At 40.7% G+C, this 64,636-nt stretch overlaps 1 protein-coding gene and 1 pseudogene across 1 annotated transcript; both read left to right on the top strand.

Moving 5' to 3' along the window:
* The first annotated feature begins 5,269 nt into the window (after positions 1-5,269).
* On the top strand, positions 5,270-52,609 carry LOC133440679 (zinc finger protein 420-like; annotated as a pseudogene).
* A 9,122-nt stretch (positions 52,610-61,731) lies between these two features.
* LOC133440374 (zinc finger protein ZFP2-like) lies at positions 61,732-62,608 on the top strand. The gene has a single exon (XM_061717620.1). It carries the CDS (start codon positions 61,777-61,779, stop codon positions 62,458-62,460), a length of 684 nt encoding a protein of 227 aa, XP_061573604.1. The 5' UTR covers positions 61,732-61,776; the 3' UTR covers positions 62,461-62,608.
* Positions 62,609-64,636: the final 2,028 nt, after the last annotated feature.

Genomic DNA, 64,636 nt, shown 5'->3' with positions numbered 1-64,636 from the left:
TGCAGTGTGGTGCAGCAACAAGAGGAAAGTTGTCAGTCACGCAGATTATTGGTACAGCATGATCAGTACAACCAGCATTTAGCTCAGAAAGCAATGTAGGAGCTCTCCAAGGTTCTGATGGAGCTCTCCAGGGTTCTGATGGAGCTCTCCAGGGTTCTGATGGAGCTCTCCAGGGTTCTGATGGAGCTCTCCATGGGTCTGAAGGATCTCCAGGGTTCTGATGGAGCTCTCCAGGGTTCTGATGGAGCTCTCCAGGGTTCTGATGGAGCTCTCCATGGGTCTGAAGGATCTCCAGGGTTCTGATGGAGCTCTCCAGGGTTCTGATGGAGCTCTCCATGGTTCTGATGGAGCTCTCCAGGGTTCTGATGGAGCTCTCCAGGGTTCTGATGGAGCTCTCCAGGGTTCTGATGGAGCTATCCAGGGTTCTGATGGAGCTATCCAGGGTTCTGATGGAGCTCTCCAGGGTTCTGATGGAGCTCTCCAGGGTTCTGATGGAGCTCTCCATGGTTCTGATGGAACTCTCCAGGGTTCTGACAGTCTCATGAAGGGGGTGGGAGACATTGTCCATGATGGAGGACAGCTTAGCCACCATCCTCCTCTCCCCCACCACCTCCACCGGGTCCAGACTGCAGCCCAGGACAGAGCCGGCTTTCCTCACCACCTTGTCCAGTCTCTTCCTCTCTGCTGCAGCGATGCTGCTGCTCCAGCAGACACACCATAAAAGATGGCCAACGCCCCCACAGAGTCATAGAAGGTTCTCAGGAGGCCGTCCCTCACTCAAGGACCTCAGTCTGCGCAGCAGGTGGAGTCGGCTTTGGCCCTTCTTGTAGAGAGCCTGAATGTTAACAGGTCGTTTAGTAAGGATAAAAGTGTCTGCTAAATGACAGAAGTAGTAGTAAACCAGTGATGAAAAAAATGTTGTATGCATTTTGTTCTAATTATTTTCGTTGGTAAATTAAATCCTTACTGTAACTGCGAGAAGGAACTATCCGAAGAACCGTGAGTTCTACCGGAACTCCAGATTGTAACACCCGGTGGAAGGTCGGAGGTTTTGAGTGAACGGAACACGTGAGCAGTGATTCCCATCCTGCTAAAGCCATCCTGGAGGACTGTTGGGAACATAATAAATCAAATATTATGAGCAGAGGTGTCAAGTAACAAAGTACAAATACTTCGTTACCTTACTTAAGTAGAAATTTTGGTCATCTATACTTCACTGGAGTAATTATTTTTCAGAGGACTTTTTACTTTTACTCCTTACATCTTCACGCAATTATCTGTACTTTTTACTCCTTACATTTTAAAAACAGCCTCGTTACTCTATTTCATTTCGGCCTTTAATAAAAACTATCCAGTTAAATTGCTCCATCCGGATAGAGTGAATTTGGTTGTGGTTGTTTCAGATGTTCTTGTCCAGTTTTGTTCTTACATCCGTTCCCTCAGATTCCTGCAACTAAACTTGGATGTACATTCCAATAAAGGTTAGGATAAATGATAACATGCCTCTGAAGTTTGACTTTTTGCATCATTACAATACTTATAGGCAACTAGTCATCATATCTGCTGCTCTCTGAAACACATGTTAATGCTCAATAGTACACATATATGGTTCTTTAATATATTTGCATTATACTAAGATGCTTCATTTTCAATGGCTTTTGTCCTTAATGGCTTTTTTCCCACATACATTACTTTTACTTTTATACTTTAAGTAGTTTTGAAACCGGCACTTTTATACTTTTTAAACTCTAGTATCTATACTTCTACCTGAGTAATGAATGTGAATACTTTTGACACCTCTGATTATGAGTTGTGGGTGGGTAGGAAACATAAAAGCAGTACAAGCAGGTTTAGGTCATAAACACTTCAGTCCGACAGTCCCATATTCATGTACTCCTCCCTGGGTATTCATAGAACCGTCAGTAAACTTTGACATACAGCAACAATTGAAGAAAAGGAACAGGCAGATTTCCGAGGGAAGGGTAGCTGAAAGTTATCTGGAACAACACTTTTCAGACTAAATATTAATTTTCACTAATGGGTCAAAGGACCCTGATACTGGAAGAACAGGAGCTGCAGTTTTCATTCCACACTACAAAACACATATCAAGAAAAGAACCACAGACCATTTATCAGTATATACAGTTGAACTTGCAGCTATCATTTTAGGCTTGGAATGGATAGAAGAAAACAACCATAACAATACAGCAAGCATCAGACAGTTGGGCAGCTCTTACAAGTATTAAAACCATGAAGTCATGTAGGCAAGATCTCATATATAAAATACATAATCTACTTCACAGAATGCACAAGAGGGGATGACAGTTTGCTTCATTTGGGTTCGTGCCCATGTAGGGATAGAAGGGAATGAAGGAGTGGATATTCTGGCCAAACAAATACTCAAATCACACACTGTAGATACAGAAATTCCATTATGTAGGGCAGAGGGTAAATCAATAATCAAGAAACATGTGGGGAAAGTGTGGCAAGAATACTGGGACATCCAAGACACGGGAAGAAACCTTTACAATATACAGAAAACAGTTGGGTTGGGAAGAAGGAGGGGCAGGAACCGGAGGGAAGAGGCAATCATTACACGACTCAGGATAGGGCACACAGGACTGAACAACACACTGCACAAAATAGGAAAACACCCTGATGGCAGATGTGACCAATGTGGGCAGGCTGAATGTGTTCAGCATGTGTTGTTGGATTGTGGAGGATATGAGGTGGAAAGAAGGACATTAGCAGCAGCAGCAGAGGAAGCCAGGATGGCTTTAAATGTGGGGAACTTGCTAGGAGCAGAGTCAGGAGTTATGCTCAAGCATTTGATGATATCTGAAAGATACAGGGCTACTGGAGAGGATTTGATTTCCTTATTTAGTTTTTGTTTTATTTCATTTATTTATTTTATTTGTATTTTTCTTTTCTTATTTATTTTTTATTATTTTGTCTGCTAGTCTAGTGTTCCACACTCCAGTCCAGTAGGTGGCGGTAATGCAGCTTCAAGTTGGTTTGTCAACCGCCAATAAACACCATTGAAGAAGAAGAAGAAGAAGTAGAAGAAGAAGAAGAAGAAGAAGAAGAAGACGGTTCTGTTGTTTCCTTTCTTTTTCCTCTTCAACAATGTCTAAGGTGAATCATCTGAGAGAGTTTATCGGTCAGCGACTAACAGCAGCTGCTGTAGAAATATTGTCAGTGTTTGAAAAAAGCATCTTGGAGTATGAAGAAGAGCTCGACCGTCAGCGCAGACTGTTGGACCTCGCCTGGAAACCTGAAATCAGACTCCACAGAGTCGGTACGTAACCCTGGAAAGTTGAATGAATGAACACATGAGTATGACTCCTACAAGATCCCTTTGTTTCCAGTTAAAAGCCGTGGTGATGAAGCAAACCAACTAAATGGGAAACTCCCCAGCTCAAGCAGCTGCTGATGTGGGATTCGGAAACATCCCGAACTAACTTGTTGTTCTGTTTACTTGGTGCTGCCTTTCATGCTCCATTCAGACTCTGGACCAGACTCATATTTCACACTTTATGAATGAATGAATGGATTAATTTTTATTTGGAACATGTATATAAAAAATAAACTAACATCTTCATATTCACATATGTTGGAAAAAAGGAGTAGGAAGAAGTCTACACTTTTTCCTAGTTCCTACCCCTTTATAACTCTATGAATTTACATTATTGCTATTATTCTATCTACACAATATCCATATAAATATAGTCCATAAAAATACTATGTAAAACATGCCTATTACGATAAAATCTGTTGTCAAATATCTTGGCATTTCCATCTCTGAAGATTCAGCAGAACGTGAAAATAAAAATGTGTGGAGGGTAATTAATGAATTCCAAACCAAACTTAACTCCTGGTTATTAAGAGACATCAGTTTATTAGGTTGTATCTTCTTAACCAAAATGGAAAGTCTCTCCAGATGTATTTATCCAGCAAACTCGTTGTCTATTCCCAATAACGTAATCCATCCATCCATCCATCGTCCGCCGCTTTATCCGTTCCCGGGTCGCGGGAGCAGCAGCCTCAGCAGGGATGCCCAGACTTCCCTCACCCCAGACACTTCCTCCAGCTCCTCCGGGGGGAGTCCGAGGCGTTCCCAGGCCAGCCGAGAGACATAGTCTCTCCAGCGTGTCCTGGGTCTTCCCCGGGGTCTCCTCCCGGTGGGACATGCCTGGAACACCTCCCTAGGGAGGCGTCCGGGAGGATCTGGTACATATGCCCAAGCCACCTCAGCTGACTCCTCTCAATGTGGAGGAGTAGCGGCTCGACTCCGAGCTCCTCCCGGGTGACCGAACTCCTCACCCTATCTCTAAGGGAGCGTCCAGCCACCCTGCAGAGGAAACTCATCTCGGCCGCTTGTATCCGCGATCTTGTCCTTTCGGTCACTACCCAAAGTTCATGACCATAGGTGAGGGTAGGGGCGTAGATTGACCGGTAAACGAGAGCTTCGCCTTTCGACTCAGTAATAATAATAATAATAATAACGTAATCAAAAAGATTAATCAGGTTAACTTTGATTATACATGGAGAAAGAAAATTAATTGCATTAGGAAAACTGAACTGACCAAAGAATTCAAAGATGGAGGCCTGCAAGCTATAGATTTAGATTTTATTGAAGCTGATGTTGAGATCCGTGTTGAAGCTGCAGATCTGCAGGTTGGAGAGCAGGAAGAAGAGGGAGGATCATCGGGATCAGATTCCAGGAAGAGGACAGACTTTGGATTTAACCCTTTTATATCAGACATCTGTTTAGAAGTAAATGTATTTTTACCTCAACTCATATTTAGTCAGAAATAATCATGAAAAATGTAATTAAGTTCTAGTTTTAGATGGATTAATCATTTTATGGTTTATAATTCTGGAATATTACACTCTCCATATGTAGAAAGAGCAGCAGTGCCCCCTGGTGGTGAGTTATAAAAGCTCAACATAAACCCAAGAGTGAACAATCTATCTTAATGATAATAAAAACACAAATAAAAAAAGACTTTAGTGAATCAACAAGAGGAAAGTTGTCAGTGAGACAGATTATTGGTACAGCGTGATCAGTACAACCAGCATTTAGCTCAGAAAACAATGTTGAAAGAGAAATGTCATCAAATGAAGTTGAAAAGTGGAGACACAAAATGTGATTAGTAAAAGTCATAAATGACTGTTTTGAGTGCAGAATAATATATAAATGTAAATATACATATAATTTAAATGGGGGCGGAACCATTGTTGGACGGGTGTGTTTCCGCTACGACTCCTGAGGGGGACGGACCTCAGACCGAGCTGCTCCTGCTGACCGTTCCATTCTGCTTCCCAGGTTGGTTTTTGTGATTAAAAACGAACCAAAACTGTTCTTTGTTAGTTGAGAATAAATTCGTGATAGTTTTGACCGGCGGATGTTGCAGTTGAAAGACGTCGCCGGGTCTAAAACTGACGGTTAATGGAGAGAAAAGCCGTCGTTTCCTCCATGGTCCAGATCTGGGAGTCGGAGTTTCTCCATGTGATCGATGAAAGAGAGTTAGGCCCAATCCCAATTCAACTTCACTCGCACTTCTTTTCTTCCCTAAGCCCTAAAAAAGAAGGGGGAGATTTTAGGGCACTTGAGATCTAGGGCACTTGGCCCAGGTGCCTGTCCCAATTCTCCTACTCCCCCTCGTTTTCATCCCTAGCCTGATCAGGAAGCCCAGAGCTAAAAGCTGTTTTAACTTCAGCTGTGTAATGTTTAGTCTTATAAAATGACTTGACAGGACGACCAGGTTTTCGTGCCACAGCTAGAACTTTTCTTAGCATCCGAACCTCATACAATAACTCTAACCGGAGGTCTTGTTCCGCCCCCCATCCGGTTACCTTTCAGAATAAAGTTACAGTAACAACACAATATATTACATCCCCCTTCTCAAGATTTTTTTTTTTCTTTTCTCTTTTACTGTTTTTCTTTACTAAACTATAAAGACCGTATAGAACATAAAATCAGACACATTTTTATAAATGAATAACTTATCACTGAAATAAATATGCCTCTTCAAGAAAATAAAGCCAGTCCACAGGAATAAACAACAAAACAAAATCTTACCCCTGGTGAGCTCTAAGGCATAATAAACATTAAATCAGTCATACACTTAAAGTGTCCATTTCCACATTTTCATTCCCTGAATCTCAGTGGAGTCTTGACCACGCTGCCTGATCTGGTCCGGTAAGGATGTGTGAGTGTAGATGAGCTGCAAGCGTCCTCTCTCTGAGTTGGTTCTGAAGCCTGAGCGTGTGAACTGACCCTGTCAGCCAGCAGAGTGTTGTCACAGTCCATATCATCAGTCACATTACTCTCAGCAGCAGGTGGAAACACTGTCTCAGCCGTCTGTCTGAGATGTTTTCTGTTACGCCTGAAGCTTCTGCCTTCGGGCGTGCGCACCACATATGAACGTGGCTGATCATACTCTTTCAGAACCACTGCTGGCTTCCATTTGTCCTCAGCCTGCATCCTTACATTTTTCTCCAGTGTGCAGCTCAGGCAGCCTTTTAGCATGACAATCAAAGTATCTCTTTTGGTTCGCTTGCCTGTCTTTCAGCCCTTTGTGCACACTGAACGCCCTGTCAGGAGTGAGAAGAGAGGTGGAGGCTGGCAGTCTTGTCTTTAACCGACGCCCCATCAACATCTGGGCAGGAGACTGTCCCACGCTCTCCAGCGGCGTATTTCTGTATTCCAGAAGTGCTATGTATGGGTCACCAGCATCCTTCTGAGACTTTTTGAGCAGTCTTTTAACTGTTTGCACTGCTCTTTCTGCCTGACCAATGGATTGTGCATGACCAGGGCTCGATGTAAAATGACTGAACTCCCATCTTTCTGCAAAGCTCCTGAATTCCTCGCTTGCATATTGAGGTCCATTGTCAGAGATAACAATGTCAGGGATCCCATGTCTAGAGAAAATAGACTTCATGGCAGTTATTACACCCTTACTGGTCGTGTTGCTCAGCCTCACAATCTCAGGGTACTTGGAGAAGTAGTCCACACATAGAAGAAACTCTGAACCATTACTGTGGAACAGATCAGTGCCGACCTTCTCCCAAGGTCGAGTTGGTAAGGGATGTGAGATCAAAGGCTCTTTTTGATTACTGTTCATATTTTCATTGCATACATCACACTGCGCTACCACCTGTTCAATTTGTGTGGACATACCTGGCCAATATAGGACATCTCTGGCCCTTTCTTTGCATTTGACCACACCCAAATGTGACTCATGTATCTTGTCCAGCATCTGTGGTCTCAGCTGCAGTGGTACGATGAGCTTTTCTGCCTTGAAAAGCAGTCCAGAGGAAAAACTGATCTCCTCTCTGAAAGTCCAAAATGATTGTATGCTGCCTGGCACAGCAGACTTATCTCTTGGCCATCCCTTCATAATCATGCTTTTCAGCTCCTGCAGAACTGGATCCTGTGATGTTGCATTTCTGAACAGTTTGAGTTTCTCGTCTGAAATAGGCAACTGTGGTGTAATCCAGTTTACCTGCAGTTCTTCTTCCAGGAGATCCTCTTTGTGTTCATGAAGGTAAGCACGGCTCAATGCGTCTGCTATGTGAAGCTCTTTTCCTGGTTTGTAAGTGACCGACACATTGTACTTCTGAAGACGCAGCAGCATTCTTTGCAGCCTCATGGGAGCCTGATGCAGCGACTTCTTGAAGATGCTTTCTAATGGTTTGTGATCACTTTCAACCTGTATTTCTCTGCCATATACATACTGGTGGAATTTTTCACATCCATATACAATGGCTAACAGCTCCTTTTCTATCTGTGCATACCTTTTTTGACAGTCTGTGAGTGCTCTTGATCCGTATGCCACAGGTCGTTCATCTTGCAGTATCACAGCTCAGATGCCCTCCGAGCTGGCATCCACAGACAGCGTCACTGCTTTGTTTACATCATAATATTTCAGGGTGGGAGCTTCTGTGATCAGCTTTTTTAACAGATCAAAGCTTTGCTGCTGTGACTCCTCCCAGTGCCATTCTGTTTCTCCCTGCAGCAGTCTCCGTATTGGTGCAGAGATCTCGGACAGATTTGGAATGAATTTGGACAGATATTGTACCATTCCCATAAAGCGCATTAAAGCTTGTTTGTGTTCTGGTGGAGGCATTTGCATAATTGCACGAATCTTCTCCTCATCAGGCCGTAGTCCATCTGCACTGAGTGTATGTCCCATGTATTTCACCTCTGTCATTCTGAACTTACACTTGCCTTTGTTGAATCTCAGTCCGTTTTCATCTGCCCTCTGCAGTACACTCAGCAGCCTCTTGTCATGTTGCTCAATGGAGTCACCCCTAACCAGCAAATCATCAATAATGTTGACTACACCGTCCAACCCCTCGACCATCTGGGCCACAGCTCTCTGGAACACCTCGCTGGCTGATGAGATGCCAAAGGGAAGGCGCTTAAACCGGTACCGACCAATCGGTGTGTTGAAAGTACACAGTTTGGAGCTCTCTTCATCCAGCTTTATTTGATAAAACCCTCGGTTTGCATCCAGCACAGAGAAATATTTTGCACTAGGCATGCGTGATACCACTTCCTCCACAGTGAGAAGTGGATAATGCTCTCTTCTTATTGCCGTGTTAAGATCTTTAGGATCCATACAAATCCTGATCTTTTGTGGAGTGACAACCGTCACCATGCTGTTCACCCACTGAGTTGGCTCAGACTGCTTCGTGATGACATCTGATTGCTCCATTTTGTGAAGCTGCTCAATCACTCTGTCCCTCAGAGCAACTGGGATCCTCCTAGGTGCATGTATCACAGGTTTTATATCCGGGTCTAGCTTTATGGTGTGTTCACCTGGCAGACATCCCAGGGCTGTACAGTGCGACAGTTTTCATCGCATTTGCGAATAAAAATCATCCGGTGCGAAGAGAAATATGTATCCACTCGCATTTGTGCGAGTGAGTTGCGCTGGGGTGATGTTAAAAAAAGTTTGAAAATCAATATGAATGTCTCTTGACCTACATCAGCCTTTCTCAACCGGGGTATCGTCAAAAAAATTACCTATTCTGACATTTCATATATAAATACCATATTTTCGCGACCATACGGCCGGGGCGCCGTGTGGAAAGGCTATTAATAATATTAATACATCCATGATCCGACCGCGCGTGGCGACTGCGCCTCGACAAGCGGACCAAAATCTTACTCTGCTCAGAAGAAAGTAGTACCTTTTGCGGTCCCGATCACGGGACTCTAGCGGGGTTTTGACCTCTGAACTTTTAAGTCTGGTGTAGAGTTAAGCCTTACCTTATTAAATTAAACCTTTTTCGGGTCGTGAGTAGGATAAACAGAGGACAACTTCTGCTGAGTTTGAGAGTACTTTACTGTCCGCTCAACAGCGTAGGATTTTGTAACATCAACACAGCAGATGGGCTGTATCACTCCGCCCAATCTAAAACATATTAACAACTACAGATAAACTGACTAGTGTCATTATAGTCCCTGATTTACAGCAGAATATAAAGAATATATTTATAAAATAATGAACCCTGAATTACCAAAATAACCTTAACAAAAATAAATCTCCTCTTACACTTATAAGGTGAGCATAAATCAATCTTTTTTTATGATGTAAAATTGTATGTATTTATTTACTTTTATTTATTTATTTAATTTTAGTTGTTAAATTTCTGGAAAATAAAAAAGTCAAATCATACATGAGAGAAACTATTCAGTTTGTGGCAAAATATTTTTACTTGTATGAAACTGAAGATGCATAATGCAAACCTGACATTTACTTTTAGTTCAGTTTGTGGAAAATGGTTGGCCTGGCTTTCTCTTTAAAACTTAAACAGTTATAAAGCATTACAAACTGGAACAATAGGGCAAACACACAGCATTGTTTTGTATTTTGTGTCTTTCAAATAAAAGACCATTTTTTCTAGTCATATGTTCCTCATTCAAAGTTGTTAAAAAAATACTGCTATAATATCGTATCGTTATTGTGACCTCAGTATCGTATATCGTACCGTGAGATTAGTGTATCGTTACACCCCTACTAACTGTCCACCCGGGTGTGCTAGTAAATTTTAATTTGTGCTACTAAAATTTTTAACTTGCTAGCACCAGTGCTACCATTCAAAAAAGTAAGCGTACAGCCCTGCATCCAAGTCCTGTGAAGAGATGCTCATAGTCTTTCAGTATGTCATCTGTTTTCTCCATGCTGTAAAGTCTTTTCACCATTTTTAATTTTGTACTTGTCTCTCTTCCAAGTATCGCTGGAGCATCTTTCTCTATTATTTCAAAGTCAATCTGGTGTTTTTGACCCTTGTACTTGCAGGTGAGTGATGCTCTGCCCAGTGGCTTCATTTTGTGACCTGAGTATGCCACCAACCTGCATTGAGATGCACGAAGCTTATTGTCATTTTTTATAGCCTGCAATGTATTATCTGAAATAACATTACAGTCAGCTCCAGTGTCAATCCGAAATGTTACTCTCTTTTCATTTATTATCAGTTCTTCAGTCCATCTGTCATTTTCACTCTGTGCTTCATCAACAGCTCCAATATCTTTTATTCCAATAGTCCCAATGAACATGTCTTCATCATTGTCAGCACTCTCCCGACTGCATTCAACTGCATGCATCTTGTGTGACTTTTTCTGGCTGCCTGCACGACACATCTTTGCAAAATGATTTTTCTTTTCACATTTATTGCATGTTTGTCCATATGCTGGGCATTTTCGTAGCTCATGTTTATAGCCACATCTGTCACAGTTGATTTTTCTTTCTCTGGTGTTCATGGGGCTTTCTTTCATGTTGCCATATTTTCTGTTTACTCTCATTGTGCTTATTTTTTGCACATCAACTTCTTCATGCAACACTTTCATTTGGGTGGACGTCAGTTCACTGGCACGGCACACATCGAGGGCTTTAATGAGCGTGAGATCTGCTTCTCTGAGCAATCTCGCTCTTACTTGATCATCACGTATTCCACAGACAATCCTGTCACGTATTAGTGAGTCACACAGGTATCCAAACTCACAGTCTTTCGCTTTATTCTTTAAGTCCGTGACGTAGGTGTCTATTGTCTCTGATGGGCCTTGGACACGAGTGAAAAACATGTGCCTTATATATGGCAGGTTTTTCCTGGGCTCGCAGTAGTCTCGGAACTTCTGCTTCAATTCAGCTATTTTGTCCTCCTCCTCATCGTCGAAGACAAATGTGTTACTCACTTTAATGGCTTCTTCCCCCGCAACATGCAGGAAAGTTGCGCATTGCACTTCTTCTGACTTTTCTGTTACACCGCTCGCAACTGCAAAAAGCTCGTAGCGCTGCAGCCACGTCCTCCAATTCTCCGCGAGATTCCCCTGTAGGCTCAAGCCCGGCGGTGGTTTGAAGTGTGCCATTGTCTCTCTTTCCAGGTATTTACTCTGACACCATGTAATGTTTAGTCTTATAAAATGACTTGACAGGACGACCAGGTTTTCGTGCCACAGCTAGAACTTTTCTTAGCATCCGAACCTCATACAATAACTCTAACCGGAGGTCTTGTTCCGCCCCCCATCCGGTTACCTTTCAGAATAAAGTTACAGTAACAACACAATATATTACAAGCTGTAGCGCTGTTAACATGGCACTTTATTAGGTTTTAATATTTTTTCAGGCATAAAGGTAACCTTAAGATCCGCAACCTGGGCTCAGTTTATCCAAATAACACCTGTTAAGAAATTTGCTGAAATTAATGCTCGGTTATGTGGGTTTTGCTCATATCGTGCATATGTGTAAATAGTTTTGTATTTGTGTGGTTTTACCGACTTGGAAATACTTTTGAATTGTCTAATAAAACTTGTTACACAACAGTTTTCTCTTCTGGGGTTTCTCAAAGTAAGGTAATGTCTCAAATTATAAACTGTACAACGAGATCAATAGTAAAATAAGGATAGTGAGAGAATCTGCAGTAAAAAAGGCTTTATTTTCTATATTCAAATACAATTTTTAAAAAGAAAAAAGTAAACATTGCACGCAAAACAAAGAAAGGTGCTGTTCCATATAAAAAAATTTGCACAGAAATATTTACAAAAAAAAAAGTTTGCAGTGTATGTGCTGCTACTGCTGATGAGGTGTCTGGTCCACCATTTTCTCTAAAAGGTTCAGGAACCTGTCCATGTGTTCTTCATTTTTTTGACATCTTCTGTCTTCTTTGGCGGCCTCAGCTTGAAGGAAGTCCTGCATGGAGAGTTTCTTTTTTTGGGGGGGATCGGGGGGAAAGTGGACCTGATGCCTGAAGCTTCCAGCTTCCTCTTCCAGCTGGTGAGGCAGAGCTTGAGGCCGATGTGCTGGCGTCTTCCAAAGTGTTCTGAGATAAAAAAAAGATGGATACACATGTTGATTACACACATGACTGGACTATCATACACACCCACAACATCATACCAGGTTCATTATCACTGTATAAATAAAAATTACCTCTGTGCTTTCCTCTGAATTTGTCAGAGAGGACACCGGTGAGGATGGAGGGTCGATTATGTTCTGAAAAGAAAATAACAGTTAGATCTTCAGGTACTGTAGTGTCGTATCACTCACAATCAGGAGGGAACCACCGGTCGTAGCACAAGCTAGCTATAGGAAGAAGGACTGGGGAATAAGATTGTGCTTTTTTACTGCTAAACTTACCATGAGTATTTGCGTGGGATCTTCATAAGAGGCCAACAAACATGGAGGCTGGATTGAAGGTCTGGACCCCAAAACCTCATGCATATCTTCATAGAAAGGCCATGAGGCTGCTGTGGCCTCCCCACTGTCTGTCTCGGAGCCCACACACACACGCACGCACGCACACACGCACGCACGCACAAGATTATTAATAAATACTTTACATGGATTTTTTTTTGTTAAGCATCATCTCTTCAGCAGATAATATTACCTACCATAGCCATTGCTTACCTTATATTTTTTTTTAAGATTTTCCCATTTTTTGCCAATTTGTGCTGTGGTCACCTTTCCCTCCAGTTCCAGCTCTTTGATGAGTTTCCTGTAACAGAAAACAGTGATGAATAGTAGTTATACCATGGTTAAGGACCCCATCACAGATATTCTGCAAGCAGATAGCTAGATCACTCACTCCCACAGCGGTTTAGCAGCATATTTCTTCTTTGTAAAATTCTCCTCGTTGGTAGTCCTAAAGCTAAAGGTGTCGGACCTGATCCGGAGTCCCTGGAATGAAATGTGATTACTGCAATGCACAAACGTCCTCGAAAAGAAAACAAACAAACAAACAAAAAAAGTTTGAACTATGATAACAGGCAGCAAGCAACGTTATTAATTCGTAACCCCCCCCCCCAAATAACGTTGCTGCGTTATAGTAATGTGAAATATCCAACAAATTTGTAGAAAATATGAGAGTTTAACGAGTAGTTAACAGGACACGGCAATGTTATCTACCCGACTCATGAACAGCCACGTATTGCATTATCTTACGTTAACTACGTTCTAACATTGACCAACAAGGAATTTGACTCCGGTAATTTCACTCTTTGGTATATTAAAAATAAACAATAAACAATGTGGTATTTCTATGTACTGTTCAAACTGTTAAAACATACAAAAGCACTGTGATTTTTTTAATTCCATGGGACATTATATACTTACATTTGTGGGTTCAATATCCTCCTGCTCTTTGCGGGTCGCCATTTGACTCAAAAAAAATGAAAAAATGCTTGCTTGCTCAAAATCGAGACGAGTCTGCAAAGCATGTTTTCCTCGGTCGGCGAGCTTTAAATAGACGCAGCCTACGGCGTAGTTTACGTAACCTACGGCGTCGCTTACGTAACATACGGTGTCGCTTACGTAGGTTACGTAACCATATTCCGGCGCGATCTTAGCGAACAACGGACAAAAAAGGGATTATGTACATTCACTGAGTGAATATTATGAAAGTAAAATATTGGTTTGCGCCGAGAAATGTAATCAAAATGCATTTTTATGCAGAAACTAACTCAAAATATTGATTTTATTCCCAAAAAAATAAGAAATGTCCTCCATGTTTTTTTTTTGGATTCAGTCCGCAAATGACGACGAAAAGCATTCTGGGAAATCTTCATACCCCCTCGCTCGCCAAGTCAGCATCTGAAATCCCTCGATTTGAAGGGGCTATTCTCAGCCCCTAGCCCTCGTTATGCCCCCTCCCCCTAGGTGAAAAGAGGAATTGGGACGACACTACCTTCACGGGAACGCGCAAAAGTTAGGGTTAGTGAAGAAAAGGAGGGCGAGGGGGAGTATTGGGACGCACCCTTAGTCTGGAGCCTGTGCAAGACATTTTTGACAGACCTTCTAAAGCTGTATTTCCACACTTATTTTTATCCTATTGTAAGGGCCTGATTAAGTAATGGTTAATAATTTAGTTAAAACAGTTAAAAATGGGTAATGATAATTTCATTATAATTCATAAGGTTTAAATTAGACTAAAATTAATAATTTCGCAATGTGTAGATACATGATAAAGTCTTTTCTATGTTTTGTATTCTAGGTTGTGATGTCACTTTAATTTTGTGACTGTGGTTTCATGTAAGGAGAAGTTTAGTTTCACTTTCAGTTTGAGTCAAAAAATGCTGGAAGCAACACAGTCTTTTGACCGTGCTTTGGACTTGTAAATTACCTTAATCTTTTCAAGTAAACATTTTAAAAGCCAAGGAAAGTTGTCATGTCTCATCGCTCGCGTCCAAAATAGTGTTTTGTGGACTGACTCAAAAGGTGGTCCAAATTAGAGTGAACAGAGTGCCACTACACCTGTCACTTAATGGAAATGAAGAAATGAACACAGGCAGACCACGTGTTAATTTTGAACACGTCTGCTCTTGTTCTCTATCTTAGATGGACACGGAGAATCAGTTCTGCAGTCCAACTGAAATGGAGACAGTTGTCAACAGTGAGAGGGTAAGTTGAATGTAATGTAGACATTTGATGGACATTTGTTTTTTTAATACTTTTAAGATAAATACATATGATTCTGAAATGTCTTGCTGCTCAAACTGTCTGGTAACAATAAATGTTACAATAAAAACATTCCAACAGTGTCAGAAACATAGCCTGGTGTGTGCAACTGTCTCCCCCTTGGACAAGTGTCTCCAGTGTGTGGGACCTGTGTCCTCCCTCAAGTGGCTTGGCTATAAATGCAGAGGTGAGATATTAAATGAATTAGCACTGTCTGGTGAAAGGTAGTAGGTGTATGTGCTGTGTTCTGTGGTACGATTAACCCCTCTATTAACACCTATGGAAAATGATCCTGGTACAGCATAGGCTACTGTACCTACTATTGTTTTCAGTTTAACTATGGTGTCATTATGAAATTGAAGACAGCTACCTTACTTTATTATAGTGAGATTGATTGCAGTGTGTGTCATATATGTCATCTAATTCAGATTACATAAAGATGTTTCATTTTGCCTTATTGGCACTGACCAGTTCTGCGAGGGTCATACTGTAGGTTTTCCTCAATCCACCTTGTTCTCCACTTGGATGTGCGAACATTTACATCAATAAGTGTCAGTGAGTCGGTGAAGTGCTCAGACTCAGTCTTTCACTTTGTTTTTTAAATCAGTCACATATGCATCAAAAGTCTCTGATATTCCTTGCACTTCAATACAGCACATTTTTCCTTTGGCTCACAATGTTCACTGAATCAGACTTTTCGTCGATTCCGCTGGCGACAAGAAACCGTTCAAATCTCTGGATCCAGACTCTCCAATATTCTGCTAGATTTCCTACAGTCACAGTGCCACCTAAGGGTCACACAGAGTAATGCACTTGTCTTCAAATATACTACATAGATGAAGGGGAAGACCGAAGGTTCAGGACAAAGTTTAAACCTCACAAATACAACCAAACAATCAACACTGGGAAGCACTTTTGACTTGTTAAAATCCTATCTTTTTGTCCCTTTTTTTTAATTCCAGAACTCCCACAAGAAAATGTTTGTAAGGTGGAGGAGGACGGGGTTTTCAGTGACCAGCACCTGGATAACCTGGAGAGGAGCTGCAGCCCGGACCAGGAGGAACCAGGGCATCCACAGACTACAGAACTGGAGGAAGACTCCAGCGGTCAGGAGATGAAGCACGAGGACGTAGAGGTGGATGTCTCATTGGTCAATGTCGCTGATGTGAAAGTTGAAAATGGTGAACCAGGACCAAACTGTGGCCAGCTGCTGTTGAACACTTCTCCTGAAGCTCAAAGCAAAGATGAAGAAGGGACTGAAAGTTTACGCTCAGACTCCAGTAAAACTGCAGATCCGGAGCCAATGAGACGACACGGTGACCACGAAGATGCTGCTGTCCCGTCAGACAGCAGCTGTAAATCAAAGCTGACCAGGACCTACACGGGGAAGAAGGCGTTTTCTTCCAGCACTTGCAGGAAAGAGTTCAGTAAAAGAAGTATTTCAATGGATCACATGAAGATCCACACTGACAAAATGCCGTACCTGTGCAACACCTGCGGCAAAACCTTTACTAAATCATCAAATCTTAAACGCCACATAACCACGCACACGGGCGAGAAGCCCTATATCTGCAAAACATGTGGAAAAAGTTACACACAACGTTCCCAACTGGTGGTTCACTCGAGGATCCACACCGGTGAAAGGCCGTTCGTGTGCAACACCTGCGGAAAAACCTTTACTGATTCATCAGCTCTTAAACGCCACATATACACGCACACGGTCGAGAAGCAATATTTGTGCAAGACGTGCGACAAAGGTTTTAGCTGCAGAATTGATTTGCTGAGACACATGACAAATCACCCGGAGTAGAAGTCTGGTGACTCGTGACAAATGAAGCTCATGTTGTCGTCCTCCGGGGGCAGCTGTCCACTCCTGTCTGACCCACAGAAGAAGAACCCGCAGAAGTCCAACCACCACCTCCTGTGGCTGATGAGCCTAATCCCCTCCCCACAAGGGTTGCAGGTTCAACACAGATTTATGCTTCTCCGTCAACTTGACGCAGAGGGAACGATGAGGTTGTGTTGCAATGAGGTTTTTTTTTTAAGTTCTCCATTGAGTTTGTTTGAATCCCTGTTCCTTCTTAAAATCGTATTATTTGTTGCTGTTGGTAACTTGTCGTCTCCACGGTGCAAATAAAGAGCTGTTAGTATTTGCTGAAGTTTCTTTAAACGTGACAGTTTATTTCGTTCATCTACAATGCCTCTCTCACACGTCCTTTTTCCCGTCTGTTTCCTCTTCACTCACATTCTCTTTGTAAAGTTAATCTGCAGCTCCATGTTGTTAAACTCTCTCCATCTACTCCGTTCAGAGGTTATATATTGTGATGTTATACATAGTTCGGTGAAAACTGTAAAAGGCTTTATACATTTTAAAATCTGAGCTGCGCGTACATCAGATTATCGTGATAATTCATGGGACAAACTAAGTCAAAACAATGTTATTCAAATGAGCCATGCTGTGTTATTGTAACTATAAGTTACGACATATTTGTGTACGTTTTTCATATTATTTAAATAATATGAAATTAACAATATTATTTAATCACATGTATAAAATCAAGTTGTACTAGATTTACAACTCGTCTGACTCATTATTTATTCTAAAGCTGATGTTGAGATCCGTGTTGAAGCTGCAGATCTGCAGGTTGGAGAGCAGGAAGAAGAGGGAGGATCATCGGGATCAGATTCCAGGAAGAGGACAGACTTTGGATTTAACCCTTTTATATCAGACATCCGTTTAGGAGTAAATGTCTTTTTACCTCAACTCATATTTAGTCAGAAATAATCATTTGGAGGAGCTGTCCGGTTCTGAAACCAAATCAATCGATGCCAGGCAAATCGATCACCGATCACTATCAGCCCATTTTCACACAGCACTGCTACCTAACGCACTAATTCCCTGCTGCCTGTGCGTTATAATGAAAAATTAAGATGATTAATATAATTCAATGACCCTTTTTCATGATGAAAACAAGACTGCAACTAAATAAGAAGTAGTCTTGGTAAGAGAATAATGAGGAAATATATGTTTTTTATTAAATGTGAAAGATGGACGAAAGGAGAAATTAACTTAACGATCATTCAGCATATAGGACCACATTGTATCCTCCTGATTAGTAAAACAGAATCCTTCACCTCAAAAAAATATTCTGAAGTTTATTTAGCTGCTTGACCGTTTTCACTATTGCATTTATCAACGTTGTATTTGCGGATGTTTGGAGACACAGCGGGTGTGGAGACCAGTGGGACTAACGTTATTTAGTAACGGGTTACAGTAACGCCGTTAGTTTTGCGGTAACTAATACTCTTAACGCATTACTTTTTAAATTCAGTCACGCAATTACCGTTACCAAACGGTGCGTTACTCCGTTATTTCTGGCTACAGTGAAGCTTTTTTTCCCCACACGTGGAGACCTGAGGAAACGTAGTGTGTGTGCTTTCAAAAACATGAGCGGTCAAGAGCCAAAAGAAGGCGAGTTTCGCAACGTGGAATTACAGCAATCCCTGTTTTTTCGCAGGGGTTATGTTCCAAAAAGAACCTGTGATAAGTTAAATTCTTTTTACAATTATAGAGGGCTTCAAATTGCAGAGATCAGCCCCGCCTCGCACGTATTCCACTGCTCTTCTGATGCCGCTGCATCCTGACTCTGTAGCGTCTTTTTATCCTAAACCCCGCGGTGCAGGTGGGTTTTTTCAAGAGAAGAAAATAGTTATGGGTCGTTGTCTTCGCTCTTTTTTCTTCTGGGCAAAAAGATTCTTATAAACCGACATGCTACCATTGGTTATTATATTTGAGGACTGTAATGAGCGATTCATCAAAGGCTCCTGTTCTTCAGCTGCTGCTGAAGCTCATTGGCCGTTTCTCAGCTTGTTGCTAAGCAACCAACGTTATTGACACAGGAAGTGAAGAAGCGGGGAGACTGTTTAGAATGCAGAACACGATGCACAATGCAAATCCATACAGTACCTGCTGAAATGAAGGCTAGAGGGGCATTAATGGGAGCATTTAAAATAATGTTTTTATTTAAAGTAACTAAAAAGTTACTTTTCATAGTAACGCATTACTTTTTGGTCTAAGTAGCTGAGTTACTGAGTTACTTTTTAATAAAGTAACTAGTAACGGTAACTAGTTACTATTTTTCAGTAACTAGCACAACACTGGTGGAGACACGCAGCGCTGCTCCTCAATGCACTAACTCCCTGTCATCACATATAGGTGCTCGGGCTCGGGCACGGCGCAGGAGGATCGGTGCAGAGTCGGCGGCAGAACAGATCTAATTGGGGGGCACATAATAACCAGCGGGGGGGGCACAAACTGCCGTTCAAGAACGCAATATGATGTAAATGCTTAATGAGTTTGCCATCAACGATCACAGCAAACCAGTTTCAATTACACAACATACTGCAAAATCTCTTTTTAATACACACACACACAAGTGTATTGTGCACCCAAACTGCAAAAAAAACAAAAAACAACGACGTACAGCCCACGTCTCTCCCTTCCTCGCCCTCTCCATCTCTCTCTCATACAACGCATACACATAAAAATGTGAACGGTGAATCTCCAAATTTAATTTGACGAAATTAGACAGACCCAAACATTCCACATTTGCGTAATAATAAACGCCAAGGCTGGCGCCATGAAGTCAATTAAATGCATGTCTCACCTTTAGAAGAGTTGCACATCTTAATTTTCCTATTGCACCATAGATCACACTTTGGGAAGCCTTCTTTATATTTTAGCGTTATTTCCGCGTAGATAAGAGTGAGTTTGATGCTCCTTAAAGGGATTGTGACATGAAAAACAAATTTTTCTTGATTTTTTGTGTTTTGTTGGGTGTCCTGACATCAATTACACCCAAAAAACAACAAACTTTTAACATTCAGTGTATTGTGTGCTTTCTGGGATTTTCCGCATAACTATGCAAAAACGGCTCATCTGGTTTGGTGGCAGAACGTGACGTAAAGGGCCGCTAAATCACCGCCCCCTCCACCCAGCTCCCTGCCTCATCTCCTCTCCAGCGCACCATAAAGGCTGATTTATGGTTCCACCGGCACAGAGCCTACGGCGTAGGGTTACGCGGCGACGCGCAACGTACACTGAACCCTACGGCGTAGGCTCTGCGTCGATTTAACGCGGAACCATAAATCAGGCTTAACACGGAGCTGTTTAGACTAGAGCCTCTTTTCTTCTCATCACCGGGAGGAAAACTGCTAAGAAGACCCACGGCCACTGACTGGACTTAAGATAAGGGGAACCTGCTGCTTGCATGCCTTTATTTTTATGATTGTTTGCGGTGGACTGTCTGCTTCGCCCTGCTGCTTTTCCGTGCATGCTTTGCCTGTCGCTCCGGCTTAACTCTCCGACGCCGCTGTTAGAAGTCCGTGACCGACAGAAGTCCGTGGGACCACGGACTTCATACCCGGGCTGTAGTCGCCCTGTCTGGGCTGTGTGTGTGGGTGTTTGTGGTTCGGTGTGCGTGCGTGTGTGTGGAGACGGCAGAAGCGTGTAGCAGGAGGAGGAGGAGGAGGTTGGGAGGAGGAGCGGCGCAATGATTGACAGGAAAGGGAGAAAAGGAAGCGTTTTTCACGGCGCAAAAAAACACTGTAATAAAAAGCCAGGAATGGAGTACTAGAGTACATTTTTTCTTGTTACACCCTTTTAGACACATTTGAGGGATGTTGGCCAAGACTTTTAATAGTGTAAAAAGCATTTTAAAAATGATGTCACAATACCTTTAACAAGTTTGGTCCGCGGATCAACATCAACCCAGCTCCCCCAACCCCTTGCTCCCGGTGGCTGATTTATGGTTCCGCGTCACACCAACGCAGAACCGACGGCGTTGGGTACGCGGCGACGCACACCGCACCGCGACCCTACGCTGTCGATTTAACGCGGAACCATAATTCAGGCGAAGCTGCAGTCTGTCTGCGCTGATCACTGACACAGCGGGTCGGAGCGGATTTGGTCATGATGTTTAACCTGTGTTTTGTGATTAATAAGCACGGGTTTTAATTAAATGTAATTTACGAAGGATGATTTCACGTTCAATAAGATAAGTAATCAATAAAATACAAAGTTTGGCACAAAGGCTTGGCCTGCTTGTGGGCGAGTGGAGGGGGGCACAATAACTCATTTGGGGGGGCATGGCCCGCGGATGACCCCCCCATGACGCCGACCCTGGATCGGTGTCACGGCTACCTGGACAGCCTGATGCGACAGCACGTCCAGGGACTGAAGTGCTGACGCACGAATGCGTTCATAAAAACAGTTCTGCTTCGCGCGGTTGATTTGCAGCGAGAACATGCTGTATAGCAGCCAAATTATCAAATAAATGATATTCATGATGATCATTTTATTTGTGCGTAATGCATAAAGCATATACAGGAACACACTTGTTATTCCTTATTTTTCTTTTTTTTCCCTTTGCTGTCACCAATGAATGCTAAACAATATAAATCTAAAGTATGAAATAGATCAAAATTTGTGCGGGGTGCATTGTTTTAATATCTCATTGCTTGGTGTGATATTGATTTGCCTGACGTGGCTGGATCTGTGAGTCTTTGTTCACTAAGATGGTTGTAAAGACTGGGTCAGCAGCATCTTTCATTTCCTTCTTAATGAAAGAGATTCTTAAGCTAAGAGCAACTCTGGGAAACGCGATTTTCTTTCACAGGCTCCTTAAGAAGGTTTGAAAGAAGTCTTTCGCTGTTAAGAACTACTTAACTGATCTGGGAAACCGGGCCAAAAAGGTTATTGATGGATTGTTAACTGACATACAGCTGTAATCAGTCGCTCAGAACTGGGACATTTACAAAAACAAATGAAAACTGCAAAAGTCATCCCACTGTACAGAACTGGAGACAGACACCAATTCACTAATTACAGGCCTGATTCTTTACTCCCAACATTTTCTAAGATCTTAGAAAAAGTATTTATTTACAGGTTGGACAAATTAATGCCAATCAAAAGGCCACGCCCCTAATTACGCATTAAACTTCTTGCTTTATATAATTCCAACCTGCCACAATACGAGGAAAAAGAGGCTTCAAACCCCTGCAGAAAACCTGTGGGTGATTCATGCATGAATGAACCGTCATTCTGAGTTTGGGGGTTAGTTTGGGATCTTTATTCCCTCTAGTGGTTAAATGTTGGAAACTGCAGCTTTAAATGTGTCTTGTATATCTATATATTTCACACCAAAATCAGTTTGATAGTTTGATCAGTTTGATATTTAAATGTTTTAATGTCTCAAAGACTTACCATGTGTATTATTTTGAAGCCCATTGCAATAAAAGTTTCTTAACAACATAAATGTTTTATGACAAATAATAAAGAACACATGGATTAAAAAATATTTGTATTTTATATTTTGATATTAACAATCAGGAGCTTATCATATAAATTGCGTCAGCTCTCATTGTGTAGGAAAAAATAAAACTCTTTCTAAACCTTCTTGCTTGTGTTGTTTTCTCAGATGTAAATCACTTTGGATAAAAGCGTCTGCTAAATGACAGAAGTCGTAGTAAACCAGTGATGAAAAGAATGTTGTATGCATTTTGTTCTAATTACTTTAGTTGGTAAATGAAATACTTACTGTAACTGCGAGAATGAACTATGTCATTTGTTCAGACTCCACTGCAGCCCTTCAGAGTTTGACTTCAAAGAAAACAATAAGAGAAGATCTAGTATTGGAAATATTAATGATATTGTGGAGGTTATGCAGAACTGGAATTACTGTGCAGTTTTGTTGGGTTCCTGCCCACATGGGTGTTGATCGCAATGAGAAAGCAGACAATATTGCTAAAAGAGCATTGAAATTGAGTAGTGAGGTAATTATGGAAATTCCTTTTGGTAAAGGTGAAGCAAAATCATGAATTAGAAAGGCAGTGAGGGATTCATGGCAGAAGGTGTGGGACAACGGTGTAAAAGGGAGACATTTTTATAACATACAGAAGTCAATTAACGTGAAGGTTTTCAAAGGAAAGTGTAGGAGAGAGGAAGTCATCATTTCTAGATTAAGATTAGGTCATACTAGTTTAAAATCAACTCTGTATTTAATGTCAAAGTCCGTGTCTGATAAATGTGATGAGTGTGATGTCACAGAGAATGTAGAGCATGTGATTCTTAAATGTGGCAAGTATGAGGTAGAAAGGAACGCTTTAAGAGACAGGATGTACGAGCTGGGACGGGAATGGAGTTTAGTAGGTTATTAGGGAGGAGTGAGGTGATGAGGGATTGTTATAAGGAAATCCTTGTCTTTCTTAAAGATGCAGGGATAGATAATAAGATTTAAATGTGGTTATCTTATTTTATTTAGGTATTTCCTTTTTTCCCCCTTTAAGTTAGACTGTAACCTGGTGTAATAATGATCCTGATGTTACACACTCCGGTGCAGCAGGTGGCGGTAGAACCTAATAACGTTGGTTGTGATCCGCCATTAAACCTAGAGAAGAAGAAGGAGAGGACGGTTCTGTTGTTTCCTTTCTTTTTCCTCTTCAACAATGTCTAAGGTGAATCATCTGAGAGAGTTTATCGGGTCAATATAAAAGAATGCAAGCAGTGGTGAGAAAGACTATTAAAGAGGCTAAAAGGAAGTACTGGAGAACATTTTGTGATTCAATAGGGAGAACCACACCAATTAGCCAAGTTTGGGGAATGATTAAGAAAATGGGGGGAGTAAGACGTGAATGGGGGTACCCAGTTTTGGAAAGTGGTGGGGTCCTGGCTATTGAAGATCAAGAAAAAGCAGATATGTTAGGAAAGGCTTTGGTTGAGGTACATAGCTCTGGAAATATGTCTGAAGAGGGGAGAAAAGGAAGACAGGAAACAAGTGAAAGAAATAAAGAGTTGCTGGAAAGAGAGGAAGAGAAGGATGATGTAATTAACACCCCCTTTACATTAGAAGAAATGAAAAGGGCGTTAGGTAAAGCAGGACTAACGGCTCCGGGAAAAGATCAGATATGCTATATCATGTTGAGACATCTGTCTGATAATTCATTAGAGGTCATATTACACTTTTACAACAAAATTTGGCAGGAAGGGAAATTACCACAAAGTTGGAAACATGCAGTCATAGTACCAATCAGGAAACCAGGAAAAGATCCTACTAATCCAAGCAACTATAGACCAATCGCATTGACGTCTCATATGTGTAAAGTCATGGAGCGTATGATCACTGAAAGGCTAACATATTATTTGGAAATAAGAAATCTTAGATCACAACATCAAAGTGGGTTTAGAAAAGGAAGGGGAACAATGGATCCAATACTATGTCTAGAAACAGAGGTGAGGAAGGCACAAGTCAATAAGGAGGTGGTGGTAGCAGTATTTTTTGATGTAGAAAAAGCATATGATTTATTGTGGAAAGAAGGTTTATTGATTAAAATGAAAAGTTTAGGTATAACAGGTAAAATGTTCAGATGGGTGAAGGAATTTTTGTATGAACGTTCTATAGAGGTGAGGGTGGGGAAAACATTTTCAGCAAGGTATGGTGTGGATAACGGAACACCGCAAGGAAGCATAATAAGTCCCTTGTTATTTTCAATAATGATTGATGATGTATATGAAGATATTGGACAAACTATAGGGAAATCTCTGTTTGCTGATGATGGCGCAATATGGAATACAGGAAGAAATGTGAAATATGTAGTCAAACAGTTACAGGAAACAATTAAAAGAGTGGAGCAGTGGTCATTGAAATGGGGATTTAAATTTTCTGTAGAGAAAACAAACACCCTTTTCTTTACAAGGAAGAAAATTGGATCAGAAGTCAAACTATATCTGTATGGCAAGGAGCTGAAAAGGGTGGAATCATTCAAATTACTGGGAATATGGTTTGATTCAAGGCTCACCTGGAAAGTACATATTGATAAAATTGGTGACAAATGTAAAAAGGTTATAAATGTCATGAGGTGTTTAATGGGTACAGAGTGGGGAGCTGACAGGTCTTCTTTGAAAGCTATATATACAGGTTTAATAAGATCAGTACTGGACTATGGGTGTGTTGCATATGGGTCGGCATGTAAATCTTTGTTGGGGAGGTTGGACAGGATTCAGGCTCAAGCACTGAGGGTATGTTGTGGGGCTTTCAAAACTACATCTGTACCTGCATTGCAGGTGGAAATGGGGGAGATGCCACTGGAATTTAGAAGACAGCAACTCATGATGACATACTGGGCAAATTTGCAAGGTCACAATAATCATCCGACAATAAGTACAACTGAGCCATGCTGGGAACACGGGAAAAAGCAAATGAAGAGCTTTGGATGGGTGGTTGAGAGGAGAGCAAGGGAGATGGGAATACTGGAGTTGAGTTTTTCGCCAACTGTTGTGTTGCCGGCTGTTCCACCTTGGCTACTGCCACAGGCAGAGGTAGATCTGAGCCTCCTGGACTGGGAAAAAGAACAAGAGAGAAATAGTAACAGTGTAAATTCATACATTAGAAGGAATTACTATGGTCATTTACATATATACACAGATGGTTCAAAAGATCCAGAGACAGGCAGAACAGCAGCAGCAGTAGTCATCCCTGAAGTGAACATCGTATGCAGGAAGAGACTATCGGATGAATTATCAGTGTTTACAAGCGAAATGATGGCTATAATAATTGCATTGCAGTGGGTAGAGGACAGCAGGCCAGAAAGAGTGGTTATACTATCAGATTCAGCAGCAGCATTAAAGAGCTTATTGTATTGCAACACCACATGCAGAGAAGACCTATTATTTGAAATAATGATGCAATTATTTAGATTTAAGCATATGCAATTGTCCGTCATTTTTGTGTGGGTTCCTGCACACATCGGGATTGAAGGGAATGAGAGGGCAGATGGAGCAGCCAAAGGGGCTTTGAGGAGTGAACATCAACTCCATGTGAACATCAGCAAATCAGAAGTCAAAGGGGTGATAAAGAGACAAATCAGGAAAAAGTGGCAAAATGAGTGGAACAAAGAAAGTAAAGGGCGGTATCTTTTTAAGAATAAACCATTAGTTGGGAATGCAGGATCAGGCGGGCGGAACAGGACCGAGGAAAGAGTCATGACAAGATTAAGGAATGGGCATACTGGGCTGAATAGATCTCTATTTTTAATTAAAAAACATAATACAGGAAAGTGTGAACATTGTGGAGAGGAGGAAACAGTGGACCATGTTCTATTAGACTGCAACAAATATATAACAGAAAGAGATGTGTTAAAGCAGGAAATAAGAAAGCTAGGGGAAGTCAATATCATAAATATATTACGGAAATCTTCAGGTGATGAGTGCTGGAAAAAGCTAATACATTTTTTAAAATCAACTAGATTAATGAATAGGATATAAGGCCAGGTTATTTGATTTAAGTGAATTTGGTTGTTTTGTTTTGTTTGTTTGTTTTGTTTGTTTTGATTTATTTATTTATTTATTTATTTATTTATTTATTTATTTATTATTTTGTTTTGTTTGTAGTGTTTGACATACATTCATTTTTAGAGATCGGTTAGATACCTAGTCCATATTCCAGATCAGTGGGTGGCGGTAATGCACCCGAAAGCTGTTTGCCAACCGCCAATAAAACCAAGAGAAGAAGAAGAAAGAAGAAGAGTTTATCGGTCAGCGACTAACAGCAGCTGCTGTAGAAATATTGTCAGTGTTTGAAAAAAGCATCTTGGAGTATGAAGAAGAGCTCGACCGTCAGCGCAGACTGTTGGACCTCGCCTGGAAACCTGAAATCAGACTCCACAGAGTCGGTACGTAACCCTGGAAAGTTGAATGAATGAACACATGAGTATGACTCCTACAAGATCCCTTTGTTTCCAGTTAAAAGCCGTGGTGATGAAGCAAACCAACTAAATGGGAAACTCCCCAGCTCAAGCAGCTGCTGATGTGGGATTCGGAAACATCCCGAACTAACTTGTTGTTCTGTTTACTTGGTGCTGCCTTTCATGCTCCATTCACACTCTGGACCAGACTGATATTTCACACTTTATCAATGAATGAATGAATGAATGAATTTTTATTTCGAACATAATAAACATTAACATCTTCATATTCACATATGTTGGAAAAAAGGAGTAGGAAGAAGTCTACACTTTTTCCTAGTTCCTACCCCTTTATAACTCTATGAATTTACATTATTGCTATTATTATATCTATACAATATCCATATAAATATAGTCTATATAAATACTATGTAAAACAAGCCTATTACCACATAATTATCCATGTAAGTATATAGCTAAAAATTAATATTACATGAATATTATATCAATATATAGAAAATACAAATATTTTATAAATCTATATAAATATACACTATATAACTACATAAATATCCCTATAAATATATATATGCTACATACCTAATAAATATATAACATATATTACATAATTATAATTATCCCTCTCAACATATAATATATACTACATAAATATCCACATAAATATCTAAACATATCTTAAGCAAGTATAATTTACCATTTTTTTCTCTATTTTATTTGTTTCTCACACTCGTTACCCCATTTCCTCTTCCATGCTAATGTTAAGTGTTTTATTTTTTTAAATTATTGTTTTATAGATATTTCTCTCATTTCACTTCACCAACTTAGACTATTTTGTGCAGATCCATCACATACAATTCAGATTCAAAAAATATTTCAATTACAGGTTAAAATGTAACAAAATAGATAAAAAGCCAAGGGGGGTGAATACTTTTGCAACCCCCTGTACCTGTTTGTTAATAATTGTTTGTATCTCTTTTTAAACAGATTTATGTTAGTACTTTTTCATTTCCAGCTCCAAACTGTTCCACAGAGTCTCCACAGTTCCATATGCACATGCTGCACATTGTTGTTCCTACTTTATGTTTTCTAAAATTAGATGGTAGTAGATTATTAGAAGATTAGTAGAGGGTTTTCTATGTGTAAATTTACATTTGTGAATGTGAAATTTTGCCAACAGTATGACGAGGTTAATAATGAATGTTTCATTGGGTTTTGCTTTAATCCTGTCAAAGTCATAGAGTCCAAACAGCACATCCCTCCAAAACAACTTAAATTCTTCTTCAATATTGTTAACAATAAAATTACATATATCAATCCAGAGGTTTTGGACAATGGGGCAGAGCCAAAATAAATGAGTAATTGTTTCAATATTTACAGAACAGAAAGCACATTTCACATCAATGTCTATTTTAAACCTTTTAACAATATGATCATTAGAAGGATAAAATCTATGAATTATTTTAAACAATATTTCTCTAACTTTGTTGGTCAACAGGTATCGGTTGGGTAAGAGCCAGACCTTTTTCCAGCCAATATGATTCATGTACCTATTCCAGTGTGAGACCACATAAGGAACTGTGGTGACATCCTGTCTAAACAAGAATCTAATCAACTTATTGTTCTTACCATGGTTACAGGACAAACAGATTTTGCCAATTGGAGTTTCAGTCAATGATAACAGGGATAATTGTTGGGTTTCCACTCTTGGTTGAGATCTAAAAAACATGCAAACACCAGAAGTGATTGCTCCAAATACTTTTGCAAAGTCGCCAGGTGACACAGGAATATTGTATTCTGCTAGAAACTCATTATAGGAGTAGAGAAGACCGTCCCTGTTAAACAACTGAGCTACACATACAATGTTGTTATTAAACCAGTACTCAATAAATAGAGATTTATGTTTAAACAATATGTCTTTGTTGTTCCATATGAGGTATTTGTGGGGTGAAAAGTTGTGTTTGAAAATAAGAGACCATGACAGGAAGGCCTGACGGTGAAAGGGAGACATTTTTATCGGGATTTTCTCAATATTGTAGTTACAGGTAAAGAAAAAGTTTAATCCACCCAGTTTTGACAGAATATGGAAAGATAGACATTCCAGATAGAGTTAGGATTTTTGAAGAATTGTTTCAACCAATTGTATCTTAAATGTGTTATTTAGGGTGCAGAAATTTAGAAAATGAAGTCCACAATTTTCATAGTCATTCATTAGAACAGATCTTTTTCAGATGATGAGTTCTATTTTTCCACAAGAAGTTGAGAAGCAGCCTGTCATTCTGAGTAATACGTTTGTTGTCCATGAACAGAGACAGAGATGCATATGTTAAGCGTGATATTCCTTCCGCCTTGGTGGGTAGAACTTTACCTCTAAGAGAGAGATCCCGTAATAGCCACTTGTTTAGCTTTTTTTTAGTTCTTTGGATAATAGGATTGAAATTCAGTGAAGTGATTTTTTTGTTGGTCCTTAGTTATTGTAATACCCAAGTTAAGAACTTCATTTTTGACTGGGATACTACAAATTGATGTTTTTTCAGAATCCTTAATGGATATAATTTCGCATTTATTAAGATTCAGATTTAGGCCAGAGGCCTTGGAAAACTCATTTATGGTGTTTATTGCAATAGAAACTTGATTTTCATCCCTGAGAAAGAGTGTGGCGTCATCTGCTAGTAGATCAGACTTGTTCCCGGGGCATGTTGGACTCCGGCAGGGCTGCCCTTTGTCACCGGTCCTGTTCATCATTTTTATGGACAGGATTTCTAGGCGCAGCCAGGGGCCGGAGGGGATCCGGTTTGGGAACCTCAGGATTTCATCTCTGCTTTTTGCGGATGATGTTGTCCTGTTGGCTTCATCAGACCGGGATCTTGAGCATGTGCTGGGGCCGTTTGAGGCCGAGTGCGACACGGCAGGGATGGGAATCAGCACCTCCAAAACCGAGGCCATGGTTCTCCACCGGGAGAGGGTGACATGCCTTCTCCGGGTGGGTGGAGAAGTCCTGCCTTAGGTGGAGGAGTTCAAGTATCTCGGGGTCTTGTTCCCGAGTGAGGGAACGATGGAGCGGGAGATTGACAGACGGATCGGTGCAGCGTCCGCAGTTATGCGGTCGATGTACCGGACCGTCGTGGTGAAGAGGCAGCTGAGTCGAAAGGCGAAGCTCTCGATTTACCGGTCAATCTACGCACCTACTAGGGTTGCACATCTCTCTGTGATAAACGATTCGATATGAATCTAGATACACAGGTTACGATCAGATTCAAAAACGATATCCTTTTATTACAGACCGATTCGATTTGATTCGATTCGATTCCGAACGATTCGATTCAACGGTTAATATTCAAGTCCAAAAATCCCCAAGCATTGTGGCTTTTGGCACTGGCAAAAAAAAACAGAACAACAAAATCACATGTTAATGTATTTATTTTTTAACAAAATGGAACAAAAAGAGGTATCACAGTCTCAGAATAGTAACAAAGTGCAATATTTCAGCCTGAGCTTAGTTTTGAACACTAGTATGGGCTCAAATTAAAGCCATAAATATTTTGTATCTGTAATAAACTTTTTACTTGTAGAAATATTTTGTGTGTGTGCAAAAAATATTTGTACTTGCAATATTTGTACTTGTAGAAATATTTTGTGCGTGTGCAAAAAATATATTTGTACTTAAAAAATAGTTTTGCACAATTTCTTGCACATGCACAAAATATTTCTACAAGTACAAATATGTTTTTGCAAGTACAAATATTTTTTGCACACACACAAAATATTTCTACAAGTACAAAGTTAATTTACAGATACAAAATATTTATGGCTTTAATTTGAGCCCATACACTAGAGGTAGGTAACAAAGGTGCAATGTTTCAAAGTAAACAAGTTACACAACTAACATCTCAAAATGTGGCAACAATACACAGTGCTTTGTGTTAAAGATAAAATAAAATAAATAGCCACATGTAAAATAAATCAAACTACTGTGTGTGAGGAACAGTTTCCCACGTCAAAAAGCCGTAGTTCACTTACACTATGCATTTTCATCATCACTGTCCTGTATTTTTTTGGAGGGCAGATTTTTTTTAAGGAAAATCAACTGATCCACATGCTCATGTTTGAGCAGACTACGTTTTGCAGAAACAATGTCTCCCGCAATATTTCAGCCTGAGCTTAGTTTTGAACACTAGTATGGGCTCAAATTAAAGCCATAAATATTTTGTATCTGTAATAAACTTTGTACTTGTAGAAATATTTTGTGTGTGTGCAAAAAATATTTGTACTTGCAATATTTGTACTTGTAGAAATATTTTGTGCATGTGCAAAAAATATATTTGTACTTAAAAAATAGTTTTGCACAATTTCTTGCACATGCACAAAATATTTCTACAAGTACAAATATTTTTTTGCAAGTACAAATATTTTTTGCACACACACAAAATATTTCTACTAGTACAAAGTTAATTTACAGATACAAAATATTTATGGCTTTAATTTGAGCCCATACACTAGAGGTAGGTAACAAAGGTGCAATGTTTCAAAGTAAACAAGTTACACAACTAACATCTCAAAATGTGGCAACAATACACAGTGCTTTGTGTTAAAGATAAAATAAAATAAATAGCCACATGTAAAATAAATCAAACTACTGTGTGTGAGGAACAGTTTCCCACGTCAAAAAGCCGTAGTTCACTTACACTATGCATTTTCATCATCACTGTCCTGTATTTTTTTGGAGGGCAGATTTTTTTTAAGGAAAATCAACTGATCCACATGCTCATGTTTGAGCAGACTACGTTTTGCAGAAACAATGTCTCCCGCAGTACTGAACACACGTTCAGATGCCACACTGGTGGCCGGGATGCAGAGGTACCTTTTAGCGAGAGATGACAGCAGTGGCAAGTCCTGCTGCTCTTTCCACCACTGTAGTGGGTTTTTTTGCAGGGGCAACGGATCACGCTCTCTGTACCTCTTGACTTCTTCACTGGCCTTGTCTCTTACAGATGTAGCTGCCATCCTCACTTCGAAGTCTTTTCCCAACAGCTGGTCCAATACTGACATCTTTTTCTTTTTCACAGGAGGGTCATTATCTGAAATAGAAAACAATTACCATACATTACAGGCTTTGTTTGCCATGCCTCACTGGTATTTTTTTTGTACCTGACCTTATCATTTCATCTATCATCACCTGATGTTCAGAATTAATTATAGTTTTGTGCACATATGTAAAAGTTGTATTATCATCATCATTATTAAACTCTTTTTCTTGACATGTCGATTCTCTCATTATATTGAATGTGTTGCTGTATGCTAATATTTTAATAATATAGCTGCAGAATGAGTTTAACTCTTTCTTGATTACAAGATATAAATACACAAACCATCAGGATCTTCTTGGTTCTGGGGTGGTGCATCAATGCTGATGTCCAGATCTCCGACGGCAGATTCAGTCTGACATGGATTTTTCTGCAGTGGGCCCCTCTGGACTGGATCCCCTGTTGCCTAGAAATAAAATGAAGACAAACACAGAACAAACATACAGTAACAGCAGTCAGAATAAATCTAATGACAGTAGACTTGAGAATGCATTGTAATATGTATTTTGTGTTGAGTAAATTATGTTGTGTTGGGGGATTTACCTTGTTGTGCAGAGATGTAGCTTCTGCTGTTATGATTGTGAACGTCCGCTCAGCATCATGGTCCGTCAGGAAGGGCAGAGATTTGAACCGGGGGTCCAGAGCTGCTGCAATGTAGAAGAGATCATCCTGGCCAGTGTAGCGTTTCTCCAAGTCATTTCTGAATGCTTGTTTCATGTCTTTGATCACCACTGAGTCTTCATCTGATGCTTCAAAGTTCTTTTTGAGCTTTGATCTGACAGGGGAAATCATTGAGAGAGTGGGCCGCTTGTCTTCACACATGCTGGTGGTCACAAGTTTGACCGGTGCCATCAGCTTGACAATATCTTCGATGTTGCAAAAGTCTTTGTCCTTAAGAGTGTTAATCTCTTCTCCTCTTCTGAGATCCCTGGACATAAGTGCAGCGGAAATGGCAGGCTGTTGTTCCAGGGCACGTTCCAGCATACTCTGGGTACTGTTCCACCGGGTGGACACGTCTTGGATGAGTTTGTGGATGGGCAAGGCCAGTTGTTTCTGTTTGTCTTGTAGAATTTCTGCTGCCCTGACACTGCGGTGAAAAAAGCCAACCACTCTCCTTACCCTCCCCAGCAAAGTTGCTACTTTGTCCACTTTGAAGGCTTTCTGTGTGGCCAGATTTATTGTGTGTGCAAAGCACATGAGGTGAGGTTTCATCTCTGCTTCCACGCCAGCTAAGATCATGTTTGTGGCATTGTCAGTTACTAGAGCCGGCTCTTTATCGAGTATTTTCCAGTCAGCACATGCCTGCTTCAGCAGAGCACCCACATTCTTCCCCGTGTGGGATCCTTTAAATGCCCTGGTCTATAACACATGAACATTTAACTTCCATTCGGGAGCGATGTGGTGGGCTGTGATGGTCACGTAAGATTCTGTCGCACATGACGTCCAAGCGTCCGTTGTTATAGCCACTCGTTCGGCATTTGCGAGTTCATTTTCTACTTGGCTCTTAACTTGGGCATACAACGCTGGCATGCACGTGTTGGTCATGTGATTTCGGGACGGTATCTTATACCTGGGCTCTAATGTATGGATCAAATCCTGGAATCCTTCCCACTCAACTATGTTGTAAGGACATAATCCCTTGGCAATAAAACGCGTTATTGATGCCGTGATTTCCTGAGCACGTGTTGAATTGTGACCAAGTTGCCCGAATAAGTTAGCAATGGTGTTCCTTGACTGTATGCTACTGCTTGCTGCACACGTCTGCTGCTCGTTGGTACGGGGGTTTGACTCACCATACACTTGACCGTGTTTCCTCCTTGCATGCTGGTCGAGATTTGTAGTGCTGCCCGTGTACGTCAGCGCTGCTCCGCACACCTTACAGATAGCATGGCTTCTATCGAGCTTCCCTTCCTTCTTATAAAACCCAAAAACGGTCCACACTTTGGATTTATGTTTCCCCGGTGCATTGAAAATCTTTCTCGGTCCATTATCACCTTCAGTCAGGCTGACGCTTTCGTTTTCGTTTTCCTCCTTCATTCCTCGTGTCTCTTCGCATGTGGCTGGCTGCTAACAGCTAAGGCGGCAGGCTGCAGCTGCGGCGTTTTGCAGGCACCTTAGCTCTCGCGTTGTTTTAGAGATGTTGGCGCATCAAAGTCTCGCGATAACCGATCCATGACTCTATAACCGATTCACCTCTGAATTAATGGATAATTTGCATCGATTGAGGAGTCTGCTACCGATGCAGCCGCCTCGCTCTCTTGTTGAAACAAATATCCGGTCGCATCGGTTTATCGTTTACAACCCTAGCACCTACCCTCACCTATGGTCATGAACTTTGGGTAGTGACCGAAAGGACGAGATCGCGGATACAAGTGGCCGAGATGAGTTTCCTCCGCAGGGTGGCTGGACGCTCCCTTAGAGATAGGGTGAGGAGTTCGGTCACCCGGGGAGAGCTCAGAGTCGAGCTGCTGGTCCTTCACATTGAGAGGAGTCAGCTGAGGTGGCTTGGGCATCTGTACCGGATCCTCCTGGACGCCTCCCTAGGGAGGTGTTCCAGGCATGTCCCACCGGGGGAAGACCCAGGACACGCTGGAAAGACTATGTCTCTCGGCTGGCCTGGGAACGCTTCTGACTCCCCTCGGAAGAGCTGGAGGAAGTGTCTGGGGTGAAGGAAGTCTGGGCATCTCTGCTGAGACTGCTGCCCCCGCGACCCGGGAACGGATAAAGCGGCAGACGATGGATGGATGGATGGATGGATGGATGGATGGATGGATGGATCAAACTGAAATGCAATAACTTTATTCTTCAACTGTCTCGATACCAACGCAGTAACACAAGAGTACAGTCACAGTGCCACCTAATGGTCACACAGAGTAATGCACTTGTTTTCAAATATACTACACAGATGAAGGGGAAGACCGAAGGTTCAGGACAAACTTTAAACCTCACAAATACAACCAAACAATCAACACTGGGAAGCACTTTTGACTTGTTAAAATCATATCTTTTTGTCCCTTTTTGTAATTCCAGAACTCCCACAAGAAAATGTTTGTAAGGTGGAGGAGGACGGGGTTTTCAGTGACCAGCACCTGCATAATCTGGAGAGGAGCTGCAGCCTGGACCAGGAGGAACCAGGGCATCCACAGACTACAGAACTGGAGGAAGACTCCAGCGGTCAGGAGATGAAGCACGAGGACGTAGCGGTGGATGTCTCATTGGTCAATGTCGCTGATGTGAAAGTTGAAAATGGTGAACCAGGACCAAACTGTGGCCAGCTGCTGTTGCACACTTCTACTGAAGCTCAAAACAAAGATGAGGAAGGGACTGAAAGTTTACGCTCAGACTCCAGAAAAACTGCAGATCCGGAGCCAATGAGACGACACGGTGACCACGAAGATGCTGCTGTCCCGTCAGACAGCAACTGTAAATCAAAGCTGACCAGGACCCACACGGGGAAGAAGGCGTTTTCTTGCAGCACTTGCAAGAAAGAGTTCAGTAAAAGTTGCAATTTAATGGCTCACATCAAGATCCACACTGGTGAAAGGCCATACCTGTGCAACACCTGCGGAAAATCGTTTACTAAATCATCAGATCTTAAACGCCACATAACCACGCACACGGGCGACAAGCCCTACATCTGCAAAACATGTGGTAAAAGTTACAGGCTACGTTCCCACCTGCTGGTTCACTCAAGGATCCACACGGGCGAGAAGCCGTACCTGTGCAACACCTGCGGAAAAACCTTTACTCAATTATCAGCTCTTAAAAGCCACATAACCACGCACACGGGCGAGAAGCCCTACATGTGCAAAACATGTGGTAAAAGTTACAGGCTACGTTCCCACCTGCTGGTTCACTCAAGGATCCACACGGGCGAGAAGCCGTACCTGTGCAACACCTGCGGAAAAACCTTTACTCAATTATCAGCTCTTAAAAGCCACATAACCACACACACGGGCGAGAAGCCCTACATCTGCAAAACATGTGGAAAAAGTTACAAGCAACTTTCCCACCTAGTGGTTCACTCGAGGATCCACACCGGTGAAAGGCCATACGTGTGCAACACCTGCAACAAAACCTTTACTAGATCATCATCTCTTAAAAGCCACATAACCACGCACACGGGCGAGAAGTGATATTTGTGCGAGACGTGCAACAAAGGTTTTAGCCGCAGAATTGGTTTGCTGAGTCACATGAAAAATCACCCGGAGTAGAAGTCTGGTGACTCGTGACAAATTAAGCTCATGTTGTCGTCCTCCGGGGGCAGCTGTCCACTCCTGTCTGACCCACAGAAGAAGAACCCGCAGAAGTCCAACCACCACCTCCTGCGGCTGATGAGCCTAATCCCCTCCCCACAAGGGTTGCAGGTTCAACCCGGATTTATGCTTCTCTGTCAACTTGACACAGAGGGAACGATGTGGTTGTGTACTTTTTTTATAAAGTTCTGCATTGAGTTTGTTTGAATCTCTGTTCCTTCTTAAAATTGTATTATTTGTTGCTGTTGGTAACTTGTTGTCTCCACGGTGTAAATAAAGAGCTGTTAGTATTTGCTGAAGTTTCTTTAAACGTGACAGTTTATTTCGTTCATCTACAAAGCCTCTCTCACACGTCCTTTTTCCCGTCTGTTTCTTCTTCACTCACATTCTCTTTGTAAAGTGAATCTACAGCTCCATGTTGTTAAACTCTCTCCATCTACTCCGTTCAGAGGTTAGTCCAAGTTTGAAATTTTTACGTGTTCCGTTTTTACAACGTTCCTCTGAAAACCATGAAGAAACGTCAGAGAAACGAGGACAAATGAAGAAACGCAACCATCAACACGTCAGAAACAGAACAGCCAACCATCTGTCACCATTTTCTAAACTTTAATGTCTGCAGCATTAAACAAAAAACCTTGAAGATTTCAGAAGTCATTGCAGTCAGATACGATTTGCTTTTATTTCCCCTTTTAAAATGTTTTTATTGATTTAGAAAACAAGAACATTTGGTTTTCAAATGAATGAGGAAATGAGTGTGATGTGGGATACACATCACGATACTTGAGTCACGATACAATACGATATTGCGGTATCCAAATTTTGCAATATATTGCGATGTTATACATAGTTCGCTGAAAACTGTAAAAGGCTTTATGCGTTTTAAAATCTGAGCTGCACCTACATCAGATTATCGTGTAATTCATGGGACAAACTAAGTCAAAACAATGCAATTCAAATGATCCATGCTGTTATTGTAACTATACAAGCTAAAGTTACAACATATCTGTGTACGTTTTTCATATTATTTAAATAATATGAAATTAACAATATTATTTAATCACATGTATAAAATCAAGTTGTACTAGATTTACAACTCGTCTGACACATGATTTATTATAAAGCTGATGTTGAGATCCGTGTTGAAGCTGCAGATCTGCAGGTTGGAGAGCAGGAAGAAGAGGGAGGATCATCGGGATCAGATTCCAGGAAGAGGACACACTTTGGATTTAACCCTTTTATATCAGAGATCCGTTTAGAAGTAAATGTATTTTTACCTCAACTCATATTTAGTCAGAAATAATCATGAAAATGTAATTAAGTTTTCATTTTAGATGGATGAATCATTTTATTGTTTATAATTCTGGAATATTACACTCTCCATATGTAGAAAGAGCAGCAGTGCCCCCTGGTGGTGAGTTATAAAAGCTCAACATAAACCCAAGAGTGAACAATCTATCGTAATAATAATAATAAAAACACAAATAAAAAAAGACTTTAGTGCATCAACAAGAGGAAAGTTGTCAGTTATTCAGATTATTGGTACAGCGTGATCAGTACAACCAGCATTTAGCTCAGAAAACAATGTTGAAAGAGAAATGTTATCAAATGAAGTTGAAAAGTGGAGATGCACTTTTGTCCTTTATCCTCAACTTCCTCAATCACGTCATTTTGATCCAGTTTGTTATTTCACTGGTCTTGGCTTCATCAAATGACACATCCAGGGACAGAAGCCGTGCATAGATGTTCATCCTGTCGAGGTGTTGGAAGGTGAAGTGAAGCCGAAGCCATCGCTTCATCCACTGATCTGTTGGCACGGTAGGAAAACTGATAGGAATCCACTGTGTCAGGAACCATGGAGTTGATGTGGGTTAAAAAAAGATGATCTGCTCTGTTGGTCTCTGAAGAAGGTTTAATGAAAATGTCTCTCCACATTTCTAGTCCATGAAAGAAGCAGATTTTATGTCCATCAAATGCAGTTGCCATTGTTTTTGATAACTTCCTGCCACAAGGAGCCTCAGAGACTGAAGCACAGGTTGGAGATTCCTTCTGTAGCAGAAACTTGCACTTCCTCAAAACCTTGTGCAACAAGCCTGGCTTTTGGTACCAGTCCATTTTCCATCTCTTTCAAAGTGCAAACTCAACGAGTGCAGATGCACTTTTGTAATAATAATTATAATAATAATAAAAATAACATGAATAAGGACTAAAAATAACGTTAAAGGTATTTGGAATATATTGAATGATGCCATTAGGAAAAGTTCAAGACAGACTAATTATCCACAATATTTAACCTATAACAATGAAGTCATTAATGATATGAATGAGGTGGTTAATAATTTTAACAGGTATTTTGTGAGTGTTGGACCAAAGCTGGAAGAACAATGTGTGATCCTGGATCAGCTGATGGATGGAAGGAAACATTAATAAGTAGAAATCCAGATTCAATGTTTCTCACAGCTGTGGAGGAGAGAGAAATCATAGATATTGTAAGTAAATGTAAAAACAAGGTGTCAACTGACTGTGGTGATATGACAATAGTCAAAAAGGTTATTGATGGATTGTTAACTGACATACAGCTGTAATCAGTCGCTCAGAACTGGGACATTTCCAAAAAAAGATTAAAACTGCAAAAGTCATCCCACTGTACAGAACTGGAGACAGACATGCAAGATCGTAGAAAAAGTATTTATTTACAGGTTGGACAAATTAATGCCAATCAAAAGGCCACGCCCCTAATTACGCATTAAACTTCTTGCTTTATATAATTCCAACCTGCCACAATACGAGGAAAAAGAGGCTTCAAACCCCTGCAGAAAACCTGTGGGTGATTCATGCATGAATGAACCGTCATTCTGAGTTTGGGGGTTAGTTTGGGATCTTTATTCCCTCTAGTGGTTAAATGTTGGAAACTGCAGCTTTAAATGTGTCTTGTAGATCTATATATTTCGCACCAAAATCAGTTTGATAGTTTGATAGTTTGATATTTAAATATTTTAATGTCTCAAAGACTTACCATGTGTATTATTTTGAAGCCCATTGCAATAAAAGTTTCTTAACAAAATAAATGTTTTATGACAAATAATAAAGAACACATTAATTAAAAAATATTTTCTTTTTTTATATATTGATATTAACAATCAGAAGCTTATCATATAAATTGTGTCAGCTCTCATTGTGTCAGATAAAAATAAAACACTTTCTAAACCTTCTTGCTTGTGTTGTTTTCTCAGATGTAAATCACTTTGGATAAAAGCGTCTGCTAAATGACAGAAGTCGTAGTAAACCAGTGATGAAAAGAATGTTGTATGTATTTTGTTCTAATTACTTTCGTTGGTAAATGAAATAGTTACTGTAACTGCGAGAAGGAACTATGTCATTTGTTCAGACTCCACTGCAGCCCTTCAAAGTTTGACTTCAAATAAAACAATAAGAGAAGATCTAGTGTTGGAAATATTAATGGTATTGTGGAGGTTATGCAGAACTGGAATTACTGTGCAGTTTTGTTGGGTTCCTGCCCACATGGGTGTTGATGGCAATGAGAAAGCAGACAATATTGCTAAAAGAGCATTGAAATTGAGTAGTGAGGTAATTATGGAAATTCCTTTTGGTAAAGGTGAAGCAAAATCATGAATTAGAAAGGCAGTGAGGGATTCATGGCAGAAGGTGTGGGACAACGGTGTAAAAGGGAGACATTTTTATAACATACAGAAGTCAATTAACGTGAAGGTTTTCAAAGGAAAGTGTAGGAGAGAGGAAGTCATCATTTCTAGATTAAGATTAGGTCATACTAGTTTAAAATCAACTCTGTATTTAATGTCAAAGTCCGTGTGTGATAAATGTGATGAGTGTGATGTCACAGAGAATGTAGAGCATGTGATTCTTAAATGTGGCAAGTATGAGGTAGAAAGGAACGCTTTCAGAGACAGGATGTACGAGCTGGGACGGGAATGGAGTTTAGTAGGTTATTAGGGAGGAGTGAGGTGATGAGGGATTGTTATAAGGAAATCCTTGTCTTTCTTAAAGATGCAGGGATAGATAATAAGATTTAAATGTGGTTATCTTATTTTATTTAGGTATTTCCTTCTTTTTTTCCCCCCTTTAAGTTAGACTGTAACCTGGTGTAATAATGATCCTGATGTTACACACTCCGGTACAGCAGGTGGCGGTAGAACCTAATAACGTTGGTTGTGATCCGCCATTAAACCTAGAGAAGAAGAAGGAGAGGACGGTTCTGTTGTTTCCTTTCTTTTTCCTCTTCAACAATGTCTAAGGTGAATCATCTGAGAGAGTTTATCGGTCAGCGACTAACAGCAGCTGCTGTAGAAATATTGTCAGTGTTTGAAAAAAGCATCTTGGAGTATGAAGAAGAGCTCGACCGTCAGCGCAGACTGTTGGACCTCGCCTGGAAACCTGAAATCAGACTCCACAGAGTCGGTACGTAACCCTGGAAAGTTGAATGAATGAACACATGAGTATGACTCCTACAAGATCCCTTTGTTTCCAGTTAAAAGCCGTGGTGATGAAGCAAACCAACTAAATGGGAAACTCCCCAGCTCAAGCAGCTGCTGATGTGGGATTCGGAAACATCCCGAACTAACTTGTTGTTCTGTTTACTTGGTGCTGCCTTTCATGCTCCATTCACACTCTGGACCAGACTGAGATTTCACACTTTATGAATGAATGAAGTAAGTAAGTAAGTAAAGTTTATTTATATAGCACCTTTCACAGATATAAAATCACAAAGTGCTTTACATTAAAAGAAGGCACACAAATTAAAAGAGATAAATGAATGAGTTAATGAATGAATTAATGAATGAATTATTTTTTATTTCGAACATGTATATAAAAAATAAACATTAACATCTTCATATTCACATATGTTGGAAAAAAGGAGTAGGAAGAAGTCTACACTTTTTCCTAGTTCCTACCCCTTTATAACTGTATGAATTTACATTATTGCTATTATTATATCTACACAATATCCATATAAATATAGTATATATAAATACTATGTAAAACAAGCCTATTACCCCTTAATTGTCCATGTAAGTATATAGAAAATATAAATATTACATAAATATTATATCAATATATAGAAAATACAAATATTTTATAAATCTATATAAATATACACTATATAACTACATAAATATCCTTATAAATATATATATGCTACATACCTAATAAATATATAACATATCTTACATAATTATAACTATCCCTCTCAACATATAATACTACATAAATATCCACATAAATATCTAAACATATCTTAAGCAAGTATAATAAACCATTTTTCCCTATTTTATTTGTTTCTCACACTCGTTACCCCATTTCCTCTTCCATATACCTGTTTATAAATAATTTTTTGTATCTCTTTTTAAACAGATTTATGTTAGTACCTTTTCATTTCCAGCTCCAAACTGTTCCACAGAGTCTCCACAGTTCCATATGCACATGCTGCACATTGTTGTTCCTACTTTATGTTTTCTAAAATTACATGGTAGTAGATTATTCCTCGCTTTGAACATTATTTGCGCTGTTTTGTATTTAACCAGATCCATACATTTCTTTAGACTTAATCGTTTATTTAGTAGAAAAGATGCAGATCACAGTGGCTCCGTGTAAGATGTGAGATGACACTGGCAAAAAACCAGATCGTTGGAGGATGTTCATGTAGGAGTTCATATGCAGAGACTTGTAGTTAGATTGTTATTTTTTTTATTTTATTTATTTTTTTCAAAAAAACTTTATTTCACAAAAACATGAAGTGTACAAATTATATATCTTCAACAGAACATAGAAATCACATTTCATGCCAGGGGGGATAAGAGTTTACAAGAAAACATTAAAATGAGCACAGATATTAATAGTTTTGATCGCCTTTTGATTAAGAGGAAATTGAATGGAGTCGATGTTTGAGCTCATTGTAATAAGCAACAAAAGAGGGTTTTCTATGTGTAAATTTACATTTGTGAATGTGAAATTTTGCCAACAGTATGACGAGGTTAATAATGAATGTTTCATTGGGTTTTGCCTTAATCCTGTCAAAGTCATAGAGTCCAAACAGCACATCCCTCCAAAACAACTTTCCTCTTCAATATTGTTAACAATAAAATGACATATATCAATCCAGAGGTTTTGGACAATGGGACAGAACCAAAATAAATGAGTAATTGTTTCAATATTTACAGAACAGAAAGCACATTTCACATCAATGTCTATTTTAAACCTTTTAACAATATGATCATTAGAAGGATAAAATCTATGAATTATTTTAAACAATATTTCTCTAACTTTGTAGGTCAACAGGTATCGGTTGGGTAAGAGCCAGACCTTTTTCCAGCCAATATGATCCATGTACCTATTCCAGTGTGAGACCACATAAGGAACTGTGGTGACATCCTGTCTAAACAAGAATCTAATCAACTTATTGTTCTTACCATGGTTACAGGACAAACAGATTTTGACAATTGGAGTTTCAGTCAATGATAACAGGGATAATTGTTGGGTTTTCACTCTTGGTTGAGATCTAAAAAACATGCAAACACCAGAAGGGATTGCTCCAAATACTTTTGCAAAGTCGCCAGGTGACACAGGAATATTGTATTCTGCTAGAAACTCATTATAGGAGTAGAGAAGACCGTCCCTGTTAAACAACTGAGCTACATTGTTGTTATTAAACCAGTACTCAATAAATAGGGATTTATGTTTAAACAATATGTCTTTGTTGTTCCATTTGAGGTATTTGTGGGGTGAAAAGTTGTGTTTGAAAATAAGAGACCATGACAGGAAGGCCTGATGGTGAAAGGGAGACATTTTTATCGGGATTTTATCAATATTGTAGTTACAGGTAAAGAAAAGGTTTAATCCACCCAGTTTTGACAGAATATGGAAGGGTAGACATTCCAGATAGAGTTAGGATTTTTGAAGAATTGTTTCAACCAATTGTATCTTAAATGTGTTATTTAGGGTGCAGAAATTTAGAAAATGTAGTCCACAATTTTCATAGTCATTCATTAGAACAGATTTTTTTTAGATGATGAGTTCTATTTTTTGTTGAGAAGCAGCCTGCAATCTGAGTAATACGTTTGTTGTCCATGAACAGAGACAGAGATGCATATGTTAACGTGATATTCCTTCCGCCTTGGTGAGTAGAACTCTACCTCTAAGAGAGAGATCCCGTAATAAAAAAAAGTTATTTTTTGTTGGTCCTTAGTTATTGTAATACCAAAGTAAACAACTTAATTTTTGACTGGGGCACTACAAATTGATGTTTTATCCGAATGCTTAATGGACAACAACATTTGTTGCCTTTTTGGACATTGTAAAACTGCTATACCAACGAGGCCGGCCACGCCCCCTTAGGAACGCTCGGTCTGAGATGCAGGAATGCCCGAGCGGGCGGTGTTTGTTGTTGTAAACGTCATCAGATTGACCCGCTCTGAACTATTTTCCGATCTCCGATCAAAACCGACATTATAGGCCTGATCCCGATCAGTGGCCGATCAATCGGTGCATCTCTAGTTTTGAGCAGGTGTCTGCGATTTCTCCTGTACATTTCTCCTCTTGTGGTTTTGATAATGTATGATCTGGGCTGAATGTGTTTCTGTACCACAGTGGCTGGTTCCCACTTGTTGCCTTGTCTAACCCGCACATTTTAACCAACGTGGAGGTCAGACAGTGTCCTGGTTCCTTGATCAAAATATTGTTTCTGTCTTTGTTGTCTATGCACGAGGTGGCTCCTGGCATCTTTATAGAAAGCTGGCTGCAATAATGTCTTTGTCACAGGTAACTTTGATTTGAGCCTTCTTCCCATGAGCATCTGAGGAGGTGAGAGTCCAACCCCACTCAGTGGTGTGTTCCGGTATTCAAGCAGTGCTAGGTACGGGTCACCAGCACTGTCTGTGCTTTTGTCAGCATGTTTTTTATTGTCTGAACTGCTCTCTCAACTTGGCCATTTGACTGCGGGAAAGTGGGACTTGAAGAGGTGTGTTTGAAACCCCACTCAGCACTGAAGTCCACCATCTCTTGGCTCACCGGCTGTCTGCCATTGTCGGAGAACAACTCATCTGGCACACCATGCCTTGCAAATATAGACTTCAGCCCAATGAATATGTGTTTGCTTGTGGTTCCATTCAGTTTGATGATCTCTGGAAACTGAAAATATCTGAAAAATAATCCACACACAATAAATACTTCATGCATCCTTGAAGTGAAACAAATCCACACCTATCTTTGCCCATGCTCTCTCGGGCACTGGGTGTGGTATAAGTGGCTCTCTGGGATTATTGTTCTTGTGTGTGTTACATACAGCACACTGAGCCACGACTTCTTCTATCTGTTTGGTCGTGCCCGGCCAGTACAGTACATCACGGGCTCGCTCCTTACACTTAACCATGCCCATATGTGACGTGTGGATTTTCCTGAGCATTTCACTTCTCAATGTGTGTGGTACTACTAACCTTGAGTTCTTGTGTATTAGTCCATCTGCATATGGCAGTTCTTCTAAATGTCCAGTACTGTTTGATTCTGTCTGGAAGCTGTCTCTGTGTATCTGGCCAGCCTCTCTGAATTGCATTTGCGACCAGCTTCAACTCAGCATCCTCTTGTGTTGCTTCTTTGAACTCCTGCAACTTCTCCTCTGATACTGGGAGGTGGTTATTTACAAAGTTGACTTCCAGCTCTTCATCAAGGAGTTTCTCATGGTGCTCTTTTAGAAATGCTTTGCTTAAAGCATCAGCAATATGCATCTCCTTGCTTGGCTTGTACTTGACCTCAAGAGTGTACTTTTATAGTCTCATGAGCATTCTTTGTAGACTGGCTGGGGCGCTGAGGAGTGATTTTTTTTTTATTTTATTTTTTTTTTTATATCACCTCCAGCGGCTTATGATCACTTGCTACATGGACATGTCTTCCATACCTGGCTTTCTGACATCATAGTTCTTGAGTACTGGTGCTTGGTCGACGAGAACTTTCAGTTTGTCACAACTCTGTTTTTGCTGTGACCCCCAGTGCCATTCCACATTCCCTTCCAACTTCCTTAGAGGAGCACTCAGGTCTGAAAGGTTAGGGATGAATTTAGAGAGGTACTGCAGTAACCCTGTGAACCTCTGGAGGGCAGCTTTGTCCTCTGGTGCAGGAATGTTTTGTATGGCTCTAACCTTTTCAGGATCAGGCTTGAGTCCTTTCTCACTGAGCACATGTCCAATCTACTGTAACTGATTTCTGTCATCCTTATCTTCCACTTACTTTTATTCAGTTTCATATTGACGCTTCTTAGGCGGTCCAGCAGTTGTTTCAAGCGGCGATCATGCTGCTCTATGTTCTCTCCCCAGACCAGGATGTCATCTATTACATTGACTACACCCTCTAGCCCTTCTAGATGTCTGGCTATGCAATAGAAAAACCTGCCTTTCAAACCTGTATCTCCCAAATGGCGTGTTGAATGTACACAGGTGAGAGCTTTCTTGGTCCAATTTGATTTGCCAAAATCCGTGGTTAGCGTCTACAACTGAAAAGTATCAGGTCCTCTGGGTCAATACAGATCCGAACTTTGTTGGGTTTTGTTACAGTCACCATACTATTGACCCAATCTGTAGTTTATTTCTGTTTGGAAAACTTAGGGGTGATAACCCTTCTATTCAGCTGTGTTTTAATTTTATCTTTTAGCGCGACAGGTACTTTCCTGGGAGCGTGTACTACTGGAGTGACATCTGGATTCGTCTCAATGTTATAAACTCCTGGTGTGCAGCCTAATCCAGTGAATAAATTCTCTTATTCACTTAGAATGTCACTCTCTTTTCTAAGCGCATGCAATCTTTTGACAAGCCCCATTTTCTCACATGACTCTCCTCCTAGAAATGCAGGTGCTTTGTTCTTTATGACCTCAAACTCCATGTCATACTTTTTTATCTTTGTACTGACATGTCAACATGACTTTACAGGGCTCCAGACTAACCTTTTCCACTAGGAGCACCAGTGCTCCTTACTGAAAATTTTAGGAGCACCAGCACAAAATTTAGGAGCATCCATATCAACACAACATATTCATTTTTTGTCTATATTAACTGCATTACTGATAATTTAGCAATAAACACAGGCAATTTACAGTAATAGCAATGTACTGCTTTTTCATTGCATCAGCAATAACACCAATTACCTGCGAACAGCGTATTCCATTCACTTGAGAAAAAAACTAACGAAGATAATTATCTCAGAATTCTGAGAAGTTTTAATGGAAAAAAAAAATCTGCTGTTTTTTCTGAATTAAAGGAGCTTGAGCCGACGGCAGTCGGGGGTACTGCAGCCAACAGTGAAGCCGGCACTGGAGAACGGGGAGAACGTGCATGCAGCGTCATGTGACGTCACATCCGCAGGACAGCACGGGAAATTCGGGACCGAATTGCAGCAGATTTTGCAGCACACAGCCTGTTCAAGGCAAAGGAGAGATACACTAGAGGGCTCATTCTTTTGGGTTTGGAACGCTTCATCTGACATTATTACTAGAAAACTTAAAACGTATACGGATTTTTTTCATAAATCCTGCCACAATCCGGCCTCAAGCTCCTTTAAGCAGATACCTCACAACTTGCAGAAGCTATCATTCACTTGAGAGCTGGATTTCATGGAAGCAAACATGACATGCCTGCCCAGTTTAATCCAATTTTATTTTGCTTTTGGTTTGAAACATTGGGAGGTAGTCTTGTCTTTAAGTTATATAGATGGTATTGTTATTAGTTTGTCGACTTTGCGCAGGCCTTTGGACCTCAGGACTTTGCGGTTGTTCAGACGGAAAGGGTTTTTGACGGTTACGGTTACAGCAGGTAGCAAAAAGTAGCCGGTGTTAAAATGTATTTTTTATTTTCGTGAACAAGTAATTTGGCATGTTGGCGGTAAACTTTGATCTTCGGGGAGGAGCTAACGATGGATGAATGGATTGACGAGTGCCAGTCTCCGAAAAAAAAAGACGACATGCGGAGCTGTAAACTCTCCCACTCCGTTAAAATCGTCCTGTGTTTATCCTCATATTTTCGTTAGGCCGTGCATTTTTCCCTGCCATTTTGAGTGCGCACCACAAACGCAAAATTCAATGGGAGCGCGCGCCCGTCTGGTTCAACGGGTTGAGCAGACTCATGTAAACCTTCCCCTGTACAGCGACGCATGTTCGATTCCAGTCGTGGGATATTTTGCCCCCACTTCCTACGCAATGTTGTGCAAGTTCATACTTCTCATGAACTAGTTCAAAGTTCAGTTCACATAGTTTAAAAATGAACAGTTCACGTTCATAGTTCACCATTTTAATTTTGAACTAGTTCAAATTCAGTTCATTTCAATATTTTTAGGTGAGAAGTACAAATGAAAAGCCCCCCTATCCTAAAACTGTTCACCGTATACCAGTGGTCTTCAACCCTGGTCCTCAGGACCCCCTGTCCTGCATGTTTTAGATATTTCCCCTCAGAACCCTGATATAAATGACTGTCATTAACAGACTTGTGCAGACCTGGATGACAAGCTGATGACGAGCATTAATTAGAATCAGGTGTGATGATGCAAGGAAACATCTAAAACATGCAGGACAGGGTTGGAGACCCCTGCTGAATACAATCATGTATTGTCCTAGTGGCGTTTCAACTTTATTCAGAGGCTGTAAATCTCCAACATTGTAGTGCATTATCAATTTGTCTACCTGTCACTGGGAAATCAGACCTCTTGGTCTTTCTGGGAACTTTTTTGATTTTTAAGGACTCGCAGATATTTTCTCCCACTGGACGGATGCTTTAACTCCACATGACGTTTCTAATGTGAAGTTGACGAGGCAGATGTTCAGACTTGTTTTCTCAGCGCAGGTGGACATAATTTGCACAGAAAGGTTAGTTTCCTACCGTCAGACTCTTTGGGAGACGATGTGTAAAATTTCCGCAGATAATGATAAGCGGATCATCATCTGACGGCTCTCTGACGCTGCGACTGCAACGTCACTCTTCACCAGTCAAGGCTGATTTATGGTTCCGCGTTAAATCGACGGCGAAGACTACGGCGTAAAGTACGCGGCGACGCGAACCATACGGTCCGCACGCCGCGTACCCTACGCCGTAGGTCCGCGTTGGTGTAACGCGGAACCATAAATCAGCTACATACAGACTGCACCGGGCTCGTGGAGCATGTGCGCGCTGCCCGCTGGTGAAATAAGAAGGATTATTCCGTAATAATTGGACCTAAACACTGAAGCTGCAACTCACATAATCTGAACAGTTCAAATTCCAGTTCATGATCTGCAGAATGAACAAGTTCACGTTCAAGTTCTTTATGTGTAAATATGTTGCGTTCAGTTCAACGTTCTCACAGAAATGAACGTGTTCAATGAACGCGTTCATTTGAACGCGTTCATGCACAACACCGTTCCTACGGGTCTGTCTTTCACTGCACCATCAAATAAAGTCGCAAGAACCGCATGACACCTGGCAAAGAGTTGGCACTGGCGCGCGCCACGCCCCCCCGCCTCGCAGTGCGCATCCAGACACACATGACAGGCACGCACACACGCACGCACAGACACAGGCGCTTGCTTCGGCTCCTCCACATTATTATGAAAAAAATAAAGAAATGGGGGAGAAGGGTGGATTTGTAAGTCGCGCTGGTGCTCCTAGTTAAAAAACTATGTCGAACCGCCTCCAGAAAAGGTCGCAAAATGCGACCAATTGGTCGCAGTCTGGAGCCCTGCTTTACCTTTGGCTGGAATGTGGTGTCCTGCATAAGCAACAAGCTTGGAGTGAAATTTGCTCACTTTTTTATCCAGTTTCAGCTTTCTGAGGTCTTTCATAGAAATTACGTTGCAATCAGCCCCAGTGTCCAGCTTGACTTTCAAAACTTGTTGACAATCAGAGAAGCGCCCCGCTGCCTCTGCGGCGGGACGGTCCTCTGGTCCTGGAGGGCCGCTTTTGTGGGGGCGGGTGCGCCTGCCCACGTCGGCGCCCGGGGCAGCCCTGTCTCTCCGGGCAGTTTGGCACACATATTCACACACACACACACACACACACACACACACACACACACACACACACACACACACACACACACACACACACACACACACACACACACACACACACACACACACACACACACACACACACACACACACACGGCCACACATATACATACACACGGCCACACATATACATACACACGGCCACACATATACATACACACAGCCACACATATACATACACATAGCCACACATATACATACACATAGCCACACATACACTCGCGCACACATACATTTATATACACACAAGTGTTCTTGCTTCCTGGTTTAGCAGCGGGTTTGTATGTGTATATGTGATGTGTGTGTGTGTGTGTGTGTGTGTGTGTGTGTGTGTGTATATATATATATATATATATATATATATATATATATATATATATAATATAGTAACAATGCACATATATATGCCTTAGGTTTTTACCATTATGATATTAACCATTAATATGTGTGCAGACAAGGTAAAAAAAAAAAGAAGAAGACACTCAGATCTTCATGCCACTTTTTTTTTTCTTTGCATCCACTGCATCGATTTGTGAGACTTGTTTTTCTGCTTGAATTGTGCCAATAAAGAAGTCCTGATCTCCCTCGGCCTTGTTTATATGATGCACTTTATGATTATTTGTGTGCTTGCGTGAGTTGCACATTTTGGCATAGTGATTTTTCCCGTGGCAGGCTTTGCACACTTGTCCGTAGTAGGGGTGGGTTAAAAATATCAATATATCAATATTTTATAGATATGCATGTGTAGGAACGATTATCAATACATAAATCCAAGTATCGATTTAAAAAAAAAAAAAATATATATATATATATATTTTTTTTTTTTTTTAATCCCGATTGTATCCCCCATTTTATCACCCAGTGCTCCTACCTAAGTCAGTCCTGGGCATTGCTCCATCTACCAACCTCGGGAGGCCCTGTACTGAGCTCAAGTCTCCTTACTTGAGGAGTGAGCAGGCTGCTTCTTTTCACCAGGCAGGGTGGGGTTTCTCTGGCCGGACGTGGCGCGTGGAAGGATCATGTTATTCCCTTATTGTAACCAGAATATCGATATCGAATCGTATCGGATCGGAAATCGTATTGTCTTGGGACCTAGTGTATCGGAATCGTATCGTATCGGGAGGTCAGTGATGATACCCAGCTCTAGTCCGTAGGCAGGGCACTTCCTTGGCTCATGCCTGTAGCTGCATCTTGCGCAGTTTCCTTGAGTCAACTCACTGGCTCTGCACATGTCTATTGCTTTATTTAGCGCAAGGTCCGGGTCTCTCAGTAGTCGTCCTCTCACTTGGTCATCTGTGATTCCACACACGATTCTATCTCGTATCAGTGAGTCGGTGAGGTGCTCAAACTCGCAGTCTTTCACTTTGTTTTTTAAACCAGTCACATATGCATAAACAGTCTCTGATTTTCCTTGCACTCGAATAAAGAATAGGTGTCTCAAATACGTCACATTTTTTCTTGGCTCACAATGTTGGCGGAAAAGTTCTTTCAGCGTATCATAGTCATCTACGTCTTCATCGAAGTCAAAATTTTTATATACCTTTAAATGCTTCGTCCCCGGCACATGTAGGAACGTGGCTCTTTTCACTGCATCAGATTTTTTGTCTATTCCGCTGGCGACAAGAAACAGTTCAAATCTCTGGATCCAGACTCTCCAATTTTCTGCTAGATTTCCTCCTAAATTTAAGGAGGTCGGAGGTTTCATCTGCTCCATTTTGCCTTCCTATCTTTGTTTTCCTTCAAGTTTTTACTCTGACACCATGTTATATATGATGCGGAAGAAGCCATTTCTAGAACAAAAACTTTATTCTTCAACTGTCTCGTTACCAACGCAGTGACACGAGTACTGTCACAGTAATGGTCACACAGAGTAAAGCACTTGTTTTCAAATATACTACATAGATGAAGGGGAAGACTGAAGGTTCAGGACAAACAACACTGGGAAGCACTTTTGACTTGTTAAAATCCTATCTTTTTGTAATTCCAGAACTCCCACAAGAAAATGTTTGTAAGGGGAAGGAGGACGGGGTTTTCAGTGACCAGCACCTCGATAACCTGGAGAGGAGCTGCAGCCCGGACCAGGAGGAACCAGGGCATCCACAGACTGTAGAACTGGAGGAAGACTCCAGTCGTCAGGATATGAAGGACAACGACGTAGAGGTGGATGTCTCATTGGTCAATGTCGCTGATGTGAAAGTTGGTGAACCAGGACCAAACTGTGGCCAGCTGCTGTTGCACACTTCTCCTGAAGCTCAAAACAAAGATGAGGAAGGGACTGAAAGTTTACGCTCAGAATCCAGTAAAACTGCAGATCCGGAGCCAATGGGACGACACGGTGACCACGAATATGCTGCTGTCCCGTCAGACAGCAACTGTAAATCAAAGCTGACCAGGACCCACACGGGGAAGAAGGTGTTTTCTTGCAGAACCTGCAGGACAGAGTTCAGTAAAAGTAGTATTTTAATGGATCACATGAAGATCCACACTTGTGAAAGGCTATACCTGTGCAACACCTGCGGAAAATCGTTTACTAAATCATCAAATCTTAAACGCCACATAATCACACACAGGGGTGAGAAGCCCTACATCTGCAAAACATGTGGAAAAACTTACACAGAACGTTCCAACCTGGTGGTTCACTCGAGGATCCACACTGGCGAAAGGCCATACATGTGCAACACCTGCGGAAAAACCTTTACTAAATCATCAAATCTTAAAAGCCACATAACCACGCACAAGGGCGAGAAGCCCTACATCTGCAAAACATGTGGAAAAAGTTACAGGCTACGTTCCCAGCTAGTGATTCACTCGAGGACCCACACTGGCGAAAGGCCGTACCTGTGCAACACCTGCAGCAAAACCTTTACTAATTTATCAGATCTTAAACGCCACATAACCATGCACACGGTCGAGAAGCCCTACATCTGCAAAACATGTGGAAAGAGTTACAGGATACGTTCCTACCTGGTGGCTCACTCGAGGATACACACCGGTGAAAGGCCGTTCGTGTGCAACACCTGCGGAAAAACCTTTACTAAATCATCAAACCTTAAAAGCCACATAACCACGCACACGGGCGAGAAGCCCTACATCTGCAAAACATGTGGAAAAAGTTACAGGCTACGTTCCCACCTAGTGACTCACTCGAGGATCCACACCGGCGAAAGGCCGTACTTGTGCAACACCTGTGGAAAAACCTTTACGGGATCATCAGTTCTTAAACGGCACATAACCACGCACACGGGAGAGAAGCCCTACATCTGCAAAACATGTGGAAAAAGTTACAGGCTACGTTCCCAACTAGTGATTCACTCGAGGATCCACACCGGCGAAAGGCCGTACCTGTGCAACACCTGCGGAAAAACCTTTACTGAATCATCACATCTTAAACGGCACATAATCACCCACACGGGGAGAAGCTATATTAGTGCAAGACGTGCAACAACGGTTTTAGCCGCAGAATTGATTTGCTGAGTCACATGAAAAATCACCCGGAGGAGAAGTCTGGTGACTCGTGACAAACGAAGCTCATGTTGTCGTCCTCCGGGGGCAGCTGTCCACTTCTGTCTGACCCACAGAAGAAGAACCCGCAGAAGTCCAACCACCACCTCCTGTGGCTGATGAGCCTAATCCCCTCCCCACAAGGGTTGCAGCTTCAACCCGGATTTATGCTTCTCCGTCAACTTGACGCAGAGGGAACGATGTGGTGGTGTACTTTTTTTTTTAAATTCTGCATTGAGTTTGTTTGAATCCCTGTTCCTTCTTAAAATCGTATTATTTGTTGCTGTTGGTAACTTGTCGTCTCCACGGTGCAAATAAAGAGCTGTTAGTATGTGCTGAAGTTTCTTTAAACATGACAGTTTATTTCGTTCATCTACAAAGCCTCTCTCACACGTCCTTTTTCCCGTCTGTTTCTTCTTCACTCACATTCTCTTTGTAACTTTAATCTGCAGCTCCATGTTGTTAAACTTTCGTTTGATATATTTTGATATATTTACAGTTTGATATATTTACATGTTCTTTTTACAACGTTCTTCTGAAAAACACGAAGAAACTTCAGAGAAACGAGGCCACAAGAAGAAATGCAACCATCAACAGAACAGCCAACCATCTGTCACCATTTACAGTTTAAGATTAAGATTCCCAGAATATTCAAACTTTTTGAGATAGGATATTTGAATTTTCTTAATATGTAAGCCATGATCAGCAATGTGAAAATAATAAAAGGCTTGCAATATTTCAGTTGATTTGTATTGAATCCAGAATGTATGACGTTTTTGCATTACTGAAAATCACAATATTCTAATTTTCTGAGACAGTCCTGTTCAAGCTAAAGTTACAACATATTTGTGTACGTTTTTCATATTATTTACATATTATGAAATTAATGAAATATTATTTTATCACATGTATAAAATCAAGTTGTACTAGATTTACAACTCGTCTGACACATGATTTATTCTAAAGCTGATGTTGAGATCCGTGTTGAAGCTGCAGATCTGCAGATTGGAGAGCAGGAAGAAGAGGGAGGATCATCGGGATCAGATTCCAGGAAGAGGACAGACTTTGGATTTAACCCTTTTATATCAGACATCCGTTTTCAAGTAAATGTCTTTTTACCTCAACTCATATTTAGTCAGAAAATACCATGACAAATGTAATTAAGTTTTCATTTTAGATGGATGACTTATTATATTGTTTATAATTCTGGAATATTACACTCTCCATATGTAGAAAGAGCAGCAGTGCCCCCTGGTGGTGAGTTATAAAAGCTCAACATAAACCCAAGAGTTAACAATCTATCGTAATAATAATAATAAAAACACAAATAAAAAAAGACCTTATTGCATCAAAAAGAGGAAAGTTGTCAGTGATGCAGATTATTGGTACAGCGTGATCAGTACAACCAGTATTTAGCTCAGAAAACAATGTTGAAAGAGAAATGTCATCAAATGAAGCTGAAAAGTGGAGATGCACTTTTGTCCTTTATCCTCAACTTCCTCAATCACGTCATTTTGATCCAGTTTGTTATTTCACTGGTCTTGGTTTCATCAAATGACACATCCAGGGACAGAAGCCGTGCATAGGTGTTCATCCTGTCCAGGTGTTGGAAGGTGAAGTGAAGCCGAAGCCATCGCTTCATCCACTGATCTGAAAAATGTAATTAAGTTTTCATTGTAGATTTATTGTTTATAATTCTGGAATATTACACTCTCCATATATAGAAAGAGCAGCAGTGCCCCCTGGTGGTGAGTTATAAAAGCTCAACATAAACCCAAGAGTGAATAATCTATTGTAATAATAATCATTAAAAACACAAATAAAAAAAGACTTCAGTGCATCAACAAGACGAAAGTTATCAGTCACGCAGATAATTGGTACAGCGTGATCAGTACAACCAGCATTTATCTCAGAAAACAATGTGGAAAGAGAAATGTCATCAAATGAAGTTGAAAAGTAGAGATGCACTTTTGTCCTTTATCCTCAACTTCCTCACTCACGTCATTTTGATCCAGTTTTTTATTTCACTGGTCTTGGCTTCATCAAATGACACATCCAGGGACAGAAGCCGTGCATAGGTGTTCATCCTGTCCAGGTGTTGGAAGGTGAAGTGAAGCCGAAGCCATCGCTTCATCCACTGATCTGTTGGCACGGTAGGAAAACTGATAGGAATCCACTGTGTCAGGAACCATGGAGTTGATGTGGGTTAAAAAAAGATGATCTGCTCTGTTGGTCTTTGGAGAAGGTCTAATGAAAATGTCTCTCCACATTTCTAGTCCATGAAAGAAGGCAGATTTTATGTCCATCAAATGCAGTGTCCATTGTTTTTGATAACTTCCTGCCACAAGGAGCCTCAGAGACTGAAGCACAGGTTGGAGATTCCTTCTGTAGCAGAAACTTGCACTTCCTCAAAACCTTGTGCAACAAGCCTGGCTTTTGGTACCAGTCCATTTTCCATCTCTTTCAAAGTGCAAACTCAACGAGTGGAGATGCACTTTTGTAATAATAATTACAACAATAATAAAAATAATAATATGATAATAGAGGGAGGACTTTGCTGTTTCAGAGCTGAGACCACTTGCCTTCATGGAGAGAGACATGAATTCCTTCATGAATAAGGACTAAAAATAATGTTAAAGGTATTTGGAATATATTGAACGATGCCATTAGGAAAAGTTCAAGACAGACTAATTATCCACAATATTTAACCAGTAACGATGAAGTCATTAATAATATGAATGAGGTGGTTAATCATTTTAACAGGTATTTTGTGAGTGTTGGACCAAAGCTGGCAGAAAAATGTGTGATCCTGGATCAGCTGATGGATGGAAGGAAACATTAATAAGTAGAAATCCAGATTCAATGTTTCTCACAGCTGTGGAGGAGAGAGAAATCATAGATATTGTAAGTAAATGTAAAAACAAGGTGTCAACTGACTGTGGTGATATGACAATAGTCAAAAAGGTTATTGATGGATTGTTAACTGACATACAGCTGTAATCAGTCGCTCAGAACTGGGACATTTCCAAAAAAAAAATGAAAACTGCAAAAGTCATCCCACTGTACAGAACTGGAGACAGACACCAATTCACTAATTACAGGCCTGATTCTTTACTCCCAACATTTTCTAAGATCTTAGAAAAAGTATTTATTTACAGGTTGGACAAATAAATGCCAATCCAAAGGCCACGCCCCTAATTACGCATTAAACTTCTTGCTTTATATAATTCCAACCTGCCACAATACGAGGAAAAAGAGGCTTCAAACCCCTGCAGAAAACCTGTGGGTGATTCATGCATGAATGAACCGTCATTCTGAGTTTGGGGGTTAGTTTGGGATCTTTATTCCCTCTAGTGGTTAAATGTTGGAAACTGCAGCTTTAAATGTGTCTTGTATATCTATATATTTCACACCAAAATCATGTTAACTGATCCTCATTTCTTTCCCTGTGTTCCCTCTGGTCGTACCATCCGAAGTTTACCTTCCCTCTGATTTAACTTACTTTTTTATTTTAATGCCAAACGGTGACTCATGAGTCCTGCATCTGCACGTCAATAATAAATCCACCGACTGGAAGCGCTGAACTAAACTAAGTTGGATATTTAAATGTTTTAATGTCTCAAATACTTACCATGTGTATTATTTTGAAGCCCATTGCAATAAAAGTTTCTTAACAACATAAATGTTTTATGACAAATAATAAAGTACACATGAATTAAAAAATATTTTAATATGTAAATCACTTTGGATAAAAGCGTCTGCTAAATGACAGAAGTCGTAGTAAACCAGTGATGAAAAGAATGTTGTATGCATTTTGTTCTAAATACTTTCGTTGGTAAATGAAATACTTACTGTAACTGCGAGAAGGAACTATGTCATTTGTTCAGACTCCACTGCAGCCCTTCAGAGTTTGACTTCAAATAAAACAATAAGAGAAGATCTAGTGTTGGAAATATTAATGGTATTGTGGAGGTTATGCAGAACTGGAATTACTGTGCAGTTTTGTTGGGTTCCTGCCCACATGGGTGTTGATGGCAATGAGAAAGCAGACAATATTGCTAAAAGAGCATTGAAATTGAGTAGTGAGGTAATTATGGAAATTCCTTTTGGTAAAGGTGAAGCAAAATCATGAATTAGAAAGGCAGTGAGGGATTCATGGCAGAAGGTGTGGGACAACGGTGTAAAAGGGAGACATTTTTATAACATACAGAAGTCAATTAACGTGAAGGTTTTCAAAGGAAAGTGTAGGAGAGAGGAAGTCATCATTTCTAGATTAAGATTAGGTCATACTAGTTTAAAATCAACTCTGTATTTAATGTCAAAGTCCGTGTGTGATAAATGTGATGAGTGTGATGTCACAGAGAATGTAGAGCATGTGATTCTTAAATGTGGCAAGTATGAGGTAGAAAGGAACGCTTTAAGAGACAGGATGTACGAGCTGGGACGGGAATGGAGTTTAGTAGGTTATTAGGGAGGAGTGAGGTGATGAGGGATTGTTATAAGGAAATCCTTGTCTTTCTTAAAGATGCAGGGATAGATAATAAGATTTAAATGTGGTTATCTTATTTTATTTAGGTATTTCCTTTTTCCCCCCTTTAAGTTAGAATGTAACCTGGTGTAATAATGATCCTGATGTTACACACTCCGGTACAGCAGGTGGCGGTAGAACCTAATAACGTTGGTTGTGATCCGCCATTAAACCTAGAGAAGAAGAAGGAGAGGACGGTTCTGTTGTTTCCTTTCTTTTTCCTCTTCAACAATGTCTAAGGTGAATCATCTGAGAGAGTTTATCGGTCAGCGACTAACAGCAGCTGCTGTAGAAATATTGTCAGTGTTTGAAAAAAGCATCTTGGAGTATGAAGAAGAGCTCGACCGTCAGCGCAGACTGTTGGACCTCGCCTGGAAACCTGAAATCAGACTCCACAGAGTCGGTACGTAACCCTGGAAAGTTGAATGAATGAACACATGAGTATGACTCCTACAAGATCCCTTTGTTTCCAGTTAAAAGCCGTGGTGATGAAGCAAACCAACTAAATGGGAAACTCCCCAGCTCAAGCAGCTGCTGATGTGGGATTCGGAAACATCCCGAACTAACTTGTTGTTCTGTTTACTTGGTGCTGCCTTTCATGCTCCATTCACACTCTGGACCAGACTGAGATTTCACACTTTATCAATGAATGAATGAATTATTTTTATTTGGAACATGTATATAAAAAATAAACATTAACATCTTCATATTCACATATGTTGGAAAAAAGGAGTAGGAAGAAGTCTACACTTTTTCCTAGTTCCTACCCCTTTATTACTCTATGAATTTACATTATTGCTATTATTATATCTACACAATATCCATATAGATATAGTCTATATAAATACTATGTAAAACATGCCTATTACCACATAATTATCCATATAAGTATATAGAAAATATAAATATTACATGAAAATTATATCAATATATAGAAAATACAAATATTTTATAAAACTATATAAATATACACTATATAACTACATAAATATCCCTATAAATATATATATGCTACATACCTAATAAATATATAACATATATTACATAATTATAACTATCCCTCTCAACATATAATATATACTACATAAATATCCACATAAATATCTAAACATATCTTAAGCAAGTATAATTTACCATTTTTCCCTATTTTATTTGTTTCTCACACTCGTTACCCCATCTCCTCTTCCATATACCTGTTTATAAATAATTTTTTGTATCTTTTTAAACAGATTTATGTTAGTACCTTTTCATTTCCAGCTCCAAACTGTTCCACAGAGTCTCCACAGTTCCATATGCACATGCTGCACATTGTTGTTCCTACTTTATGTTTTCTAAAATCTAGTTCTCCCCTTAGATTATAGCCCCTTTCTCTCTCAGTGAACATTCCTCTCATATTTTTTGGTAGTAGATTATTCGTTGCTTTGAACATTATTTGCGCTGTTTTGTATTTAACCAGATCCATACATTTCTTTAGACTTAATCGTTTATTTAGTAGAAAAGATGCAGATCACAGTGGCTCCGTGTAAGATGTGAGATGACACTGGCAAAAAAACCAGATTGTTGGAGGATGTTCATATAGGAGTTCATATGCAGTACTTGTAGTAGTGGTACTACAACTGGTACTACTGGTGCACCAGCTGGTATTACAACTGGCACTACTGGTACTATAACTGGTACTATAACTGGTACTATAACTGGTACTATAACCGGTACTACAAGTGGTACTACTGGTACTATAACTGGTACTACTGGTACTATAACTGGTACTACAATTGATACTATAACTGGTACTACTGGTACTACAACTGGTACTTTTATCTTTTATGTTGTTATCTGCTGGAGCAGCAGCATCACAGCAGTAGAAAGGAACAGACTGGAAAAGGTGAGGAAAGCGGGCTCTGTCCTGTACTGTGATAGTAGTACTAGTCATCCTTCAGGACCATGGAGAGCTCCATCAGTGACCAGCTTCGTCACCCGCCATGCATCACTGAGAGGCATCATCATCATCAAATCAAATCAAATCAAACTTTATTTGTACAGCACATTTCATACAAAAAGTGTAACACAAAGTGCTTTTCATAAAACATAACCCCCCCCCCCCCATTCATTGTTCTTTATGACCTCAAACTCCATGTCATACTTTTTTATCTTTGTACTGACATGTCAACATGATTTTACCTTAAGCTGGAATGTGGTGTCCTGCATAAGCAACAAGCTTGGAGTGAGATTTGCTCACCTTTTTATCCAGTCTCAGCTTTCTGAGGTCTTTCATAGAAATTACGTTGCAATCAGTCCCTATGGAAGCCCATAGGGGACTTTATTCAAATGCAAATGTAATTCCACAATAGCATTATAATTTTCCACATATACATGAGTTATTTGGACAAAAATGAAATTAAAATGCAATAATTCAATTTGAATTTTCATTTTCACATACTTGTATGGGCATTCTATGACAATATTATAATGAAAATGGAAAAGCTGTTTCACATTTCATTTTGAAAGATTTAACCTGATTTACAGAGGACAATATTCAAATGCAATAAGAGAAACAGCGCCCCCAGGCTATTGCATTTACATTTACATATTACAACGCACTTTTAGGGACAATATTCAATTGGAAAATGCAAAAACTCAGTTTTATTTCCTTTGCCCTGAGCTCGGACTCACAGGCTCACGCCAGGCTACAGTAGCAATACAGCCTTCACCCCACTAGGGGGTATGATAATGAGGCTCTGTGCTGATTGGCTCCCTGAATGACGTGTAGCAGGGGAGGAGAATAAACCTGCTCCGCCAGAGCAGCCCGAGCCTGTAAATTATCACAACACTGAATTTTCACAAATGGAAACTTTATTGTTAAAAAAATAAAATATGGGTTGTATATAAATAACATTTATGCACTATTTAAGCCGGATCTACCCGGCGGATTCTGAATGCTGGCCCCGGAGCCACGCCGGGCGCCTGGGAGCAGCGCTGCTGGAGCAGCGCGCATCTCCGCGGCTTTAACGGGGGAATCTGGCCGGTTTCGACCGGCCGGGACCGCAGGAACCGGCCTGGACTGGTAGCAGGGACTCCCGGGGACCGACCAGCGGAATTTCAGCCGGATCTGCCCGGCGGATTCTGCGCGACGGGCGCCGCAACCCCACGGATCGGCTCCGGAGCGCATCCACGGCGCATCGCCCGTTACCGGTGATCAAACCGACAGATTTGCCTGAAAATCTTTGAGGGTGAAGCTGGTCCGATCTGGGACAGACCCCCGAGGACCCAGCTCCCAAACCACCCGGGAACCTGGATGATTTAACCTGGATCCGCTCCACCGCGGCGCCGCGTCCTACTGGCTGAAGGAAGCACCGCTCCAGCAGCGGAGAGAGCTGGTTGTGGGCATGGTTTCAGCAGTGGAGGCTGAACCTATGGAAATCGTCACGACGGGAGCAGATTTTAATCGGCTCAAAAAAAACCACGTGACACTGGGGGACTCTGGCCGGCGGGGGTCAGAGAGCTTGCAGAAATTCATGGTATTTTGTCTCCCCTGTGCTGGCAGGGTGAGGGGAGACCACTTTATATATGTTAAAACAAGAAAAAAACCTGTTTTTCATAATAGGTCCCCTTTAACAAGAAATCTATCAGGCAGCTGCAGCTGATCCAGAACGCTGCCGCCAGAGTCCTTACAAACACCAGTAAACTGGACCATATTACACCGATCATGAAATCACTACACTGACTTCCAGTGAGTCAAAGGATAGAGTTTAAAATACTGCTGGTCTACAAAGCACTGAATGGCCTTGGACAAAAATACATGGTTGATCTGTTAGTTCCTTATGAAGTCCCAGACCCCTGAGGTTCATCTGGATCTGGTTTGTTGTGGTTCCCAAGAACCAGAGCCAAGCAAGGTGAGGCAGCGTTCAGTTTTTCTGCTCCTCACCGGTGGAACAAACTTCCTGTAGACCTGAGGTCTACAGGAACTGTAGACTGTAGACTGCTCTTTTAGCTCCTTCAAATCAGGGCTAAAAACTTTACTGTTTACTCAAGCGTACTCCTAAATTAAATACTTATCTGCTGGACTCTACTGCCCTTATTTTTAACAGCTTGTGCTTTTTATTATTTTACTTCTTTTCTTATCATCTTATTCATAATTTTATTCAATCTTATTTGTTATTTACTTTCTAATTATGTCTTGCCGCTTTTAATGTCAATGTAAAGCACTTTGAATTACCTTGTGTTGAATTGTGCTATATAAATAAACTTGCATTGCCTTGCCTTGCCTATCTTTTTGTCCCTTTTTGTAATTCCAGAACTCCCACAAGAAAATGTTTGTAAGGTGGAGGAGGACGGGGTTTTCAGTGACCAGCACCTGGATAACCTGGAGAGGAGCTGCAGCCCGGACCAGGAGGAACCAGGGCATCCACAGACTACAGGACTGGAGGAAGACTCCAGTTGTCAGGAGATCAAGCAGGAGGACGTAGAGGTGGATGTCTCATTGGTCAATGTCGCTGATGTGAAAGTTGAAAATGGTGAACCAGGACCAAACTGTGGCCAGCTGCTGTTGCACACTTCTCCTGAAGCTGAAAACAAAGATGAGGAAGGGACTGAAAGTTTACACTCAGACTCCAACAAAACTGCAGATCCGGAGCCAATGAGACGACACGGTGACCACGAAGATGCTGCTGTCCCGTCAGACAGCAACTGTAAATCAAAGCTGACCAGGACCCACACGGGGAAGAAGGCGTTTTCTTGCAGAACTTGCGGGAAAGAGTTCAGTAAAAGTTGTAATTTAAAGAATCACATGATGATCCACACTGGTGAAAGGCCGTACCTGTGCAACAACTGCGGAAAATCGTTTACTAAATCATCAGATCTTAAACGCCACATAATCACGCACACGGATGAGAAGCCCTACATCTGCGAAACATGTGGAAAAAGTTACAGAGAACGTTCCAAACTGGTGGTTCACTCGAGGATCCACGCGGGCGAAAAGCCGTACCTGTGCAACATCTGCAACAAAGCCTTTACTAATTTATTACATCTTAAATGCCACAAAACCATGCACACGGACGAAAGGCCGTACCTGTGCAACATCTGCAACAAAGCGTTTACTAATTTATTTCATCTTAAATGCCACAAAACCATGCACACGGGCGAGAAGCCCTACATCTGCAAAACATGTGGAAAACGTTACAGGCTACGTACCACCCTGGTGGTTCACTCGAGGACCCACACCGGCGAAAGGCCGTACCTGTGCAACACCTGCAACAAAACCTTTACTAGATCAGCACATCTTAAACGCCATATAACCACGCACACGGGCGATGAGCGATAATTGTGCAAGACGTGCAACAAAGGTTTAAGCCGCAGAATTGATTTGCTGAGTCACATGAGTTCTGCATTGATGTTGTTTAGGGCTGCAGCTATCGAATATTTTAGTAATCGAGTATTCTACTGAAAATTCCATTGATTAATCGAGTAATCGGATAAAACATATTTTTGTTTAGTTAAAGAGCAATTATAAGATGTTAGATGTTAATTGACATCACTAAGACTAAATTATATAATACAGTCGGTTCATGGCTGTGCATTTAAAAACCCTGAACTTACACCAGTCGACCAAATTCACTGCCTTCACTCAAATAACTAAGGATCTTACCAAGAAATGTTCTTATTTCTAAACTAAAAATGCCATTACACTTGATATCACACATAACTTAAAAGGTTAGGTGTTTTTCCCACGTGTTTCAATTGAACTTTCGTTTGTGTCAAGCAAATTTGAAGTTCTAGTTAAGTTTTAAGTTAGAGTTTTGGCAGTGTTCAAAATAAACTTCTGAGAGCTGCTGTATTAGAGCACATTTGGCACCAGTGCTGCTTGTTTTATCCATGAATGACTACAGACCTAAAATTGAAAACTACCCAGTTAGCTTTATTACGTTTTTATTTTTCTGACATTTTCTGCCTTTTCTTTTAGTTAAAACTGTAGCGGGAACAGAGGTTTATGTACCGGGTAAAGGCTTATTTATGGTTCCGCATTACAACAATGCAGAATGGTGCGCGTCACTGCGTTCCCTACGCCGTAGGCTACGGCGTAGCCGTGGCAACAGAGCCTGCACGGCAGCGCAGCACCGCCAGCCGGACCGCCGCTCTGCGCCCTCGCCGGAGAGCAGCATAGGCTCTGCGTCGATTTAACGCGGAACAATACTTTTGGCTTTAGAGGGGGAACATAGGAGAACGGACCGGAAGAATATAGCGTGGATTCAAAATAAAAGTTAAGCACTGAACTACATGTGTCTCCCGTCTGGGCCATTGCAGACTGCCTGAGCATGGCATGTTACAAAACAAACATATCCGCCGCCTCTTTCTTCCCCCTTTAACGTGCGCAGCGCATGGATATATGGCGCAGCGTCAGCGCGTTGGGTCGCATTAAATGTGGTCCGGGCGTAATACGAGGCTTTGAGCTGGTGAAATTAAACGAAAAAAAATAAATAAATAAATAAATTAAACGATTCCTTGAGGCAGAGAAAATTCCTCGATAATTTTTTGTAATCGAATTACTCGAATTATTCAAGGAATCGTTTCAGCCCTAATGTTGTTTGAATCCCTGTTCCTTCTAAAATCGTATTATTTGTTGCTGTTGGTAACTTGCCGTCTCCACGGTGTAAATAAAAAGCTGTCAGTATTTGCTGAAGTTTCTTTAAACGTGACAGTTTATTTCGTTCATCTACAAAGCCTCTCTCACACGTCTTTTTTCCCGTCTGTTTCTTCTTCACTCACATTCTCTTTGTAAAGTTAATCTGCAGCTCCATGTTGTTAAACTCTCTCCATCTGCTCCGTTCAGAGGTTAGTCCAAGTTTGATATTTTTACGTGTTCCGTTTTTACAACATTCCTCTGAAAAACATGAAGAAACTTCAGAGAAACAAGGACAAAAGAAGAAACGCAACCATCAACACGTCAGAAACAGAACAGCCAACCATCTGTCACCATTTTCTAAACTTTAATGTCTGCAGCATATATATAAATAATAAAAACATAAACAAAAAATCTTGAAGATTTCAGAAGTCAGTGCAGTCAGATACGGTTTGCTTTTATTTCCCCTTTAAAATGTTTGTATTGATTTAGATAAAACATTTGGTTTGCAAATGAATGAGGAAATGAGTGTGATATGGGATACACATTACGATACAATACGATATTGCGGTATCCAAATTTTGCGATATATTGTATTGTTATACATTGTTCGCTGGAAACTGTTAAAGGCTCTGATGCATTTTAAAATCTGAGCTGCACGTACATCAGATTATCGTGATAATTCATGGGACAAACTAAGTCAAAACATGCAATTCAAATGATGCTGTGTTATTGTAATTACGCAAGCTGAAGTTACGACATATTTGTGTACGTTTTTCATATTATTTACATAATGTGAAATTTTAACAATATTTAATCAAATGTGTAGATGACCTTTTAATATTTCTGTAAATGTGTTTTTGTGTTTGTTTTCTTATTG

Source organism: Cololabis saira, chromosome 3 (genome assembly GCF_033807715.1).
Source record: "Cololabis saira isolate AMF1-May2022 chromosome 3, fColSai1.1, whole genome shotgun sequence".
Classification (NCBI taxonomy): Eukaryota; Metazoa; Chordata; class Actinopteri; order Beloniformes; family Belonidae; genus Cololabis; species Cololabis saira.
The sequence above is the reverse complement of the archived record's forward strand: the minus strand, read 5'-3'. Positions and strand labels throughout refer to the sequence as shown.

Excerpts from the sequence above, each read along its gene's own strand:
- LOC133440374 (XM_061717620.1), top strand. The coding sequence starts at position 61,777 with ATGAGACGACACGGTGACCACGAAGATGCTGCTGTCCCGTCAGACAGC.